General features: G+C 42.7%; 1 long non-coding RNA gene across 1 annotated transcript; it reads left to right on the top strand.

The window, feature by feature from the left end:
• The first annotated feature begins 3,190 nt into the window (after nt 1–3,190).
• On the top strand, nt 3,191–48,628 carry LOC142829975 (uncharacterized). Its single transcript, XR_012904956.1, has 5 exons — nt 3,191–3,313; nt 26,083–26,249; nt 35,464–35,528; nt 47,685–47,884; nt 48,082–48,628. It is a non-coding gene; the product is annotated as an uncharacterized LOC142829975 (long non-coding RNA).
• The last annotated feature ends 12,320 nt before the right edge of the window (nt 48,629–60,948 follow it).

The raw sequence follows: 60,948 nt of genomic DNA, 5'->3' as shown, positions 1-60,948 counted from the left end.
TTCTTCTTGCTCACAGTTACACACAATAGCTTAGAGTAACTTAAATCTTGGTATGACAAGGTACTGGAGAACATCATAGTGGTCCAATCTAATGCCAACCAAAGTTAATGGAAAGACTGCCTTTGACTTTAGTGGGCTTTGAATCAGGCCCTAGTTTTGGTAGGCAGAACTGTGCCTGCAGTATGATGTACACAGGTTGGACCTCTGCTGCTCCGGGACTCCACTGCTCCAGGGATCTCTTGCTCCATGGTTCCGCTGCTCAGTTGCTCTGAGTTTCCACTATCTCGGGGCCACTGGAGCTCAGCTGCTCTGATCCTGATAGAGCTCCATGGCCAGCCACTGGCCACTGACAATCCGCAGCCCCAGGGCTGCACCGGAGTGCCAGGACTTCACTGCTGGAGCTGGGGCTCACTGGTCCAGGGGCTGTCTGGTCCAGTAACATCCATGGTCCTACTGGATCATGGATGTTGCCAGACAAGAGAGTCCTGGACCAAACAGGTTCAACCTGTATTCCATATTGTGCTTTCTTGCTACCAGTATACTGTCAGTTCTGGTTATTTTGTATTGCCATAATTTCACTCTGTTGAAAATCAGGAAAATTAATTTAAAATTTTAATATCTTTCATCTTTATTGGCATGACAAGGTGTGTACACAGGTGTTCCAAAATTAATTTACAAATTCCATTCTGTTGGCAATGTGTATGGAGAATGCTTTGATTGTTTTCTCTGTTTTCATGCGGTGAGGCAGAGTGACTAAATGTGCTTCATTAACAACTCATTACTTTAATTCATTATCTCTTGGAGAAGTCTACAGCACTTTGCTTTATACCATGTAACAAATCCCTACTTAATTCTGCCTTAATTGCCTTCTTTCCTCATGCCAGGAAGCAGAGATGAAGTCACTCTTTGATCAGCAGGGCTTGTCTAGACCTCACACAGAAAGTTTCCTTAAGGTCAAATCACTTAGGGTATGTCTACACTACCCCGCTAGTTCGAACTACCGGGGGTAATGTAGTCATCCGCAATTGCAAATGAAGCCCGGGATTTGAATTTCCTGGGCTTCATTTGCATGAAGCCGGCCGCCGCCATTTTTAAATGCCGGCTAGTTCGAACCCCGTGCCGCGCGGCTACACGCGGCACGGAGTAGCTAGTTCGGATTAGGCTTCCTAATCCCAACTAGCTGTACTCCTCATTCCACAAGGAGTACAGCTAGTTCGGATTAGAAGCCTAATCCGAACTAGCTACTCCGTGCCGCATGTAGCCACGCGGCACGGGGTTCGAACTAGCCGGCATTTAAAAATGGCGCCAACCGGCTTCATGCAAATGAAGCCCAGGAAATTCAAATCCCGGGATTCATTTGCAATTGCGGATGATTACATTACATTCATGCCTCAAACTAACGAGCTAGTATAGACGTACCCTTTGTGACTTGTCTTGGAGGTAAAATATGTTGCGCAGCTCACACTTTGTGCCTGGCTCTTCTCTTATCTTGCAAATTGTCCATATGTCTGACTTGGATGACACTCTCTCATGTACTTACATCCAGACACCTATCAAATGCTTTCCTGACTACAAATGTACACAACAAATAGCCAACCCAGTGGGATCCAACATAACGTTTCTATGACAGTTGTTCCTCCACTACAGTCTAACTCCTAATCAGTTCTCAATTTCCAATTCTTTTGAAATCAAAAGAAAGCATCCTGCCCCCTTTCCAATGAACAAGTACGCTGAAGTAATAGAAAATGAAAGAAAATGATACTATCTGCTCAAGATAGTACATTTATCAAAATCTACTTGGAATAAAACCATGTACTTAGAATAGCAATTACATTATAGTCACACAGGCCATCACCTGAATACATATTCAGTTTCCCTGCTAGTGAACAATATAAATAAACCTTCACAACATCAAGTAAATATATACTTATTTTAAAAATGAGTGAATTCCTGCAAAGCCTATCATTCAAGACATATTTAGGATAGACTACACTACAGAATCTCAGTGCTTTCCAGGTGATGAAAGCTAATGGCCCTTAAAGTTAACTTGAAAGCTACCGGGAAAGAAGAAAGCTCATATATTACACACAAGGACATGAATGTATGGCCACAAAAATATACTCTCTTAAATGGCCAGAATGTCTGAGTGGTTGAGAAAATATTCTCATTATTATCCACTGTAATTTTTCATGTGTTAAGGACTATGATGAGCGGTAGAGATGAAAGATTGTTCATAGGAGGCAGGAAAATGGTGAGGACATGGCCAATGGCTGTCTATTGCACCAAAACACAGCATAGGGGAGGCAGCGAATTATATCTATTACTCTCTCATTCCATGCTGTATAAGGATGGGAGCTTCCTTGAAGCAAAGTAGGCCTTAAGCTAGGGCTAAGGCTTCCAGTTCTTAGCCCAATACCTGTCTCAGTATATAATACAAAGTTATTGGAGAAAAGGCACCAGGAGCAGAGACTGTACTTAAACAACATATAAAAGTGAACAATACAAAGACATAATGAAGACTCAAAGAGAGAGAAATAAACTCCTATGTTATGGTGTACAAGCCTCTCATTGGGCCAGGAAGGGAAGGAATTAATGGCCTGTTCTGAAGATGGGGAATAAAATCAGCCACTGCTGCATGCCCTATCAGAAGCCTAAGGGGATGGTCTGGCAGCTGCTGAAAGTTATCAGGAGGAGACAGGGAAGATGCTGATACCCCTGGTGCAAGGATATCTATTTTTTAAGCTTAAAAGGAGCTGGCTCTGAGGGACCTATGAAACAAGTGGCTTCCTTGGTGAAAGAAAAGATCACTCAATAGACTTGTGGGTGGAACAAACAGAGCAGGTCTTCCTTATGTTAAGAGATAACTTGGGAACAAACTGCATGTTTTTCTGTTTATTTTCCAAGAAAAGATGATGTGGGACTCTGCGAATCAGACTGATTATTCAGAACTCCCTGGATAATAGGAATAATAGAATCATGAAATCCCAGAGCTGGAAGAAACCTCAGGAGGTCATTGAGTCCAGCCCCCTGCCCAAAGCAGGATCAACCCCAACTAAACCATCCCAGCCAGGGTTTTGTCAAGACGGGACTGGCATAACCATGAGAGCTGACCAGCATCTGGTGACTAAAGGGTTAACTATGTCTCCTGTCTCTAGCCACCTGGTCAGCCAATAACAACACAGGAAGGGGTTTCAAACTGGGAAAAAGGAATTTTTAATTTTTCCCTCCTTTGTCTGAGTCAGAGCGGTTTTCTTCCAGGTAACAGGGAGATGGGAGGTCATCTCTCCCTCCAAGAAAAGTCTCCTCAAAATGTGTAAGTAGGACAAAGTTAGTTAACCCATCAGGCTTTATTGTTTTCCTGGTTTGGGAATGTGGAAATTATGTCTGTGCTGTTAAAAGTGGGTTTTTCCTCTTTTTTGTAACTAAATCTTGAGCCCAGGGGATCCCCCTGAGTAGATTAATAGGTGGCTCTTTTCCATCTAGTCACTATACTGGCAACTATGGTTTTGTTTTGATGATAACAGTTTGCTTATTTTTTTTATTAACCTGGTATTGGCTTATTTCTGTATCTTGGAAAATCTGTCTGTGGATATCTGCATTCCTCTGACTAGAGGGTAGCTACCACAGACTGCAGCTTGTATTTTCTCTTTTCTTTTTCAAGCTCTTTGGGAAAAGAGTTTGAGGTACCCCTGAGGTTTTAGGGGTGGGAGTGGGGGATGTTTCCCAAGTGATCTCTTCCCTGGTTTTCTTGGAATACTTGGGTAGTGGCAGTGGTTTTTATTTCCCAAAATTCAGGTATTAGGATTTGGGAGGGGGGGCAGAAGATTTTGTACCAAAGCCTGTAGAGATCAGGTTTTGGGGTACTTTTGTAGGCCCCCACCTATGCATTTATAGTGCCAGAGAGGGAAACAGCTTTGACATGGTGGTAGCAATGGGATTCTAACCCATTCCCCATAGTACTGGCCAGCCCTCATGGTTATGTCAGGGACTTAAAAGCCTGTAGGAATGGGGATTCCATCTCCTCTCTAGGTAACCGATTCCAGTACTTCACCACCCTCCTAGTGAAATAGTTTTTCCTAATACCCAACCTAGACCTCTCCTACTGTAACTTGAGACCATTGTTCCTTGTTCTGCCATCTGTCACTTCTAAGAACAGACTCTCTCCATCTTTTTTGGAACCTCCTTCAGGAAGTTGAAGGCTGCTATCAACTCCCCTCCCCTCACTCTTCTCTTCTTCAATCTAAATAAGTCCAAATTCTTCAGCCTCTCCTCAAAGTCATGTGCTCCAGCCCTCAATCATTTTGGTTGCCCTCCACTGGATCTTCTCCCATGTGTCCACATCCTTTCAGGGGAAGAGGAGGAGAGGGCACCCAGAACTGGATGCAATACTCCAGATGTGGCCACACCAGTGCCAAATAAAGGGGAATAATAACTTCTGTAGATCTGCTGAAAATGCTACTCCTAATGCACCCCAATATGCAATTAGCTTTCTTGGCTACAAGGGCACACTGTCAAGTATCAGAGGGGTACCCATGTTAGTCTGAATCTGCAAAAGCGACGAGGAGTCCTGTGGCACCTTATAGACTAACTGAAGTGTAGGAGCATAAGCTTTCGTGGGCAAAGACCCACTTCGTCTTTGCCCATGAAAGCTTATGCTCCTACACTTCAGTTAGTCTATAAGGTGCCACAGGACTCCTCGTCGCAAGGGCACACTGTTGATTCATATCCAACTTCTCATCCACTATTATCCCTAATTCCTTTTCTGCTGAACTGCTACTTAGTCAGTCAGTCCCCAGCCTGTAACAATGCTTGGGATTCTTCCATCCCAAGTGCAGGACTCAGCACTTGTCCTTGTTGAACCTCATTAGATTTCTTTTGGCTCAATCTTCCAATTTGTATAGGTCACGCTGCACCCTAACCTTAGCTTCCAATGTATCTGCCTCTCCTGCTAGCTTAGTATAATCCACAAACTTGCTGAGGGTGCAATCCATCCCCTCATCTAGACCATTAATAAAGATGTTGAACAAAACTGACCCTAGAACCGATCCTTAGGGTACTCTGCCAGAAACTGACCACCAACCTGACATCGAGCTGATAATCACTACCCATTGGGCCTGACAGTCCTGCCAGCTTTCTATCTACCTTGATATGCCTTGATCGGAATCAAATCAGCTGAGTACTTCATTCTGGAATACAGCATAGACCACGCCCAAATCAGTGATTTGTACTAATTGATTTTCTTGTAATAAAAATAGGTCCTTTCCCCACCCAGTAACTTTTGGAGGCATAGGTGCTTTGGTTCCAGCTGAGACCACCTAGCCCTTGAGTTATAAGAGACTTGCCCGTACCAACAATGGATGATATTTTGCATATATATTAAATTCAAAGGAAAAGAAATTCTAAAAGTATTTTAATGAAGATGATTCTCCACAAGTGTTAGAAGATATGAGATTAATGACTTTCTCTACCAATAGCAATCCAAGGAAAAACAAACAGGTAATTTGAAACCTCCTCTGCAGCAGTAGTTTTACAAGCTGCATGCCATTATATAGGTATACAACCTACAGTAAATGTATTTAATTTAGATTATGTTATTCTAGAATTCATTGAAGAAAAAATGAATTACCACAGAGCCCTGAGAGAAGTATTTGGATGTGTTACAAAAATCATGTTCTAACTGTAGCCATTGAAAAATTTAACTTTTCAGGAAATAAAATGTAATTCGTTAGACATGTATTTCTAGTGAGCAAGTCTGCCCAGATTCTATTGAAGTGCAGACAATTATGCATATTGATAGAAGTAGTTTTTCTACTGATGGAAAGTCATTTCTAGGCATTACAAATTATTGTGCTAGATATATTAAGAGCTATTCCAGTGTATTTATATCTTTGAGAAACTGTATTTCAATAGATTAAAGAATGTAAAACAGCATCTCAAAGCATAAACTTTCAATTATGTAAATCTCCAACTATTTCCTGTTCTGATACAACAGCCCTGTGGAGCTAGGAGGAATTTAAAACCAGAAAGAAAGCATCAATGTCCACAAAAAAATGTCATATTCTCATCATAGTCTAACGAAGATAGAACAGAAACATTTTCAAGGAGGGAAGGAAGTTTGAACTGTTGACTGGTGATGCAAATACTTTAGTCTTTACTTTTATGGAGCTAATTTGAGTAGTTACAGACCACCAAAATTGATTTCACTAATACCTGAAATCCCAAATATTAAATAGACAAAAAAAAAGAAAAAGAAAAGAAAAGTGGGGATTCAGGTGGCAAAGGCTCTCTAGCTGACTGTCTGCAAATTCACTGCAATGGCACTTCTTATCATAGAGAAAGTGAGAAACTATGTTATTTCATATGCTCTATTCAGAAAAATAATACATCCTACAAATACTTATGCATTGAAGTCAATATGACTGCTCATACACATAAATGTAAGTACACATATAACTGTCTGCAAAGGATTAAATAGGCTAACTCAGACTGGATAATCTCTGTTCTGAAGCTATGAATATGAAGGTGGCCAGTGGTGGTTCTACAGGACTAACTAAAATAATGTTGTTTTTTGGAAGGTTCCATTTAATAGTATGAACTGCAGAACATTTGAGTTATACATTTAGCTAAGGCTAACCTCTAGTGAACAAAAAGATATGGGTCCCTGAAAAGGACAAAGATATTGAGGAAATGTGTGATCTTGCATGTTATGCTCACTTGCTAGCCATGGTCAGCACTGAACCAATTTTATATGTTACTTCAATGAAAGGAGACACTGCTTGAATTGGCTTTATTGGAAATGCCCACTTACTCCAGTGTATTTCCATCCAGTTTAACAATTTCTGTGTGCGATGAAGTAGCTGTAAATTGTGTGGACTGCTACAGAATGGTCAAGTAACAACTAGCTAGCATCTGACAACTAGCTAGGAATAGACATCTTACAGTTGGAGTGGTGTCATTCCCATTTTGAAAGTCAGTCCTTTCTGCACCAGATAGCTTTCCATAATCGATAGAATGTCAGGTACAATTAAAGCAGACCTTAATGAGAATGATTAAAACTGGTACAGAAATACTCTTCAAATGCAGTCTTAGCTTACACCTGTTCCAAATTATTTTCTTATGAAGGTGATTTCATATATTCTTGACTTTTGTGGATCAACAACATTCATCATACTGTAGCTTGGGAGTTTCTCTGAGGACCAGATATTTTAAATTAATTTATTAGGTTGCCCTGGGAGCTGTGTGGATCAGCTGTGAGTAATGCACCTCTATAAATGGCAGAGTTAGCACTTTGTGAAAGTCATCTTGTTGTGTTTCAGTTACTTTTTGTTTAATTTTTAAAGGAGATCATTGAAATGTCACGAGTGACATTTCAGAAACCTAGAAGAAATAAATACTTTGAGTTGTAACAGCACAGTGTCTTGCCATGTAAATGGGAAATATCTGTATTCTTTCTATTCCCAATTTGCCAAATAGAGTTAAGTGAGCCCAGAAAATTCTGAGGTTTCAACATTAGCTGTTATTCCAAATTGGTACAGAAGTTGAAATTCTCATTTTTTTTGGTAGAATTAAATTGTCAAAATACTTCAATTTGGAAATGTTAAAATGTTTCCTTTTCATGTTATTGATCTGACTCAAAACTGCATTTTGAATCAGTTAATAATGAACTCCATTTTCTCATAGTGGAATATTGCTCTGTGAGATTGGTAGCTGGGGAGTCTGCTGCCTCCATTCTGTTTTATGGGCTAGGCTCCCTGACCAGACTACATCTCCCATGATGCACTTCAATACATGTAACCCCCAATGATGCCCCATGGAACTCAGACAAAGGGAAATCCACTTTGCATTATAGGAAATGAAGTCCTTCTGGGAGCTGCACCAATAGAAGAGAATGAGAGCTCAAATTGAAACTGCCATAAGGAAATATGCTAACAGAGAAGTGCAGTTTAATATTTTGTTGAACCTTTTGAAAACAAACTGTTTTGTTGATAACCCTGAAAGAAAGTATTCGGAGTCAAATTTATTCAGGAAAATAAAAAAAAAATCCACAGAAAATTTCAAATGTTCAGAACAGCATTTTCCATTGGAACAATAATACAGCAATAAAATTCTGATCAGATCTAGTGTCAAGGCAGCATATTTTTTTTACAGTTTATTTATTTTCAAAATGTAATTTATCTGGTCCTGGAAGGATTCTATAGTGCAATTTTTTATAGATTTCCATATGGGAGACAGATAATTTACCAGAGCTTTTGACAAAACCTTCTCTAATAAAATGTAAAATTGTCTCATTGGAAAAGTTTTTAAGAAGCACATTCTACTTTTGTCTCATTGCTATGCACACGTATTCTTAACATGATTCATGGTTAAGAATAAAAGTACAAATCTTGTAAAAATAAGAATTTTGCTGAGAGATATGAGCCAACAACTTCTTAAAGCTGAAAATCTTTCTTCCAACTTTGTGTGCCAGGGTCCTGACCCAAAATTCTGTAAAACTAATAGAAAGAATCCCACTGACATGAACACACTTTAGATGCAGCTCAAGGTGAAATACTTGTTTTGAATGACACTAAAGCTAATCAGGCTAATTTTTTCTACTACATCTTGACTTATACTTGATACGCAAGAATGAAAAAAAAAAGTGAAATAGTCCAATAGCCAAGGACTGAAAGTACAAATGTGACAAAATATAGCTCTTATGAAGAGTTGAATAATGTACCATCATCTCTTTTGAAATGGTTTGATCTTTAAAAGATTTTTTTTAAAAGAGCATATAGAATTCTTTCTTAATCTCCAACCTTTGAGAGAAGTATTAAGTATTATTTGAGCTGTACATGTGGAATATAAAAGAAACTCAGAATGACTAGGTTATGTTCATTTAGGGTTCTGAAATACCAAACAGTTGTTTCTTACTTTGATTGCCCAGTCTAGATTACAAGATGTCAGCTGTAAAGATAATCTGCTTGTCATGAAATATAGTTAACTTCTCTTCAAAGATTCTGCAGGATATTAATAATCACCAAACTTCTTCAATTTAGGACTAGCAAGATTGCTCACATTTGCTGTCCTGAAAAACAATTACTATTCAGGAAAAGATTTTATCTTAGGAAATAAAGAACTCATTGTAGACACATGACCTTCTGAAGCAGAAGTCTGGAAACCAGACTTAAATCTGAATGACAGATGAATTAAGAGTGAATGCTATCCTATTTGAAATGAGACCTCCAGGGTATGTCTACTCTGAAGTTAGACAGCTGGCCTGTGTCTGCTGACTTGGACACATGGGACTTGGGCTGCAGCCCTATAAAACCGCAGTGTAGATATATGGACTCAGGTTGCAGCCTAAGCTTTAAAATCCATGAGGGAGGAGGGTTCCAGAGCTCAAGTGCCAGCCTCAGCCCAAACATCTACATTGCAGTTTTACTGCCCTGTGAGCACTGCATCCACTGACATGGGCCAGCAGCAGGTGTTAACGGCAGTTAAACTACATCCCCTTGACTAACAGTGCACTTGGCTGGCAAATTCTCTGAGAGTTCCTGGGTACACATTTGCCTAGTGACAAAGCGCTTTATTAAGCAGAGATTTCTCAAGATAAGTATGTTCGAAATGGGAGGTGCTATAGAGGGGATTTGGATATCTGAATCTTCTTTTATGTCAGAAACTTTCTATACAATAATTGGGAAATCTATCCGTTTAGGTATCAGAATGGGAAGAATAAACTATACACAAATGTTCATTAGAAACTTGGAAAGCGATGGAGATAAGGAAAGGGTATTTCCCTCAAACTGGTTCTTTTTTTCTTTTTTCCCAGGGGATAAGAGGTGTTTTCTTTGTCCGAAGCATCAAAGATGGCCAAAGCTGGAGATGGGACACTGGGCAGGATGGGCTGATGCTTTGAGGTGACCCCAAGCGATCCCTCTTCTTGCTCACGGGATCATGGTCTAATTGATCTCCATATTTGGAATTGTCAGATTGACAGGGACTGGGATTTTTGCTTTTACAATTGATCCATGTCCCATTCTACAGCGAAAGACCATCTACTTGTTGCTATTTTAAATTCTAAGTCATTGCAGGGACCTGAGGAATTAGTGAACCTCACTTCCTCCCATCCTTTCCCTGGGCACAAAATATTTTAGTCTCCGGAGGGCTGTTTTTCACAAAAAAAAACAACAACAAAAAAACCTTCACTTACATCCATACTGCAATCACATTCTTTGGGAAAAAAATCAAAAGAACAGAGGTGCTCTTCCAACATTGGTAAACCTCTTTCTATGAGGAAGCAGTCTTTTTTTGAAAGAGCTTTTCGGAAAAAGGCATGTGTGGACGGAGAAGTTCTTTTGAAAGAAGAGGAAAGAGGAAAAAGCAAAGGTGCCCTGGAGGCCACTCCGCCCATAGTAATCACAGTTTACATGGAAGATAGCGTCCATTCAGTGTGGACACTATCTGTCAAAAGAGCAGATCACTTTTTCGATGTACTTTTGGGTTATGGCTACATTGCAGCTCTCTTGCGCCAAAGCCTATGCAAATTAAGTGTGGATTAGCATATTGCCATGCTTCATTTGCATAATTAATTAGGGGCCATTTTTGTGCAAGAGTCTTTTGCGCAAAAAGGAGCTGTGTAGATGGCTCCTTTTTGCGCAACCCCTCCTCTTCCTAATTTGCATACGCCCTTCATTTGCATAGGTTTTTGCGCAAGAGAGCTGCAGTGTAGACGTAGCCCAGCTGTGTGGAATTTAGTGGTTTGTGACACACCAGAGGCGAGAGAGGATAATGGACTCATTTATTCTGACCTTAAACTCTATGACTTCCCTTAGACACTAAATTGAAACAGGGAAAAGGAAGGAAAATATAATTAAATGCTATCCCCGCCCCCCACCCACCTCAGCAATTTATATCACAATTGTGTGACCTGTAACTCCTGAACCTTCTAGAAACAAGCAACTTTATATTCCTAGTTTACCTGCCTGTACAAAAAAATAAGAAATTATGTGATTTTTAAACAATAATTTAGGAATCTCAAAGTAGTACATGAAGAAATGAACCATTCATAGTTTATATGTGTTGAGAAATGTCTCTCATGTACATTTCCAAATGGCTGCAGAAAGATTCCTTTCAAGTCATAATCTGTGGTGTCTGTGTGAAAGCTAACATTTAGCAGTAGTCACGAATCTTCCCATTGTATTATTAGTGTAAGTGCAATATAAACAGGCATGGTGGGGAAAGAACTGGAATGACTGATATTCAGCTTAAGCTATGTCCAGACTGCAGGCTTCTTTCAGAAGAAGCTTTTCTGGAAGAAATCTTCCAGAAAACCTTCTTCCAAAAGACAGCATCAACACTGCCAAAGTGCATCGAAAAAGTGATCTGCTTTTTCGACAGATAGCGTACACACTGAATGGACACGATCTCGCATGTAAGCTGTGATTGCTATGGACTGAATGGCCACCAGTGCACCTGTGCTTTTTCCTCTTTCCTCTTCTTTTGAAAGAAATCCCTCTACACACGTCTTTTTCCAAAAGAGTTCTTTTGGAAAAAGGCTTCTTCTTCATAAAAAAAGATTTATCAATGTCAGAAAACCCCCTCTGTTCTTATGATTTTTTTCTGAAAGAATGGGATTACAGTGAGGATGTAAATGAAGGGTTTAAAAAAAAACTGTTGTTTTTCTTAAAAACTCTGCAGTGTAGACATACCGTCAGTCAGCTCCTATTGTCTTGCCCCAAAGAGGCAGTTGCTGTCTACAGAGCATAAACAAGGGTTAAAAACACATTTGTGCCATATGATGGACCATGTATCTTCATCTGATATGAGGCAGGGTAGATCCATTTATGGTGCAATACGTTCATCTTACAAGGCGGATGTTTCTGGTAGGTGGATACATTCACTGTAGCTGTCTGGTCCCATTTGTTGCTAGCCACATCTGGTGACTCAGTACCATAAAACTGCTGCTGCTATAGTGTTGAATTGCAGCGGAGTATCTCAGGATCTTCTGTCACTGCAGAATCATCACTGAAGTAGTAAAATTTTATTTTACTTTTTCTCCTTTTATAGCCCTGAACTGATATTATATTTCAAGTTCTGCTCACTTCACTTCTGCCTCTACATTTCTTTATTGCTTTTCAGGAAAATATAACTGTCTTAGAAAAGCATAGTTTTGTCCCTTCTTCTGGTTCCCCAAATCATCCCTTTGCTGAAAGATTGCAGATGTATGACAGTTTGCAGATTGGCTTCCCAATGGAGGAAAAATCAGTGATGCAGAATCTGAGTGTATTGTAAATGTAATTCACTTTATTTACACACATACACCATCTTGAAACAAGATGGTCAAACAACATTCAGGTGTATCTCTTCTTCTAAGAGTCTCAGTCCAGCACCAATTCTAATTCCCTGGGATTGACAATGTCTGTAAGAACCTAAAGGACTAGAACGTGATTCTACAGGGGTTCTGTGGTTCTGATACTTCTGCTTTGAAATTAGGAACTCATTCTGGGTTTCCGCTGAAGGACCCTGTAGCCAGACACAAACCCCATCTTGTTTTTCCACAAACCCCATCTTGTTCCCCCCCCCCCCCCAGAGAGCAAGAGAAAGGCAGTCAGCCTTTGATGCCCTGGGAACACAGGTGTGCTGCCTGTCCCTGACTCTACCATAAACAGAAACCAGACAGTAAATGGGCTAGCTGACGACCCGGGGCCTCCCGTCGCCCTGATGGCTAGTACCAGTAATTGACACGCCTGCACTGTCCCAGGAGAGGAATCTTCGCCCATCACATACCAGAGGTGCCCATTGTCTGCATTTTCCCAGGTGTAAATTATGCTTTACACCCTTCGTGGGAAACTTGGCATTCAAAGCCATTTTTCCTAATTGGCCACTTGAGCCCAGGAAGAAGCCTACATGACCCAAGGGGTATAAAAGAGGTTCAGCAGCCCACCCCATTTGAGCTCCAATCATCTATACCTGCTGGCAGGTATTGATTGTCTCCCGAGGTCTGTGGGATGCCCAACCTCGCCCTACTTCTTCCCGAGGGATTGAGAGAAAGACGCTGGCCACGCCAAGTCTGGAACGCAGGGGTGAGAATATATACCTGCTATGTGTATTTTGCATGCATTTAATAAGAGCTCAGAGAACCAAAAGGGTTTCATGGTACCTGTAAGTGGCTTATTAGTGTAATTTCTGTCCTGTCCTTTGTAGTGGCTGTGTTATCTGTAACACAGTAGTAGCATTTAACAACTAAGTTTACCCTGTAACAATAAAATAGTAACTGTTTAAGCTTTAACCTGACTCCTTCAGTTGCTGTAACAGAACCAAGCACAATTTAAAAGAACTTCAGCCGGTCATAAGGGACTCACTGCCCTGACCGTCGGCTGACAGACCATGAGAAGTTGGATGCTGCAGGAAGTACCACCTAATGGGGCAGAACCTAAATGTCATTCCCTGAAGCCTTCTGATTGCCGGCAGACAAGAAGGAAATCATCATGGGGGAAGTGCCCAAGCAATGATGTATTGTAGAAGGTCTGCTTGCTTCTATTCCAGACCTCTCTTTGCTGTGAATGCTAGACTAAGGCTTCTGATGCATATACATCTCTGACTCCACTAGTTGCTTCCTGTCTGTAACCTGGTGCCTGACCCTGAATTTTTAGTATCCGGATATGGCTTGACCCTGACTGCTCCACTTGCCTGTCACCTGCAACATGGTGCCTTACCCTGACTTCCTGGTATTCCAACCCCACAAATTGTCTCCTGGCCACAACTTGGTAACTAGCTGGTGCATATAGGCTGCCCATGTCCTGGCCCTGACACTGCCTCAAAAATTGTCTCTAGTCAGAGCCCAACTGGTTAGAGAAAGCTCTCCAACCTCTGAGTATGTCTCCACATTAAAACCTGGCATAACTCCAAACCAACAATAACCCAGGATATCTTTTCAAGAGTCAAAATTTTCTTGCAGGCTTAAAAACCAAACATAGAATACTATGCATAATAGTGCCTTCTGGTAACACTTAATATTTATGATCAAGATATGATCATATCATTAGCACTGTTGAAAAAATGGAAGAATTTGAAATCTTCTTCAATACCTTTTGGCCATCTTTGCACAACATAACATACAGTACTCCAAGGGTATGTCTACACTAGCTCATTAATTTGAGCTAGGTAGGCAAATCAGGCAACCGTTGTTGCAAATGAAGCCCAGGATTTAAATATCCGTGGGCTTTATTTGCATGTTCCCATCCGGCCGCCATTTTTATATCCCCCTTAGTTCGAACGAACTGCCCGCGGCTACATGCGGCAGTTTAAAGTTCATCCAAACTAAGTCCTTAGTTCGGATTAACTGTTACACCTCATTCAATGAGGTGTAATAGTTAATCCGAACTAAGGACATAGTTCAGATTAACTTTAAATTGCCGCGTGTAGCCATTGGCAGTTTGTTCGAACTAAGGGGGATATAAAAATGGCGGCCGGATGGGAACATGCAAATAAAGCAGGGGATATTTAAATCCCGGGATTCATTTGCAACTCTGGTTGCCTGATTTGCCTACCTAGCTCGAATTAATGAGCTAGTGTAGACATACCCCTGGCTCTTCCAATCAATCTTATTTGTAATCCAGGATGGAGTCAATGAAGAAGCTTTTGCTTCAAGATTTCTTTACCAGAGATATTTTACATCTATTTTTTTGTTATTTTTTACAAGTGAAGAGGATATAAACTGCAAATCCAGTATATACATTTCTATATTCCAAAATAAGAAGATAGACTGTTTCAGTAAGTTTGTTTCATAAACTGAAATCTCTTATTTTATATTTTACTGGGCCATTCCACCCAACCAGTGCAGTGCTAATATATAAGTTCTGTATGACAGTTTAAGACACTTATTATTTATATTTATACAGGAAAAAGAATGAAGCCAGAGATTCATTTTTAGAACTTAACCTCTGGATTTATTTTTTTGAGTGGGAATGTTGTTATAAACTCACTGGGGACAGAATAGATACTATAGATTGGACAAGTGTTGTCCCATTCCAGCTGAAATATAGAAAGAAAGCTCATAGATTTCAGCTTAGCTCTCAAAATTCTGCCAACAAGTTTATTGGGGTTGTGTTTCTTTCTTTCTTAAATCAGCCTTTTTACATTGTCAATGGTAAAACTGTAATACAAAATATTCACCATCTATGGAGAGGAGCCCAGAAAAAAATTGCACAAAGGAATACCAACTACCAAACAAATCATGTTGCTTCTGATTAAATGAAAGCAGAGTATGTTTTTGGAACAAATGTCTGGTTTGCTGATAATTTCTCCTATTCCCTTTTCTTCAGTAGAAGTATATTTATTTATGGAAAAAATATTTCCCTACTTGAATTTATTTTGAGCCCCCCTCTTTCCATTTTATAAAATGAGGCAGTGGAACATGAGTCATGCTGAGTTTGTGGTCCTTGCTCCCAGGACAAGTCTCTTCCTCAAATCAGGCTAAAATCAGCAAGTGCCATAAGACACTTGGATCAATTCTCAGGACCATTTGATCAACAAAATCCCATGAAGTTTAGAAGGAGGCCAGGTGCTCCAATAAATGAGCTGCATGCCTTTTGGAACACAATTCATTTGCAAACTGGGGACTTCCTGTAGTTATGTGCTGTAGCAATAAGAGTGGCAGATGAGAACTTCAAGCAGAACAATGACAAACACATTCTTTCTTTAGAATACAGTAGTCATTGAATTACTATTCACATATACAGGGCTAAATCCTGTGGTGCTTATTCTTTCTTTGTTGGGCAAAAATTCCATTGACCCAGGCCCACTTTCTCATGAGTTCCTCTTATTTTGGGTGACATGGTTTTAAATGCCCAAGATGGCTCAACATATGATTAGTGGATCTCTGAAACCAGTGGACATTTGAATATTATAGATATAGATATAGACATAGATATAGATATATATTTATTTCCCCCCACTGTTCATAAAACAATATGGATTAAACAGATGTAGAATCTACAAATATCAGGCAAATAGATTTGACATTGGAACTAATAAATGCCCAGGGTGGCTGACAGAATTGACAAACTCATGGGCAAAGAGTGTATGGAGAGGGGAAGGATTCATGCTATTGGAAGGGGTGGGACCTCATCCACAAGGCACAAGGCTGGGAGCAGACAGTCCTCAGTGCTACCGGGACTTCACTGTGCCCCTGGCACCTTTTAGTGCCACCTGAAGCACACCATTTCGTGCTCTGATAGCTGATGGCAGTAGCTGAGAGTTCCAGACCCTTTTGAATTGTCAGGCAGGTGGCCCTATTGGTGGGTCTGTAAAGGTCACGGCTGTGTCTACACTGGCATGAATTTCCGGAACTGCTTAAAACGGAATACTATTCCGTTTTCAGTTTTTCCGGAAAAGGAGCATCTACATTGGCAGGCTGCTTTTCTGGAAAAGCCCTTTTTCCGGAAAAGCATCTGTGGCCAATGTAGACGCGCTTTTCCGGAAAAGAGCCCCGATCGCCATTTTCGCGATCGGGGCTTTTTTCCAGAAAAGACTACTGGGCTGTCTACACTGGCCCTTTTCCGGAACAGTGTTCCGGAATAAGGACTTATGCCCGAGTGGGAGCAGAATAGTTTTTCCGGAATAGCGGCTGATTTTGTACAGTAGAGCGTTGTTGCTTTTCCGGAAATTCAAGGGCCAGTGTAGACAGCTCGCAGCTTATTCCGGAAAAGCAGCTGATTTTCCAGAATAAGTGGCCCAGTATAGACACAGCCTCCAGGAGTGGATTCAGTACCACTAATCTACCCCAATGTGTATTTCTTCTATTGAATTTCTCTGTTTCAAACCTGAAGCATGTCGGCCCTTCTGCAAGCTTCAGATTTAGATTTTACAGGGCAAACAAGAATTTCATGTGAATGGCACTATAAGGCCGTGTCCAGACTCAGGGGTTTTTTCGGGAAAAGTAGCCTTTTCCCGAAAAAACTTCCCCTGCATCCAGACTCAAGCCGCGTTCTTTCGAAATTATTTCGAAAGAACGCGGCTTTTCTTTCGATGGCGGTAAACCTCAATTTACGAGGAAGAACGCCTTCTTTCGAAAGTTCCTCTTTCGAAAGAAGGCATTCTTCAATGTAAATAGGCCGTCTTCAAAAGAGAGCATCCAGACTCGCTGGGTGCTCTCTTTCGAAAAAGCGGATTTCTCTTTCGAAAGATCCGCCTGCAGTCTAGACGCGATCTTTCGAAAGAGGCTCTTTCGAAAGATGCTTTCGAAAGAGCCTCTTTCGAAAGAAGCCTGCAGTCTAGACATAGCCTAAAAGTAACACTTTGATATTGGTTTCATTATTTTAGAGTTGTTCACAATTCAAATATTAAGTTTTTATCTAACCAGTTTTATTCTCATTCATAGAATCATAGAACCATAGAGCTGGAAGAGACCTTAGAAGGCCATCAAGTCCAGCCTCCTGCCTAAGGCAGGACAAATCTCAATTAAATCAACCCAGCCAGGGCTTTGTCAAGCTGAGACTTAAACACCTCAAGGGATAGAAACTCCACTACTTCCCTAGGTAACCCATTCCAGTGCTTCACCACCCTCCTAGTGAGATAGTTTTTCCTAATATCCAACCTGGACCTCTCCCACCGCAACTTGAGACCATTGCTCCTTTTGTTCTGCCATCCATCACTACTGTGAACAGCCTTTCTCCAGCCTCTTTGGAACCTCCCTTCAGGAAGTTGAAGGCTGCTATAAAATCCCCCCTCACTCTTCTCTTCTGCAGATTAAATAGACCCAACTCCCTCAGCCTCTCCTAGTAGGTCATATGTTCCAGCCCCCTAATCATTTTGGTTGCCCTCTGCTGGACCCTCTCCAGTGCATCTACATCCTTCCTCTAATTGGGGGGGCCAGAACTAGACACAATACTCCAGATGTGGCTTCACCAGAGCCAAGTAAAGAGGAATAATCACATCTCTGGATCGACTGGCAATGCTCCTCTTAATGCAGCCTAATATGTCATTAGCCTTCTTGGCTACAAGGGCACACTGTTGACTCATGTCCAGCTTCTCATCTACTGCAAACCCCAGGTCCTTTTCTACAGAACTGCTACTTAGCCAGTTGGTCTCCAGCCTGTAACAAAAATCAAACATTGAATAAAATAACTAGGATTCCAAATGTTAACCAGAAATTGTGTGATTTTTCTCTTTCACTTTTCTTTGGGAGAGATCTCGGGAGATATGGCTTTTAAACCATATGGGCTGCCAGTCTTTTAGTTCAGAGTAATATCCTCTAAGATCTTCTTTAATGTATCCACTTCAGCTGAATCAGCTTAAATAACAATCACCCATAGACAAAATTTGCTTTTGGGAACAGGGGTTGGTGGACATTAAGAGCATTCACAATGAAGCCAAAGTACTAAGGCTATGTCTACACTGGCCCCTTCTCCGGAAGAAGCATGCACAGCAGGCAAGTCAGAATAGGGAAATCCGTGGGGGATTTAAATATCCCCCGCAGGATTTAAATAAACATGGCCGCAGCTTTTTTTCCGGCTTGGGGAAAAGCCGGAAAAGAGCATCTAGACTGGCGCGATCTTCCGGAATAAAGCCCTTTTCTGGAGGATCTCTTATTCCTACTTGCGGAATCCCCCGCGGATTTCCCTATTCTGACTTGCCTGCTTTGAATGCCTCTTCCGGAGAACGGGCCAGTCTAGACATAGCCTAAGGATTTAAACTTATTGTTCCTGTGACATTTTAAATTTAGGACACAACAGAGCCATCCATGTATCACCTAAACTAATTATTTCCTCTTACAAGAAAGTTTATGGCCATATTAAAGAAAATAAAATGTAGCTGATTACAGAACTATAAAGGACATTGAAAGATAGCTCTGATCTATGATGGGGGTATCTCAGTGACTTGCAATGAGTGCAAATAAAAACACATTCTGCACATAAACTACTTCATATCAAGTGCATAAGAAATATAATCTTTCATATTTCCCCTATTATATATTTTAAGTTTATGTTCCTCACATACAGTGTTATTATTGTTACAGGCAGTCCCCGGGTTACGTACAAGATAGGGACTGTAGGTTTGTTCTTAAGTTGAATCTGTATGTAAGTCAGAACTGGCGTCAGCCGCTGCTGAAACTGATCAGTTTCAACCGCGGCTGAATCTGGATGCCAGTTCTGACTTACATACAGATTCAACTTAAGAAACCCAGGCATCCCCAAGTCAGCTGCTGCTGAAACTGATCAGCGGCTGATTCCAGGAAGCCTGGGGCAGAGCAACTCTGCCTCCGGCTTCCTGTAGTCAGCCGCCGGTCAGTTTCAGCAGCGGCTGACTTGGGGACGCCTGGGGCAGAGCAGCTGGGGTGCTGCTGGGTTGCTCCAGTAGCGCAGCTCCTCGGCGCTACTGGAGCAACCCAGCAGCACCCCAGCTGCTCTGCCCCAGGCGTCCTGATTCAGCCGCTGCTGAAACTGACCAGCAGCGGCTGAATCAGGATGCCTGGAGCAGAGCAGCTGGGGTGCTGCCAGGTTGGTCCGGAGCGGCGCTGTGGGACCAACCCGGCAGCCCCCAGCTGCTCTACCCCAGGGGTAGGCAAGAAAAGCCTGGTCTGCTGGGGGGGGGGGCACTAGCTGCACCCCCCCCCCCCGCAGACCAGGGGGACAGGAGCAAAGCCGCGGAGCACGCCTGCAGTGGGACAGCCCAAGGGCGCCTGGGCTGTCCCACTGCGGGTGTGCTCCAAGGCTTTGCTCCCCGTCTCCCTGCAGACCAGCACAACTACAACTTCATGTAGCTCTAAAGATCAAAGAACTGGTTAACACCTGCCAGCATAAAAATACCAATTTGTCAGCTCATCAACTTTGCATTGTGTAACAGACTAACCCTTCAAATGACTTATCTCCCAGATAGAAGGAAGGCTAAAGATGGTTAAGTGAGGGAATCAGGGCATGCACACAGCTTCTGGTGGAGGATGTGAGGAAGAAAGGGGGACTTCACCCCAGCATGGGAGAAAGAAGCAAACATGGGCACAGAGAGCCCTTAGGATGGGAGGTAGTGACTAACTCAAGTATGGAGGAAAGGGTGGGAAACAGAGAGTACTTACCATGGGAAGATTATGAGGAACTCTGGAATGATGCAAACAAACAGAACCTTTGGCATGAGTGGAAGGCTGGGGACTTCTGGTATGTTGGATGGGGAGAGGAAGAGAAATGTCACCCATTTCCAGCTTCTGGCAAACAGAGGCTAGGGACACCATCCCTGTCTATCCCAGCTAATATTAATTGTTGGAGCTTTTGATGGAGGACCCTGACATGCGGCAGGAATAGGAATGGGGGTTACTTGGAAGCCTTGGTATAAGGGAGAGGAGAGTTGCAGAGAATTCCTGTAACCAAGCAGGTGGGAGGGTGTCACATCGAGCTAGTAGTGGGTAGGTGAAGAAGACGGTTCTGGTCAATCAAACATGTTTGGCCTACATAATCTAATATGTGTGCAACTCCCTAGAATAAAAAATGTCTAGGATCAGCAAGAAAATAATACTGAAAATGCTACAAGTTTGAATATAAAATTAATATGTTTAAAAACCTATACTGTCTTTGTGGCACAAAGTATATCAGCAATAATACAAAAGATCAGGGAAACGTCATAGAAAGGCAATGGATCATCTTCCAGGCTTTCAACTTTCTCTGTTCTCCGCCTTTGCATTCCCCTTCCACTGACTTCCCCATTCTCCACAGCTTTGAACACAAACATCTCTTCTCTTTTAAGGCTCTTCCTGGTTTGTCCATTCTACCAGCTGAGTTACTTATTTTGGCTTCTGCTCTGTCAACAATTCTAGCCTGTCCAGTTTTCTTCCAACACTTTTGTCCTTTCTCTCCTGCTGTCCCTGATGCATGGGAAAAATGCCCTGTAAAAATTCATAAAATCACAAATGTTATATACCTCTTCCTCCTTTAAACTCATCTTTTCCATGAAGGTTCTAAACACTTAATAATGGCTAGGCAACAAGTGCATTGTTACTCTTACTTATTATGTGAATCATAATTGCTCATTGTTATCTGGTGATTCCTTGTCTGTTTTTGATCCTCTCCCTTCCTTCTCTCTTTCCTCGTCTATTTAAACTGTAGCTCTTCAAGGCAGGGTCAGTTTTTTCATTGTTTATGTGCAGCCCCCAGCACAATGGGACCCGAATCCAAGATCTGACTCCACTGTTATGCAAATAAGCATCAGTTCTGTTGATTATTCCTCACCAAAACAGACAGTGTTTAATACAGACTGACTATAACTCCAGTCAACTTCTTGGTTTGTTAAAGTAGCTGAATGGGGAAAACAAAAAAGCACTAATAACAAACAAATGGCTATGAATGATCTAGGCAGGTCTATTTATGGAAAAAAAGATGACAAGCATTAGGAAGAGATTTGCATAATTAGTACTTTACCACATGGCTTAGCTTCATTAAATATGCTGAAAAGCATGCAGCAACTCAGAATGCTCATAGTAATTTTCCCATTCTCCCTACACATCCTGAAACCCATAATCAGTACTGGAGCAACAGCACTATAAGTGGTATAAAATACTAGCTGCATTTTGAGTTTGTGGATAGTTCTATAATTGTACTCCATATGTAAAGCAATCAAATTAGTTTTGGCAGGTGTTGCTGGGAGCAGCGGCAGGGTTATCTCATGAATTCCAAGCAAATAAAGTGATTTCTCCAGGTTATGAAATAAACATAGGTTGTAAAAAGAGAAGTCTTTGCAGAAGGGACTGAGGATTTCTGCAGGAAATATATTAAAATTACCTGATTACCTTGAGACTCCTGCTTAGAAACACAGTGTCTCTTGGTAATCTAACCTACCCGGTATCCAAAGAAGTTCCAATTGGCTGCAGCTAAGAAAATTGCCTGGAAAGGGGTGCTTGAGGTTGTCTCATTAGCAGTCAATTGCCACTAAGAATATTCTAGATTGTTTTCAGCAGTTTCTTGCAGAGAACTTGCAAACATCACCAAAAACCAGCCAATGCAGAACCATCCATTCATGATGCCCTTCACACAAGCAAAACGTAGAACGGAGAATTGAAAAATGTGCATTTCCCATTTCTTTTCTTCTAAATGGAATAAATAACTCTTCACCGTGACTTCCAATACATTTTAACTCACCTGCATTCCACATGGCTATGACACCATGCAGAGAAGGCAAAAAGTTTTTGCCTTCCAAAAGAAGTGTTTATCTGTGGCTGATGCTGAGGTAGAAATTCTTCAGCCCACCATTTCTATTGACAATTGTCTCACTGAAACCTAATTTTTAGAAGTGAGAAAGGAGACTGAACTAGTATAACTTTTATTTGGACATCGAGGAAGTCTATGTTTTCCCTGCTGTTAAATGAGCTTATTGTGTGTTACACTCACTGTAGAGGTACATCTAGACTGCGGGGTTTTCCAGTATACTGGAGGTATTCCAGAAAAACTCTACCACATCCAGGGAACACGTTTGCTCTTCCGCTTTTTTTATCAGAAGAGAAAACATGCTCTTTCAGAAGGCCTGTTTTCTTCATTCTATGAGCTGGTGCTGCTCCATGATGTAGGTCTAGCCTCGCAGGGCTGCCAAGTGCCGCTCGTGGTATGCCTGCATTTTTGCAGTGGTCTTGCGGAGCCCTCGGGTGTGGGATCATGTCCCGGGTGGGGTGGTGTACCCTGCACGTGCAGGTGGTGCGGCTGTGAAGAAGAAGAGAAGTGGTCAGTTCTACTGTTATTTCAAATTAACTTTGTAGTGCAGACATCCCCTGATAGAAAAGCCATTGAGTCTGGTTTCAGAATGAAAGTCGAGTCCACTGCCGGGTGAAGTTCCATGGTCTCTATCTTGCAGGCTAGATAATCATAATGATCTCTCTAGTGTTAAAATCTACAATTCTTGGGAGAAGAAAAACAATAGATATGGCATATCATACAATTTCATCACGAGCTTTGCTGCACATTCTTCTATGTGAACACTAGGTAGAGCCAAATTGCAGAGAACCAGTAACCAGGGCAGAGGAAAAGATTTAAGTGTACCTGAAACTATCCACATAGTAAAATTAATTCGGCCACTGGTCATCTTTGCATGAGATGAGCGAGCCCACACTCTAGCACAATACTCCACTGCTTCATAGCAGAATGCTATTGCTGAAGTGTGTAATGTGTGAGTGTTGGCACACTATGTAGTTTTGGCCTAGTTTTCCACACAATTTTCCACACTGGCCCAGTTTTCCACACAGGTTCTTACATGTTTTGACCTTAGTTGCCATCTTTGTAAGATGGCCACAGTATATGGCAGTCCTTAATGTGATGTCGAAATAAACTGGGTGGGAAGTGTGTGAATATTTGTTAAACCCTAAGACCTATGTTCAGCTGTCTGCCTGATTGTGCATGATGTAAGTGGAAGATACTCAGCACAGCCTGTTTTCACTTAGTATCAGCCACCAAATGATGAAAATAATTGGACATAGATACCAAATCTGCATTCAGAACACTCTCAAGTATGTCAAAGGAGTGTGACTGAGTGCTGAGGAATAGGTCATCTGCATACACAAATCTACAAGGCCTGCTATACATTCAATGTAAATTGAATAACATTGAAGGTAATATTGTTCCTTGCAGGAGGCAGTTCTTCAGGTGGCTCCAAGCACTTGTTCTACCAAGATGGACAAGGAAATGTCAATTTCTCAAAAGTAGAGCCATTCCACATGCTAACTCACTTGTCGTAGTTCTAGGCAATTTCACTAGCAGGCCCATGTGCCATAGTGTATTGTGTGCCTCAGTCAGGTGAAAGAAAACTAGATCAGTTTGCAACTTGGAATCCATTTTTGCTGAAAGTTGTAAGTGTTCACATGTACTCGATCACTTGTACTACTACAACCATGGCGAGAACCAGCTTTCTCTGGTGACGGTATACTTTCCACAGATGGTGAAATTCTTTGCAAATCAGATCTTCAAGCTCCTTAAGCAGCTGCGTAGAGTGAAATTGGTCTGTAGCTCAAAGGCAAGTGTAGTTTCAGCAACTTGATGACATTTGCTTGGCACCAAATTCTAAGCAGCCTGGATTCCTGCAGAACTCTGTTGAAAAACCAAATGAACCATTCCCCAATCATGAGGATCCAGATGTTCCATAAATTCAGGTGTAATTCTATCATATCTGGGAGCTGGACCCATTTTTAAATCATTCAGCGCTTTATTTAATTCTAGACTATTCTCTCCGATATGGACACCATACAGATTCTCTCCACAACAGTCATGTTCATCACATGGGAGGAGGAAAATACCTGATAAATCTTTGATTTCCCCTAGAAGATCTAGCTCCTCATCCCCATAATAAATCTTTAGTCAAGAGCAAGTAGTCTTCTGAAAAATGAGATGTGAGTGTCTATGCCAGGCAAGTGGTACACTACTTTTCTTTAGGGGCTACATATAATGAGACCTGAAATACCCTTGTATTAGAAGAGACAGAAGTGTCATAAGAGGGTAGCAATAGGAAGATGTGATGGAACCAGACCAAAGCTGTTGACCTGAGGAAGAAAGCCAACAACATCACAGGATGACCCTGGACAGCATAGGTTGTGGAACAAAGTAGTGTTAAGCAGAAAGTTAAGTATGTTTTATGAGAATGGAAGTTTTGCTTTCATCTTGAGACTTGATGCATATTACATTTTATTAGAATTAGGGGGTTGGAAGAGAAGGGGATAGGTGATGGAATGACAGGTATATCTTCAGGCTGTTTGGGAAGGGAGACTTTGGTCCCATGGATATGGTGACTGAGAATTTGTTTTAAATCAGTCTGAATATAGTAATGGACAGGGAAGTTAAACTGGGAAAGTGACTTGCCAAAGGCATCTGATCCTATCTGTTTTTTTCATAGAATATTATTTAATAATAGCTCTAGAAATCTTTCTTTGGGTGCTTATCTGTCTAAAAATCCAAGATTCACATCTTAGATGTCACATTTTAGAGTCAGATTCTGATATCCTTTCCCATGGTGAATATCAACTTAATGAATAGTTCCAATGAAATCAGGATGCTTCTGAAGTAAAGTGCTACTTAGATCTCAATGCTGATCTCAGTGGAGACCCCTGCTTCAAGACTGCAAGTAAAATAAGGCCATGCAAAATTAATCACAAGAGCAGTTTCCTGTAATTAACATTAAAGAAAATCATAAAACAAAATAAAAAGCAGTTTAATGCTATTAGCTGTGAAAGGTTCTTAAATATTGCAAAGAGTTCTTCAACTTGCAGTACATAGCACCAGGCAGTAAGAATATCACTGCACAAGAAATATTATGTAGCCAAGAGAATTCAGATATGTAAATTACAAAAAAAAAAGAAGGGAGAATATATTTTATGGGAAGGTAAGTGTTTATGATTAGAAGTGTTTATGAAGTACAATTCTCACACTGTAATGATGACTCGGGGAAGTGCAATGAAACTATTGAATTGATTATGACAGATTTGCAGAGAAGGCAAAATGCTGGGAAGGCAAATAAAAGCCAGTTTAATAGTTATTCACTTGCAACATGAAATCACTTGTAGACATTTGGAGCAAAGTTCACCCTGGCATTGTGTGCATGTGATTAGAATTGAGTAAATGAGCATACGAGTTGGAACAGGTCACACATTCCATGTGTGAAATTTGCAACAGGGTTGTGGCTCAGAAAATAGCATGAAAACAATTGTTATGGTAAGAAGGTGAATGAGACTGAAAATTTCCAAATGAGGGATTAGTACACACAGAAACTACCATTTCAAAAGTCGGGCAAACTCTTCAGTTACTACAGATTAATATAGCTTCATTGAATGCCAAAAAGCTCACACCAGTTATCACCAGCTTACCATCTCTGCAATATCCTTTGTATATCACATAATTGAATGGCCATTATGTGTGTCTCATTTTAGTTCCAGATCTACCTAAGAAACGTGTGTTTTAAAGTGCTGGAATGTTTGTGGAGTAGACCAGTTGGTGGAGCGGTGGCAAGGAATTCTCACTACTTGTGTAATTGGAAGAAAAAAAATGTGAAAATAATTTGACCTCACCTTAAGCTTGAGGCAATTTGACCTCACCTTAAGCTTGAGGCAATTTGACCTCACATTAAGCTTGCTGTTTTGTTTTTTGGCAGGAGAAGTATATACACATTCCATAGTCAAACAGCAACAGCTGCTTGTGTACAGACCTGCTCACTAATCCTGGTATCAAGAACAACCTCTTTTAAGAAAGCTATGGATGATGCCTCCTAAGGCAACCAGGAATGACTGAACACCTTTCTCTGGGAGATGGTTGTTAAAAGTAAGTACATGCTTATGTGGACATTCTTTTTAACTTCCTACTGACATGCATAGGGATGATCCCATAGCCCACAGTAATAGCCTATTCTTTTCTGAAAGTATTATGTATAAAGTCTTTATATATCAAATTAACAGGATTTGTAAACTTGTTCTAAGATCCACTGTGTGCTACCAGTGGCCTTTTTTGCATTTCCCAGCAGTTTTGGCTGTGCTCAACAAAGAGTCTAAGTTTTTCTTAAAGTATTATAACCCTGTATTGCTGCGTGGTTGTCTGCCAGGATTTAGGCACACAACATCCACAAACTACAAGGGGAGTTATATCGCTAAATAACAGTGCAACACTTTGAAAAGATAGAAGTAAATAGAGTCATAGACTCAGAGTTAAAAGTCAGAAGGGAGCATAGTAAGACTGTATAAAAATCCTTGGAAACAGTCAGTTTTCACAGTTTAAACAGGGCATGACCACTTGTGAAACACACAAAGTTGCAGTTTGTTCAGAGAGCCCATGGCCCTGATACTTTCCTGTCATCCTTGGGATGATGGGAAAATTTCCACTTATCTATCCATATACATCTTCCAGCCCTCTGACTTTCTCCCTGAAGCACACTCTGCAATGTCCCCATTTCCTGTGTTGCCACCTTCCTCACAAGGAATGTTCCTCACACGGAATGCCTGTTCTTACATAGCCAGTTCCCAGAGCCTTCCTTCTTTTTCTTGCTACCACAATGCAACAGAACCTGATTGGTTCTCTTGTATGAGGGCTCTCTACACTAACACAAGAGGGATCCCATTTGTCCCTGACTCTGCTGCCCAAATTCATCTCCAAGTTGCCTGAAATGTTGTTTATTTCCCAACATTCTTCATTAAGCAAAACATTTTCCAGCAATACTTATTTGAACTTGATCCCATCAAAATGAGCTGTGAAAATTAGTCACCACTTACCAGATGGATGATAACTGAAATATAATACATAGTTTTTCTCCTCTGCTTCTTTCTTTGCTGGCTGATGCTTATTATGATAATTTTTCAAAGAAATTGCTTTGTCCTTCTTGAAGAGCATGCACTGTGTGTAAGTTTGTGTTTCCTGCCAATCATATGCCCCTACCTCCTCTTTACCTGACAAGTAGCCCATCATTGTGATGTATCAGTATGAATAGCCAGAGCTTGGCTCATCAAGTGTACTTATTTCTCAATGAGCTGCTGTTAAGGTAGGAAATGAAACAATTCTCAGATCTTCCAATGCAAATACGTGTCACTTTCTTGATGATGCTAGGGGAATACACAATGTGTCTTGAAGTGACATTAACTGAAAAACTCTCTTCAGGATGGATACAAGATCTTTCATTTTCTTGACCAGAAGATTGCCTTTATCCTGGTCAATTTGAAATGCTTTAAAGCAGGTTTTCAGCAGAGAAATATTTTGCTTAAGAAGCCACCCAGCACTGTTTTTTGGATATACTTTAAACATTATTTTTGCAACATGCTTACGTGGTGACCAGGTAACATTATAGAGAATGTTGGGCTATGTTTTCTATTTCGCATGAAAGTAGCAAAAATCAGACTTGAAAAGGTAAGAAAGAGGGAGGAAAGGGTGGGGAGCCAATCTATGAATCAATATATCAAACAACATTGTTCAATCTGTTATTCATAGTTTGGCATATGCTTTGAATTCTGCTGTTGCCACTTAGAGTCCTTAAGGTTTAAAGATATTGTAAAAGTTACTTTCCAGTCAACTGAGCAGCAACAACATAAAACACTGAGTGGAAGGAGTGGGTCCCTCCTGTTAGCGTGCAGCTGTATACATGAAACATTTTTATGAGCCATTTCTTTTCCAGCTGCCAAGTGGCTTTTAAGTGTTAAATAGTATTAACATGTTGCTTTTGTGGCAGCCAAATGCCTCTTAACATTCAATATTAAAAAGCAAACATTATTTTTTCCAGCCATTGACCAGCTCGTATTGTTAAATATTTTACTAACATGCTTTTCCACCAGCTCTGACTGCTGCACTTTTGTTTAAAAATTAATTTCCTAGCCACTGAAAAAAGTTTACAATTTAACTGTTTCATATGATGTAGATTTTTTCTTTGCCATGAGATAGGATAAATATTTACCAAAATGGATTGTTTTTTTCATCACCAAGCAACACACCTTCTCTAAATATGGTACAGTTTAAAAGCACTTTCTCTACAAAGTTGCTTCTTCTGCTGCTCCTCCACTTGCTCTGTTAAGGACCATGGGATGCTTTCTGAGCCCTTTTTGCTGCTGAACACTCATTCTTTTTACACTGATTTTTTTAAAGCCATTGAAATGTGCCTATATTTGAACTAACAAAGTAGTACAAGACATGTCTGACCCTATTTGTGCCTGAGGAAAGCAATTAACTCTCCTGTGTGGCTATGGGTGAGCAGAGGAAAAATCATTCTTGAGAATAAAGCTTGAGATTTTCAAAATCCTACAGCACCTAACTCACTTCGGCTTTAAGGAAAATCCCAATGAAAATTGACTGGTTTATTCTACCAGTATTGCAACTTCTTTTATCTGTTCATTTATGCGTGTTCATCTGAATGAGCTTTTATTCATAAATACATTCAGGGAAAGTAAAAGCTACACAAGGTTAGCACCAATAAATACCCAAGAGGGTATTCATACTTACCACACCCTCCTTACTGTTTTATTATTATTTGTATAATGGTAGCATATAGGGGCCAACCAATGGCAGAGTCCCATTGTGCTACGCACTGTACAGAGTAGTAGGTTTTTCCTGACCCAAAGAGATAACCATAGTAATACACAAGGCAAAAATGGAGTGCAGGAAGAGGAAGTGAACAGCGTTAGTTTGGAACTATCATACTAGTTCTTTCCACAGTTTCGATAGGAAAAAGGAGGTGAGGAGATGGAATTTTTTTTTTTGAGTTCTAGGAATAGGATTTGTTAGGAGAGGATTAGTTACTAACAGAAAAACAAAGGCAGGGAGAAAGGCAGGGAGAATGCAAGTGAAGGGAAAGGGCAAAGTAGAAGAGGGAGAGAAGGGAGAAGGAGGGCATGGAGCCCATGTGGAATGAGACAGAAGTGAAGAGTATATAAGAATCAAATAGTCAATCAGCACAGTATAAAAACTGCAGAAGGCAGCATGGTAACATCATCTGTTTTCAACATCCTCTGCTATGTAATCTGCTGAGGCTACCCCTTAAATTTTCTCCTGCTTCCTCTGACCCCTGGGGCTGGTTTCCCACTAGAATGTCTTTATTCTACACTCCAGGATGGCCCTGGCAAGTGAGAGGCGTTACCACTGTGTTCAGAAGTGCTGCATGAGAGATCTGGTTCTAACTGAGCCCCAGTCTCCATGTTGTCCCTTCAGTCCCAGTTCCACAGAATCTGCTGTGACTGGTTTTGTATTTGTTTCATCTGGCCTAACTTATTCAAAGCCCTTTTTGAGTAGACAGTGAGAAGGGAAGGAAAGACTATATTTGTTGCAGAAAAGCAGGATGACAAATTAAAAAATGTAGATGTCAAAAATTACATTAACAGACAGTTTAGTTTCCTTGGTGGTATGTTGTGCCCCTGTAGACTGTTGAGTTGAGCAAAACTCAGACATCTGGAAAACAGGAATTGCCCAGTTAAAGTTGCATGTGTAACCTTAACTCTGCCCTCTTTCAGCAGTGCACCAATATGACCCATTAAGATACATACATTTACTCTCCCGGCTATATCATTGATGAAATGTATAAATTCTTCACTTTTTATAGCCCATTCCTTCTCATCTACGTGCTTACATCTAAAGCTACAAAAAGGGGGAAAGAAGGTTACCCATCACTAGGGCCCTGACCTATTACAATCTAGTGCTTGAAGAACCTACATTTGGCAGTAAGCCATTATCTCAGTTTAAAACAGTTTGGGCATACTGTTAAACTACAGAAGTTTCAGTTACTGTACATTTCTGAAGCCTCTCCCTTTATAATTTTTAGAAGCTAATAGCAAAGGAATTAGATCTTTCATGAAAGTCAGGAAAGTATTTGCAAGAATTAGAAGCACAAGAACTTGTGAAGACTGTAAGACTAAGTAAACCAATTGCTGGAGGCATCTCAATGTGTCCATTAAAAGGCAGATTTGCCAATCTGGGAAAAGGAGTCCATATTAGCAGGTCTCAGGCATAGAACAGATGCTATATAGAAACAAATTAAACAAAATTCCTTACTCTGAAGAAAGACCAAATAGATGTTTCCATAGACAGCAGAGTTTGTGGAGATTTAAAATTGCAGCCTAGTGTAACACTTAGGCTGTGTCTAGACTATATGCCTCTGACAACAGAGGCATGTAGATTAGACACAGGCAAAGGCAAATGAAGCCGCGATTTAAATGATCGCGGCTTCATTTAAATTTACATGGTTGCCGCGCTGAGCCGACAAACAGCTGATCAGCTGTTTGTCCGCTCAGCGCGCTAGTCTGGACGCTCCCCTGCTGACATCAAAGCCCTTTGTCAGCAGCCCCGTTATTCCTCGTGGGATGAGGTTTACCGGGACTGCCGACAAAGGGCTTTGATGTCGGCAGCGGAGCGTCCAGATTAACGTGCTGAGCCGACAAACAGCTGATCAGCTGTTTGTCGGCTCAGCGCGGCAGCCATGTAAATTTAAATGAAGCTGCGATCATTTAAATTGCGGCTTCATTTGCCTTTGCCAAAACAACAAATCTACATGGCTCCGTCGACGGAGCCATGTAGTTTAGACATACCCTTAGTGATATGGACTACATAATGTCCTCCTCTTGTGAGTTTACATTATATCTTCTGAACAGAAAAGTTACTACCCAAAGTAGTACATAGGGCTAACATGCTTGTTTGAATATAGGTCTATGTTCTTAGAGATTTCTGGGACAAGAACTTGACTGCCTTCAAAGTAATAATTGGAAATTCATAAGTAAGCTATATAATTGCTACATCAGGCAATACCAGGCTATGATTTCTGTTTAATGAGCCACATAATGCTAATTAGTCTGATGTTTCCGTGAAACAGCATACAGTTACTTTTGATAGAATGTAACGAAACTTTGCTGGTTATACCCATATTTGGCCTTACTCTCCCAGGTTTCTACTGGTTTCCTAAATTTCTTCTTTTTTTTAAAGAAAGAATTCAGATGTCCCAGTGTCTCTCTAAAGTGGTCACGTCTCCCATCCATTCTCTGCTGGAGAGAAAAAGGAAGTCTCAATAATTTATTTAGGCTTTTTTGTGTACAAAGGGGGGTGGCAATGGGTGGGGGAAGGTTCTGACCTTTGCTTGAATAGCTGGCAAAGAGAAAAAAAATAATCACTAAATGCTGCTAATAAGTTACATACTCTTAATATATTCATACAATTCTATTTCTGTAAGTGCACAGTCACTAAAAACCTTTCTGGATCTTGAGTATTGCCAAGTGCACAGTGGATGATTGTACAGTCAGTGGTAAACCACAAAGTACTGTGGACTTGCATACTCTGATATCTTTCCTTGGTTAGGGAACAACTGGTTAGGGAAGGCGCCATTAGGGTGATGGATACATAGTAGAAAGCCAAACAGGTTCAATTCCTTCTTTTGCTTACCACAGAAAAGATTCCAGATTTTTCCAGCCATTCCTTCTTCACCAGACAGAAAGTCCCTATCTAATTCAAAAAGTCAACCAACCCATATTTCTGTCAGTGCTATAGTTTTGGCATCAGAGTTTATTATTCCACAAAAGTATTTGTTTCAACATATATGACGAAATCTATATTTCCCCCATATTTGTCAGTAATTTTCTTTGGCCCAATATATTTCAGTCAGCTGTAAACAAGCAAAAAAAACCCAACAACAACAAAAAAAGCAGCATACAATACTTTGTTATAAAACTGGAACATTTTGTTCTACGGTGAAGTGTGCTTATGAAGCCAAATACATTTTCAATTATAGGCTCTGTTATATAGTTGAAATATAATTTTATCTGAGTTTTTTTGTACTATACGATGTGGCAGCGTTGTGGTATTTCAACTGCTGACTTTCTGACATCCCTCCAGCTCATGTATGGTCTTTCAGTATTTCTACTATATAGTAAATCTCCATTTTCAAAGGTGTATAATTCATCTGTAAAGAATCATTCTAGACTTATATATGACACACAGGAATTTCACTTCGGGAAATCATCAAAACAATCCAATTTGCCTGAATAAAGAGGAAGGGATTCTGAGCAGGGACTAACGTTAGTATTCAAAGATGCTTGTTTTAGTTGTTTAAGTTAAACAGTAAGCCATTCTGGTGATTAATCTTTGGGAAGTTTGCCAGTCCCCTTGGAGATTTTATTGTGACCTTAAGTCACAAGAATGCTTTGGGGGCAGCAATACAGTAATACTGATTACCTTCTACCCTTTCCCCTTACATTTCCCTTCTTGCATTTTGCCAGTTTTCTGCCTCCCTTTTCAGAGAAATTACTTTATTCCCTCCCTGTATGACCATTTTTGCCCATACCTAATGAACTTTGTAAAGGAATTAAAACAAGGTCTTTGTTTCTTATGTTCACTTTATGCTGACTGCCATCATTGGAGTTGGAGGCATCTCCCTCGATAAGCCAAAAGAGAGCTTGATGTTGCGCACTTGTATGTCTCAAAGACAGCTTTAGATGAATATGGTAGAGATAAAGAATAACTTGAAATAAGAACAAATTATCAATGAGATTTAAAGCTCCTCCCAACCAGAGGATGTATGGGCTATTAATTGAGGTGATATTGTTACCTGTAAGACAAGGAGGAACTGGAGTACATCCTTACTAGGGGAGATTGTTCTAGACAATTTGGGTATGTCTACACTAGCTCATTAGTTCGAGCTAGGTAGGCAAATGAGGGCAACTGTAGTTGCAAATAAAACCCAAGATTTAAATATCCCGGGCTTCATTTGCATCTTCCCGGGCACCACCATTTTTAAATCCCCCTTAGTTCAAACTCCGTGCCCACAGCTACACGCGGCACCGAGTAGGTAGTTCGAATTAGGATCTCTAATTCAAACTACCAGTACTCCTCCTTCCAAGAGGTACCGGTTCCACGAGGAGTACTGGTAGTTTGAATTAGAGATCCTAATTAGAACTACCTACTCCGTGCCGCGTGTAGCTGTGGGCACGGAGTTTGAACTAAGGGGGATTTAAAAATGGTGGTGCCCGGGAAGATGCAAATGAAGCCCGGGATATTTAAATCCCGGGCTTCATTCGCAACTCTGGTTGCCCTCATTTGCCTACGTAGCTTCAACTAACGAGCTAGTGTAAACATACCATTTCTGTGGACAGTAGAACTTCAGAAGGCTCCTAATTCCTGCTCTTGTCTTGATGCTGCAATGTCTAGAAAGGAGAGGTGGAAGGAGGAGTGATAGCTGGGGCAGCCGCAGGGGCTGGGGCAGCAATCGGTCCACCAGGGACTACAGGTGCTCACGGAGGGCATGGCCCTGCTCCCGGAGCTCCCTCAAGCTCTCCCGCCGCAGTTGCAGGTCCTCTTGCACCCACTGCTCCTGGCTGTAGACCTGACGTCCCTGCAACCGCTGCTGCTGCCTCTGGAAATCCTCCTGGTTGCAGGAGTGCCTGCTGGCCCAGGTGTGGGTGGAGGGTCCAGGCGGTGTGGTCCATCCTGCACTTGCAGGTGCTACAGCTGTGGTGAAACAAGAGAAGTGGTGATTTCTCCCTGGGGATATAGCAGATGAAACCCAGCCCTCCTCTGCAAGGCGAGGATGGCCGGTCTCCGCACTATCACATCCTGCTATCCCCGGGCATGAGCTGGCCCAGGACTTCATCCCAGACCCTGGACTGCCTATAGTTTGGTGTGTGGGGGCGGGGGAGATGTGCCCTGCCTCTGTGTAGAGGGGGCATCTGGAGGGAGGGCAGTGTCTCTCCCTGGGGTCAGGAGCCTGTCATGTGCCTTCACGTGTAGACACATGTGGGAAACAGGTCAGGGTACCCGCATGGCACCCAGCTGGAGCCACAAGTCTTGGCTGGCATGGCAGATGCCCAGGTTGCAACCTGCTCTGTGGTTGTCAAGGCCGACACGCATGGGCCCTGGGCTCCCTGTCCCTCCCTGCCCCCCATAAGGGGACCATGATGTTGCTCACTTGTGGAGGCCTCCCCAGCCTCGGGTGAGGCTGTTGATGGGCTCTCTGGTTCCACTTGGGGGTCCTGGGTGCAGGGCACTCTCCCTGCAGGCTCCTGGCTGCTGTCTTCCTCCTCTTGCTCCTCTTCCCCTGTGTCAGGGCTCTCTGCCCTGGGGTCAATGACGACCAGGAGGGCACAAACCATCTGACCCCCCAGGATGCAGTCCAGGGTCTCAAAGTGCAGGTAGTTCTCCGGCTTAGCCCCAGGTTGGGAGGCCCTGGCATAGGCCTGCTGCAGTTCTTTAATTTTGCTGCACACCTGGTCCTGGCTGCACATGTGGCCTCTGGTGGCTAGGCTGGCAGCCATGTGGCTGTAGATGGCTGCATTCCTGTGCCTAGTGTGAAGATCGTGGGCATTGGAGGTCTCCCCCAAAACTCAATGAGGCCCACAATCCCCGCAGTAGACCAGGAAGGCATCCACCTTTTGCGGCCACTGGCAGGCTCCTGGGAGCCGCCACCTTGGTCCTGGGGAGTGGTGGAGGGCTGGGTGGCAGCAAATGGCTGGCTCCTGCTGTGCCAGGTGCATGGTGTGCTGTCTGTGTGCTGGCACGCTGGCAACTGGCCCAGGCACTGTGGCCAGAGACTGCCCCTTTAAGGGCTCCAGGGCTGAGGGGGGAGCAGATGAGTTTTCCTGGTTGTGCCCAGAGTGGCCACCAGGGCTCCCTGGGAAGGGCTGGAGGCCCCCTAATTTGAAATAAGTGTCTACACAGCGCTTATTTTAAATTAGCTATTTTGAATTCAGTGTTATTCCTCGTAGAATGAGGTTTACCAAATTCAAAGTAAGGGCTTCACTATTTTGAATTTATTTCAAGATTGCAATTTGTATGTGTAGATGCTATTAAAGTTAATTCAAAATAATGGCTGTTATTTCAAATTAACTTTGTAGAGTAGACATACCCTAAGGGAGAGGTTCTTAACCAGTGAGGTGCACCCTCCCCAGGGGAGGTGTGAAGGGGATACAGGGGAGGTGTGCCTAGTGTGCCTCCCAGTAAATTTATCACAATTGCCTTCTCACTGGATAAAATTCTAAAGTATAGATTTCTTCATAATTAATGTTTATAATATTAATTTCTTATTAACTTCTAGAGATCAGCGCACTAGAAGAGCAGTGCGAATCAATCAGGCCTATGTGATGACACACTGCAATAACAGTAAGTGAGCATTGCCGACTTTCATCTTCAAATATTACATAAATTTGTTAGGAGACGGTTCAAAGTAAAAAGCTCATATTATTCATTTAGGCATTGTAACAGGGTTCACTCACCCCACAGTGAGTCCCAGGGTTCAGGCAGGCCTCAGGATTCGAGCCAGGCCTTCAGCTCAGGCCAGTCCTCAGAATCACCAGGCACCAGTAAAGCCTTGGGTTCCTCTAGGTCAAAGTGTTGCCCTGCTGGCCAGCTTGGCCAGGCCTCGACGGCCCAGGCAGGAAAGTCTTCGCTGTCCTGAGGGAAGGCAGCTGTGGGAGGCCTGGGCCAGGTCTCAACCTCATCAACCAGGAGCTCTGGGCAGGCGGGCGGGCGGGCGGGCAGGCGGGCAGGCGGGCAGGCCTCTGTCTCCCTCAGAGGCTGGGCCCCAACTGAGCTCCCTGGCAGAGTTCTTATAGTCCTAGCCACGCCCCTTACCTTCCTGTGAGGTGAGGGGGCAGGGCTAGGCTGTGCACAAAATGGCTTCCGGGGGGGTGTAAACATGAAGTTCACTTTCAGGAGCGGTGTGAAGGTAAAAAGGTTAAGAACCCCTGCCCTAAGGTATTATATGTCAACTGGTGACAGGCTGTTCCCCCAAACCACTGTGTAATATATACAGGGGTTGTATAGAATCATCTCCAAAGCAGCAGTTGGCAAAGTTGCAGTTATGCCTGCAAGAATAATACTGAGAAGATTGACACTATGCTTTCCTTCTAGACGAGGATACTGGAAAGCCTTCAGCCTTGGTCTTGCAAACTCTGGCATTGGGAACTCTTAGAGAAGCTGTGTGTTCCATATGTGAAGAGACTGTGGGAGTGGGATTGTAAAATGTGTAGTGATGAGAGTATAATCCAGGAAGAGAATTAGGTCATTACTAGGGGTATGTCTAGACTACAGGGTTTTGTCGACAGAAGTTTTTGTCGACAAAGCTTCTGACGACAAAGCGTGTCTAGACGACATCCAGTTCTGTCGACAAAGCATCCAGTTCTGTCGACAGTGTGGACGCAAAGGACAGTGTAGATGCAATAATGCCTTCTATCAACAGAACTCTGTCGATAAAAGGCGTTATTCCTCGTAGAATGAGGTTTACATACGTCGACAAAATTGCTGAGTTTTGTCGACGTTATGTCGACATAACTCAAAGGCAATGTGGACGCAGGTCTAGTTTTGTCGACAAAAGTCCACTTTTGTAGACAAAACCCTGTAGTCTAGACACACCCTAGTTGTTGAACTACAGCTATCAGAGCTATCAGATTACATCCCCCCGTAGACAAGACTTTAAATTCTGAACTACTTGTTATTTTGGATAAAGAACTAAAAGGTGGTAACGGTCCCAAGCTAGGCATTGATAAATACACTAGATGCCAGCACATGTGGAATTGCAACATTGATGGCAAAATGAAACATCAAGCGAACAGCAGTGTGAGTTTAATTTAGCATTTTTATAACATTGCAAACAGACTGAGCCACAGAAAAGCACCAGAAGAATATGAAAGGTATCCTGTTTAGTTTAAAGTGGTTTGCACATTGAATTCTATCACATCCCAGGTACTGTGTAACTGTGAACTCACTTTAATTTCCTCATGTTTGAAATATTGCTGGTTTTTTTGCAATTGTACACTTACATTAAACCAATAACCCTTAGCTGTTTTCAAATCATGACAATGAGTGCCATCTGTTCTAGTAATTTTTTTTTACTCATTTTTGAATATGATGATTTAGGTTGACCCCCAACCCCATTTTCCCCAGTAAATTAACTTTCTGGTGGTAAATAAAGAGGAGTGAAACTATTAGGGTTTTGTTCAGATAGTCAGCCATCTGCCAGCTTTGTTACTTCTGAAACAGAATGGGTGATTTTAGAGACTAAAGAGTTGTCATGCCTACTTATATAAAAAAGAAAAAAAGAAAACATTTTGCACATATTCACACCTCCTTCATATCCCTCCTCTACACTTTTCTTTTTACAAAAAAATTGAAAAAAAATCAGCATTGGTTAGTTAGCTGGTGTGTTGTGGCCATGGCTTATCATGCTGTCCAGCATGTATCATTATTTCCTTGTACTCTCCATCTGTGTTTTGTATTCACCTTTTGTCTATATTCTTTTACTGAGATTGAAAACTCTTTGGGGCAGGGATTGGTTCTTTGTTATATATTCAGACAGTGCCTGACACAATAGATGCAACCACAATACAAATAATAGCAAACCCCAGTTTCTTTACACAGAACCACACTGTAACAATGAGCACAATTTTGATCCATTGCAAATTTAATTGACCTGAATAGAATCTTTTGACATCACAAAGGTAGTTTCTCATCAGCTACATTTGGGACTAGTAGATAATCCTGTTTTAATAGTAGATTAAACAAAACAGCATGGCATGTATCTGGAGAGTTATCTGTCTTGACTTATTATAGACCTTGCTTGAAAAGTTTTCTTTGGCTGTGTAAGCTAGGGGTATGATGCTCAGCTTGTGTAGAGATTCTCATGCTAACTCTTGTCTTGCTAGAATGCCAAAGGGTATGTCTACACTACCACCCTAGTTCGAACTAGCGTGGTTTATATAGGTAACCGGAGTTGCAAATGAAGCCCGGGATTTGAATTTCCCGGGCTTCATTTGCATGTTGCCGGGCGCCGCCATTTTTAAATGTCCGCTAGTTCGGACTCCGTGCCCGCGTCTACACGCGGCACTAACTAGGTAGTTCGGATTAGGCTTCCTATTCCGAACTACCGTTACTGCTTATGGAACGAAGTGTACCGGTAGTTCAGAATAGGAAGCCTAATCTGAATTACCTAGTTCGTGCCGCGTTTAGCCGCGGGCACGGAGTCTGAACTAGCGGACATTTAAAAATGGTGGCGCCCGGCAACATGCAAATGAAGCCCGGGAAATTCAAATCCCGGGCTTCATTTGCAACTCCGGTTGCCTACATTAACCACCCTAGTTCGAACTAGGGTGGTAGTGTAGACATACCCCAAAATAGTACAGTTTGAACTTCTCCGGTCTGGGACTCTCTGGTCCTGCAATATCCGTAGTCCTAATGTAAGACCAGAGAGCCCCTGGACCCGTGAGTCCTGGCTCTGGACAGCCTTGGGACTGCAGAGTGCCAGAGGCCCTGGGGCTGTCCATGAAGCTCCAGAAGCCCTGGAGCAGCTGAATCCTGGTGGCCCAGGACAGCAGAGCCCTGGAACCCTGCAGCAATGGGGCCCCTCCCCTCTAGAGCAGTGGAGCCCAGGTGACTCTTGAGCATTGGAGCCCTGGCAGCCCCGGGGCAATGGAGCTCCAGTGCTCCGGAGCAGCAGAGCCCTGGCTCCCTGGAGTAGTAGAGATTCGGTGGCCCAGAGCAGTAGAGCTCCAGTGACTCTGGGGGCAGTGAAGTCCTGATGGCCCTGAACAGCAGAGCTCTGGTGGCCCAGATCAGCAGAGCTCCAGCACCCTGAAGCAGTGGATCCCCAGCAATTTCGGGGCAGTTGAGCCCAGACGGCCCTGGGGTGGCAGAGCCCTGGTGGCCTGGAGCAGCTGAGTCTGGCAATTTTGGGGCAGTGGGCCCTAGCAGCCCCAGGATTGGCCGAGGAGCTGGGAGCCCAGTGGCCCAGGGGCAGGGGAGCCTGGCAGACCTCCCCTAGTCTGGCAAACCCTCTCCTTCAGAATTGGTCAGGTCCCCAATATGCCACACCAGGGAGGTCCAACCTGTAGTGCAGTGATGGTAGCATGCTCAGTGGTGAATGCTGCCGCTGGTTAGCTGCTTTGAGTACAAACCCACCTACATTTTGTGTGCACATACTCAATGCTACTAATCTTTGTCACCACCACTCATAGGGTATGTCTACACTACCCTCCTAGTTCGAACTAGGAGGGTAATGTAGGCATACCGCACTTGCAAATGAAGCCCGGGATTTGAATTTCCCGGGCTTCATTTGCATAAGTGGGGAGCTGCCATTTTTAAATCCCCGCTTGTTCGAACCCCATGTAGCACGGCTACACGGGGCTCGAACTAGGTAGTTCGGACTAGGATTCCTATTCCGAACTACCGGTACACCTCCACGACCTACCTAGTTCGAGCCCCGTGTAGCCGCGCTACACGGGGTTCGAACAAGTGGAGATTTAAAAATGGCGCCTCCCCGCTTATGCAAATGAAGCCCGGGAAATTCAAATCCCGGGCTTCATTTGCAAGTGCGGTATGCCTACATTACCCTCCTAGTTCGAACTAGGAGGGTAGTGTAAACATACCCATATTGCCTATGACATACCTATGTTACAATTTTTTGTGCATTAGCTCAGATCAGAGTTACATGAGTATCTCTATGGGTAGGTCTACACTAAAGTGGAAGGCCGATTTAAGATACGCAACTCCAGCTATGTTAATTATGTAGCTGGAATCGATGTATCTTAAATAACTGTTTACATAGTGGTAAGTCTACAGGAGAAAATTCTTCCTTCAACTTCCCTTACTCCTCATGAGGAGCAGCAGTACCGGCACCAGTAGGGTGCCCTCTCAGTTTGCATTAGTGAGCCTTCAGTAGACCCACTAAATTGAAGTTTGGAAGATACTACACTGGGTGGACATGGCCTATGTGAGTAGGGAATCACACGCTAGCTGTGATATCCTACTAAAAGTCCGATTAACAATGATCCTCAAGTTGTGTAGGCATTTATACTAGTGCAAAGTGAAAGTTACAATTTTGATTTGGAAGGAAGAAATATCTATTTGTTCTTTATCAGTTAGAAGTTGTTAATCCATGCTAAAATGTATTGTCATTGAAAGGTATCCCTGTTTCTCTGTCTCAGTGATATTTCTGCTTACCTACACATTGGTTTACATATGCATTTATATAATGATAATAATTATAAAGTTATAAAATATCTTCATAGATCTGGGTGCAAGCCAGGCTCATTAGATTATCTAGTCTGACCTGTATAACACACATTGAATTTCACTGAATTTCTCCTGTATGGAGCCCAGTAATTTGTGTTTGATTAAAGTGAAAACAAATTCAGAAAGGCATCCAACTTTGATCTGAGGACTTCAAGGGACTGAGAATCCAATACTTTGCTAGGTGCCCACTTTGAATTAACTCAACTTAATGCTGAGAATATGAACACAACTCTCACTCCAAGAATAGATTAGTCAGATAGCAGGCAAAAGTGGCACCAGCATCTCATAATCCCACAGCACTTCCCACAAGACATCATGGGGAATGTGGGCATGTGCCTTTTCCAGGTCTACAAAAGAAAGGCAGGTTGGATTAGCAAGATCCTGCAATCTCTCGGGTATCTCTAAGAGAGCAAAGACCTGGTCAATTTTTCCATAGCTGGGACACAATCCACATTGTTTTTTAATTTGAGATTCACGTCATAGGCATAACCTCATTTCCAGCATCCTGCTACAGGCTTTGCTGGGAAGACTGAGGAGAGTAATCCTCCTATAGCTGGAATAAACTTTCTACTCTCCTTTTCTTAAAGATTGGGATCAGCATGCTGCTTTGTAAGTCCAAAGTTACTGTACCCACCTTTTATACAACACTGAAGAGGTGTGTTAACTATGCTGCCTCAACATTGTCCAGTGTTTTCAACATATCTGGATGAATCTCATGCATCCAGTCTGCTTTACCACTATACAGGCTTTTTACTGACATATGGACCTCAGCATCAAAATAGATCCAATCTCACTGGAGGTTTCAGGTCCATTGGGTTGAGGAGTTCCTCAGACTGCTCCTTCCATCAGTTCCTGATGATCTCCTTGGTCAAGTTCATCATTACATCACCCTATCTTAGTACAGCCTAAGAAATGTCCCTCTGGCCCCTCCTAAAGGAACGGATTATTAGCTTGAACATCTTTGAGGCCACCCAGTAACCATTCTTTATGGTCTCTCCAAACTCTTTCCAAGCCTGGGCTTTTGCTTCAATGACTGCCACAACAGCAACCCTCTTAGCCAGCCAGCACCTCTGAGCCATATCAGGCATCCAGTTCACCAGCATTGCTAGAAAGCCACAAGAAGGACCATGATTTTATGATTATAAATCATTAAAGCGTTCAAAATATATTCACTACCAATTTTCTTTCCTTTGTAAAGGAAACAAAACCCTGACCCTATGTATACTGATCCACATGAGTTCAGTGGGACTACTGATACATCTAAAATTATTTGCATATGTAAATGTTTGCAGGTTAGGGGCCTGAATTATCATCAGTGGTTGATAGCTATGTCCTAGAATGATATGTTCCATCAAGAAAATTAATAAGTAAAAAGCGTTCTGAAACTGCATCACAATCTTTTTGTGATGATTTTCCTATTAAACTGGTACCCTGAAGTTGCCTCTTTGTTTTATATCACATGGAGGAAAAAAAATCTAATTACCTTATAAATGAGTTAGGAAGATAATTGTGGATCATTCAGTACAAAAAACAGTGATGGATTCTAAATTATTTTGCTGGTATAATCAAAAGCCATGTCTCTAATGACAAAGATTTGTTCTGCAAGATACAATTAAAGTGTTATTTGAATTAGAGAGAAAATACACATTATACTAAATGTTTGAAGTTTAAATTAAATTAGTGCTTTTTAAGTTGCCTATGATAAATATTCAAGCAGAACATGTACAGACATTTACTATATTCATTAGATAGACATCCCCATGTAATAATTTGTCTGATTAGTATTAAATCCCCATGGTCAAAATTTCTAAACCATTTACTTTTTAGTGCAAAATATCTATATTTCATCTTGGTCCCAAATAAATAATCTGGACAAAATATGTGAAAAATTATGGAAGATCTTTAACAGCTCTCAGACAAAGCACTTCAAATGGAAAAGAAAAATCAAGAAAGGAGACAAAGTTGTTTTTTCATTCTGTGATGTGAAGTGAGAGATCAATCCCTAAAAAATAGATGTTTTATGTTGTTTTGTTTCAATATTCTTCATTCCCCCATCTTCTAAAGAAAAAAAACCCAATTATATTCCTCTTATCTCCATGCAGTCTTTGCAAAGTCAGTAATCATAGAAGCCTTTTTGGATTTTTTTCAAGCTCTCTGATGTGATCTAGAAATGTATATTTCCATGAGAGATGAGTTATATATCCTTTCAGCCTACTGAACTAAAAGGGAAACTTACTTTAAAAATAAATTTGATTCTTAACTCCTTCACAATTAAAGTAAAGAAAGTTCAAAGGTTTAACTTCAGAACAACTTAAAGCTTCAGTTAGCTGTCTATCAATGTGAAACACTCCATCAGATACATTACATTAATTGCGTAGCTTAGGTCGAAATATTTGGCTTTTGGTGCTGCCTACACAACAGGAAGTCAAAGGCAGAAAACTTTTCCTTTGACTTCCCTTATTCCTCATGAGTTGGAGTAAGAAGTCTTCCAGCTCAATATTATTTCAAAATAAAGGCTGGTAGTGTAGACATGTACTACGTTATTCTGGAATAACGTCAATTATTCTGAAATAACGGTGTTCCGTAGACGTAACCTAAATGACTATATGGGGAATAGCATAGAATGAAGTCACCATCTAGTAGAGGCACCAATATATGTAATAAATTTATCTTTTTTCTCAAAGTAATGGTAAAGCACAGAATGAAACTTAAAATGAAAGATCTAAACAGTTGGCAGCTTTTGATCTTACTTGCAAAGCTATGTTATAAGATTAAATGTTAATGAATAAAGTATTTCCTTACAATATTAAGAGGTCAAAATACAAGTTAAGACCCTTCTAGTTACTTGAACTTTTTCAGGATATGCTGGGGGCATCATGTTTGTTTGTTTTTTAAGTAGAAATTTTCCTTCACTATTGTCTAATTCAAATGCTATTCAGCTATATTCTCCCATTGCTGCAGAAAATTAAGAAGAAATATTTTGAGGACTTAACCATTAAAAATGGAAGGTAAAAAGTCACAGTACATATTCTTCTTTTGAGCTGTGGAGGAGACATGCCTTTGAATTTTAAAATTGTATAGTACTTTATAATGTAGAAAATTAAATAATAAAAAAGACAGTTTGGAAAGACATTTAGTTTCTTAGGTTTTGAAAACTAAAAACTAAACATTCAAATGAGACTAGTAATTTGGGGTGCTTTATTTTCAGGTGTATAACTTGAAACATCTTACCAAAGGCTTACCAAATACAAAATTCTGTGACAGGTCACACTGAATTACATGATATTACTCAATATAATAAGTACTGCATCTAGTATTATGTATTTGCAGGAGTGAACCTTTAAATGTTAACCTTTTAATGAGATTTTAAAAGATTTGGTTAAATGTTTGTTCAAACACACTGCTGTGTGTGTTTGTCCACTCATACATGTACATGCTCCAGTATATGAACTAGTTTATTTGTGGCTGATACTACAGTAAGAGAAGTTACAACAACAACATCATCAACAACAACAAAAGTCTGACTCCAGAGAATTAAAAATATGGACAAAAGTTACCAAATGAATTTTGTAATTTTCTATCTATATCTTCATAGGCAATCATATGCAAATATATATGCATTATTTTTTAAATACACCAGTTGACTTTTTTGGGGCACATGCGAAGTACGGGAAAGCAGCAAAATCATAAGAATTGCTAATGGCATGTATAGCTCAGTATCTTGTCTCCATCAGTGGCAGTACTAGATTCATCAACGGCTATAGGTGAAGTTTCCTCCAAACCCCCAAAAGTTAAGAAATTGGCTTGTGACCAGAAGAACAATGCTATTTGGTCATTTAATAATATCTTTTTAATATGTTAATATTACCTCTTCTATAAATGTCTCTTTTTTTGTATTCTAGTCAGAGCTCTATCAGTCAATACCTTGTGACTTCCACAGGATGATTGTACATTGTGTAAAATAGTATTTCCTTATCAATTTTTAAATGCCTTCCCTTTCAGTTGTATTGTGAGAAATTGTAAATAGGACTACCTTATTTGCATCCTCTATATTGTCATTATTTTGAACAACACCATTATATACCCTTTCCCTTCCCCCCTGTCATCTCCTCTGTGAATTAAACAGTTTTTGTACTTTTGGTCTCTTCAGTAATCACTCTCTTTGAACTCTCATGTCTAATGCTAATAGAAATACCAGCTTAACAAAGAACAACAAACTAGACATTAATTTCCATTGTAATAAGGCATTAAAAGAGTCTGGTGAAGAGAGGCAGAACCAGAGTAACAGATAGTAATTGCGTTGTTATTTTTTGTTGTTTGTTAAACATGCTAAAGAAGATCTTTCTAAAAAAAACTGAGCCTATTGTAAGATTGCCTGGTTCCTTATTGCCATATTTTTGAAGGATAGTGGAGTTAGTTGTCAATTGTTTTATGTAATTGTATAACATAATTAAATTCACATATTTGCACTAGTGCATTCCCTTGACTTCAGTGGGGCTTGCTGAAATCAGCTGAGATCTGTTCTAGTTAAAGTTCCATACTACTTATTTAGTATTCTACACTGTTTTACACAATATATCTATATTCTATTTCCCTATTCCCTTAAGTTGTTTAGAGGCTTGTTTTCTTGGCAAAATTTGAATACGGTTATTATAGAAACTTAGTAGGGATGGCTCTGAATTTCACTATTATTTATATTGTAGTGAAGCAGAATAGCTGCCAATGAGCCAAAAAAGCTCAGAGAGCAGCTGGGTCAAGTTTTATAGGAGAAGTTGTTGGGCCTAATTGGGATGAAGTAATGAGAGAGGCTTAGTTCATGTCTGAGCTGTTTGGGCTTCACTTACTGTTATAACAATCTTCTTTGGGAGTTTATGGGAAAGTAGAGCTTGTGGGGAGGTAGGGCAGGGGTAAGAGAGGGATCCCCCAGATACTTTCTGTAATAGAAAAACTTGTTGATGGTATAATATCTTTGAAAAGTTTTAAAGGCACATTCCACCTAAAGCCGCATTGAATTTTGAATTATTTGTGCCACATTTTTTGCACAGAATGGACACAGACCATCTCACAGTCTCATACTGCATATTGGTAACCCTGAAAAAACAGAGTAAAGGTCAAAACCCCCATTGTGCGAGGTACAGTTTTAAACACAGAAGGCAACAGTACCAGCCCCCAAGAATTTACAGTCTAATGAGAAGGGTGAGAGGCACTTCACATTGCACTGTGGGAAAGAAAGAGATTGTCCAAGGCAGAGAGAATAGAGGAGAAAGGGAGGGGGAAATCGATGTGGAAGACAGTAGAGAGAGGGAAGGAGACAGAGTTGAGGATAAGAAGTCCAGTAGAAAGAGAGAGGGTGAGTGAGGCTGAGTAGCTGAAGAGTTGCAGTAGCACTGACAGATGAAATGAAAGGAGGAAAGAACAACCAATAAGAACACAGTAAATAAAGAAATCCAGGGTCCAGATTTCAGGTGATAATATCAGGAGACTGGGAAGGCTACTCGCAGATGCTGCTGCTGTTCTACATGTGGTAAGCTGCTGGTCCTACTTCCCCAGGGAGTTCCTTTTCATTTGTTGGGATGGATGGAGGGATGGATGGATTTTGATGACCCTCTGGCCTGAACTGCTTTGGAGAAACAGCTCTAAGAGGCTGGATACTTCTCTAATTATGACTACTCACATATCTTTATTAGACTACTGCTATAATTTCCTGCACAAAGACAGACTAACTAGTTGAATTAATAAATGAGTGATTCTGTATCCTGGGGCTCATCATATACCAAAGCAGCCATGATAATGCTGCTGTCTGTATGATTCTGATGAGACCTCACTTGGAGTATTCTATTTATTCAGTTCTGGAAAATGAGCTGTTATTGCTATCTTTGCCTTGCCATGTAATGTTGCATTAAGTAAATTCCTTTCTTCATAAATGAGAACATTGAATGGATTCGTAATGCAATGTATCCATCCGTTCTAGAAACTGACTTTTTAAAAGTTTCATCAACCAGATTTATTAGAAGTTTTAGCTTAATTTACAGAGCTCTGGTACATGTATCTAGATAAGAAAATCTAGAAAGATTAGCTTTCAGAAATGAGAAATAATTTGGCTTTTAGAACTGTTGTGACTCCTGTCATGTTAAATATTTGCTTATAAGTCAAAATGAAATTCCACTTTAAGAATTCAAAGTTTAAACTGGTAAAGATGAGACAGATTGACTTCTTTGAGCTTTTATATATAAACTAGCCAATTAGCCCATCATAAGACAGGATTTTCAGGTCTCTCCTCCACATTGGTCTTCTCTCCTAAGCCTCCACTCTCGCGCTGTCTCTCTCTCTCTCTCCTCCTACTGCCTCCCCCTCCCTGTCTCAGCTCTCCTCCGCCTCCTGCCTCTCTCACCTTCTGCCTCTCTCTCCCTCTCTTTCTTTCTCTTCTCCCCCTCCTGCCACTCACTCTACCTTTGTCTTCTCCTCCTCCTCCTGCCTCTCCCTCCCCTCCGTCTCTCCCCTTCCCCTTCCTCTTCCCCTCCCAGGGTATGTCTACACTACAAAGTTAATTCGAACTAACAGACGTTAGTTCGAATTAACTTTGATAGGCGCTACACTAGCGCTCCGCTAGTTCGAACTTAATTCAAACTAGCAGAGCGCTTAATTCGAACTAGGTAAACCTCATTCTACGAGGACTAATGCCTAGTTCGAATTAGCTAGTTCGATTTAAGGGCTGTGTAGCCACTTAATTCGAACTAGTGGGAGACTAATCCTTCCCAGCTTGCCCTGGTGGCCACTCTGGCCAACACCAGGGAAACTCTTCTGCCCCCCTCCCGGCCCTGGAGCCCTTAAAGGGCCACGGGCTGGCTACACAGTTTGTGCCAGTTGCAAGCCTGCCAGCACCCAGCCAGCAGACCCTGCACCTGGCACACCATGAGCCAGCCAACCGATGCCACCCAGCCCTCCGCCTCTCCCGGGGAACAGCCTGGCGGCTCCCAGGAGCCTGCCCGGGGCTGCAAGAGGCGGGCGCCCGCTTGGTCAAGTGCGGAGATCGTGGACCTCATCGAGGTTTGAGGGGAAGCCTCCAATGTCCACGATCTCCGCACTAGCCATAGGAACGAGGCTGTCTACAGCTGCATGGCTGACAGCCTGGCCGCCAGAGGCAACCAGCGGACCCGGGAGCGGGTCTGCTGTAAAATAAAGAACCTGCAGCAGCCCTACTCCCGGGCCTGCCTGCAAGGAGCCGACCCGGAGGCCTGCCCCCACTTTCAGGCCCTGGACTGCATCCTGGGGGCTCACGCTGTCCCTGCATCAACCCCGGGGCAGAGGGACCCGTCCTGGACACCGATGAGGAGGAGCCGGAGGACGCCGAGAGCCAGGAGCCTGCCAGGAGCCTGACCAGGACCCAGGACCCCCGAGAACCGCACAGATCACATCTCCTGTGTCGTCCGAGGCCGGGGGGGCCTCCACCTGTGAGTACCATCATGCTCCCCTTATGTGTACGGAGTGGTGGGAGGGGAGAGGGAGTCCAGGGACCGTGCGTCTGGGCCTTGCCCACCATGGAGCAGCAGCTGGGTGTCATGCAGGAGCCTTGGCCTTGCAGAGGGGGGCTGGGTTTCACCCATCTTGTCCCCAGGGAGAACTGACCGCTGCTCTTGTTTCACCACAGCCGCAGCACCTGGGACTGCAGGGCACACCACCCCGCCTGCAACAGCCACCTGTGCCCGGGCCAGCAGGTGTGGCAGGAGCCAGGAGGACTACCAGCGGCGGCACCTCCGGTTCATAGAGCAGCTGCTCCACAACCAGGAGCACTGGGTCCGGGAGGACCTTCAGCTGTGCCAGCGGAGTGTGGATGTGCTGGAGGAGCAGGGCTGTGCCCTCAGAGGCCACCTCCAGACCCTGGTGGACCGGTTCCTGCCTCCTCCTGCTCCGGCTCCTGCGGCTGCCCCAGCTCTCGCTCCTCCTCCCACCCCTGCTGCCCCTGCTCCCTCTGCTGCCCCTGCTCCCTCTCCTGCTTCCTCCTCACCCCCCATCCCTCCTGCCCCACCCTCCACACTCATTCCCCCCCGAGGCCCTCACATCCGCAGTGTTGCGAGACAGGAGAGCCAGCTGGGCCCCCCAAGCCTGAGCTTTCCCTTCCCTTCCTTCCCTTCCACCCCCTTCCAGCTCCCTCCTCCCAGGTTTCCCCCTCCCCTCTCCCATCCTCACTCCTCCCTCCCCACCCCAGTTATGTAAAATAAAGAGAGGTTTTTTTTGCCAAAACAGGTGTCTTTATTTGACATTAGGAAGGGAGGTTAGGGAGGGGAAAGGGGGGAGGGTGGAAGAAGGCCCCAGTGGGGCATTCAGGGAGAGTTCAGTCCCCCTCCTCCACAGGGAAGCTCTCCCGCAGGGCTTCCTGGATCCGGATGGCCCCCCGCTGGGCTTCCCGGACGGCAGCAGTGCGGGGCTGAGTGTACTAGCCAGCCATGCGGTCAGCCTCAGCCATCCAGGCTGGCAGGAAAGCCTCCCCCTTTCTCTCACACAAATTGTGCAGCACACAACATGCTGCCACCATGGGAGGGATGTTGTGCTCAGCGAGGTCGAGGCGGGTGAGGAGGCACCTAAATCAGGCTTTCAGTCGCCTGAAGGTCCCCTCAATCACGATGTGGGCCCTGGTCGGCCTCGCATTGAAGGCCTGCGGGAGGGGTTGAGGTGCCCCGTGTAGGGCTTAATGAGCCAGAGCTGTAGGGGATAGGCCACATCCCCCACCAGGCAGACGGGCATGTCCACAACCCTGACCCTGATGTGGTGGTCAGGGAAGAAGGTCCCAGCATGCAGCATCTGGCACACGGAGGAGTTCCGGTCCACCCTGGCATCGTGTGCCTTGCCGGACCAGCCCACATTAATGTCCGTGAACTGTCCCTGGTGGTCACACATGGCCTGCAGGAGGATGGAGAAGTACCCCTTGTGGTTCACGTACTGGGAGGCCTGGTGTTCCGGGGCACGGATGGGGATGTGCGTCCTGTCGATAGCCTCCCCGCAGTTGGGGAAGCCGAGGGCACCAAACCCCCGGATGATGGCGTCTGGGTCAGTGAGGTGGACCACCCTGCGGAGCAGCACCCAGTTGATGGCCTTGACCACCTGTGGAGAGACACAGCAAAGCGCGAATCAGTGGAGCGCCTGGGTGGCAGTGCCCCGCGCCTCACTCCCAGGAGCAACCCCCCCGGGCGGCGTGAAGTACGGCCGGGAGAGACTGGCCCCTCCGGTGCGGGGCACTTTTTCCTCCTCCCTCCTGTCACCCCATTTTCCCTGGGGCGGCCCATCCCCTCCTTGCAGCCCCCCTCTCCCTTGGCCCAGTGGCCGGCAAGTGTCGTACCTGCATGAGCACCGCTCCGAGGGTGGATCTCCCCACACCAAACTGGTTCCCGACAGATCGGTAGCTGTCCGGCGTGGAGAGCTTCCAGAGGGCGATGGCCACATGCTCCTGGAGCGGGATGGTGGGCCTCATGCGAGTGTCCCTTCTGCGCATAGCAGGGGGGAGCCACTCGCAGAGCTCCAGGAAGGTGTCCCTCTTCATCCTGAAGTTCTGGGTCCACTGTTGGTCTCCCCAGCGCTCCAGGATGATGCGGTCCTACCAGTCGTTGCTGGTGTCCAGACGCCAGATGCGGCAGGGCATGCCAGCGCCCGGGCGCCGCTGCAGTTGCGCCATAGCCCCCAGAGTGGCCAGGCGGAGAGGCAGGGGGCTGACGTGCACCAGGTGGAACCAGGCAGCCTCCAGCCATTGCTGGCAGTCTTGCAGCAGCAAGTCCATAAACTGCACCAGAATGTGCAGGGCGAGCTCTGGCTCCATGTTGCCACCTGCGGCGGCGCCCCTGAAGGGAAGCACCGACACAGATGGGCGCAGAGAAAAACACTTTGCTGTCCCTCGGCGAGGTAGGCATGCAAGCGGAAAAACTGAGAACCGGCTGTCCAGGGGAGTCCCTTTAAGCACAAGCCTCAGATAGCCTCAGACAGCAGCCACACAAAGCAACTACTGACCTGATGCCCTGCCAGAACTGGTTTCAGCTGCCCTTGAATATGCCCCTGCGTCCAATCAGTGTGGACGCGCTAGTTTGAATTAGCAGAACGCTAATTCAAACTACTTTTTAAATCAAGATGCGCTAATTCGAATTAGCTTAGGGTATGTCTACACTACAAAGTTAGTTCGAACTAACGAATGTTAGTTCGAACTAACTTTCATAGGCGCTACACTAGCGCTCCGTTAGTTCGAACTTAATTCGAACTAACGGAGCGCTTAGTTCGAACTAGGTAATCCCTAGAACTTTTCTGTATGCACCCTCTCTACCCAACTCCTCCTGCAGCAAGGAGTTCCACAGGTTAACTATTTGCTTTGTCAAGAACAACAACTGGGACTTTTCAGCTTAGAAAAGAGGAGACGGAGGGGGGACAGGATAGAGGTCTCTAAAAGCAGGAGTTGGGTGGAGAGGGTGCATACAGAAAAGTTCTTCCTCAGTTCCCATAAAGAAGGACTAGAGGACACCAAAGGAAAGGAATGGGTAGCAGGCTTCAAACTAGTAACAGAAAGTTCTTCTTCACAAAGCAAAGAGTCAAACTCTGGAACTCCTTGCTGCAGGAGGCTGTGAAGGCTAGAACTGGAACAGAGTTTAAAGGGAAGTGAGATCAAGTCATGGAGGTTGGGTCCATGGAGTGGTATTAGCCAGGGGGTAGGAGTGGTGTCCCTGCCCAAGGTTTGTGGAAGGCTGGAGAGGGATGGCACGAGACAAATGGCTTGGTCACTGTCTTCGGTCCATCCCCTCCAGGGTCCCTAGGGCTGGCCGCTGTCGGCAGACAGGCTACTGGGCTAGATGGACCTTTGGTCTAACCCAGGACGGCCATTGTAAGTTCAGGGCTCAGGGTCGGGGGTCTCAGTGGACCCCCTTGATTCTCTTGCACACCTGCTCCTGGGTGGCCAGGCTGGCAGCTCTCCTGCCCTAGCCAGCCACTTTCCTGTGCCTAGTGCGGAGATCATGGATGAGGTCCACGATGTCCGCACTAGCCCAGGCGGGTGCCCGCCTCTTGCGGTCCCGGGCAAGCTCCTGGGAGCCGCCAGCCTGGTCCTGGGAAGAGGGGGAGGGCTGGGGAGCATCGGGTGGGTGGCTCGATCCATGCCAGGTGTAGGGTCTGCTGGTTGGGTGCTGGCAGGCTTGCACCTGGCACGGGCACCATATCCAGCCCGTGCCCCTTTAAGGGGTCCGGGGCTGGGCGGGGGGCAGTAGAGTTTCCCTGGTGTTGGCCAGAGTGGCCACCAGGGAAAGCTGGGGAGGGCTAGCCTCCCACTAGTTCGAATTAAGGGGCTACACACCCCTTAATTCAAACTAGCTAGTTCAAACTAGGCTTAATCCTCGTGGAATGAGAATTACCTAGTTCGAACTAAGCGCTCCGTTAGTTCGAATTAAATTCGGAATGAGGAGTAACGGTAGTTCGAACTAGGAAGCCTAGTTTGAACTACCTAGTTCGTGCCGCGTGTAGCCGCGCGGCATGGGGTTCGAACCAGCCGGGATTTAAAAATGGTGGCCCCCAGCTTATGCAAATGAATCCCGGGAAATTCAAATCCCGGGCTTCATTTGCAAGTGCGGTATGCCTACATTACCCTCCTATTTCGAAATAGGAGGGTAGTGTAGACATACCCGGGAGTAGTTATTTTGAATTAGCAGCAGCAGAGAGTCCACACTAATGGTTTTCAAAATAAGCCTTATTCCCCAAGGAAAGCAGTAGCACGGACACCAAAGCCATCCTTTTACAGAGTCGGCAGTTCAGGGTATCAATGTTGTTCAAAGACTGTGGTGTGTAACATGAAGATCCTCAGCTGGCATAAATCATTAGAGCTCCAAAGAAGACACATGAATTTTTGCCAGTTGATGATCTAGCTCATTAATTAGTTACAAAATAATGGGCTTGGTAGTGTGGATGCTCCACTTATTATTTTGAAATAGGGGGGGTTATTTCAAAATAACTCCCTGGTGTAGAACAGGGTATATTTATACATTCCCAGCATTCAATGGAACTGCTTTTCTATCCTGTATACCAGCGATTACCCACAATTACTTTCCAGCTCAGAATGGGAGCACACTGTTTCCACACTTCTGAAAAGAGAGGTGACAAAATACGATCCACATGACATCAGAGGTAGGAAATCTCCCAACAAAAATCTCTCCACTTCCAGCAAACTATGTTATTATTTGAATTTTCTAATGTGTCTCTACACATCGGTGTCATGCATAAACCTGACTAGCTCTCTCATCCATCTTGGCACCAGTCCCCCATGTTATAGCCCTTTAGAGAAATAACTGACTGTGGTTTGAGTAATGGAACCTGAGACAGAGGTGGAGGGGTATAGTGGCACGGACACCAATGCCATCCTTTTACAGAGTCGGCAGTTCAGGGTATCAATGTTGTTCAAAGACTGTGGTGTGCAACATGAAGATCCTCAGCTGGCATAAATCATTAGAGCTCCAAAGAAGACACATGAATTTTTGCCAGTTGATGATCTAGCTCATTAATTTTAAATGATGTTTTAAACTACTGATTTTTTTCCTAGAGACGTAAGTTGGGTGATGTAATATCTTTTACTGGACCAACTTCTGCTTGTGAAAAAGACATGCTTTCTGGTTTACACAGAGCTTTTCTTTCCTCTGAGAAAGGTAGTTGGAATGTCACACCTGAACAGAAGGTAGAACAGATTGTTTAATAAAAGGAGTTTTTGTTCTGTTTTGAAATGAATCACAGACCATGACCTTTTAAAAACGTTTGGGTTTACAAATATATTGCAATTTCTTTTGCTCATATAAGGGAAATGGAACTGAATACTAAACTGTATTATACTGCATTATACTGATCAGTCACCAGAAGATAGTGTAAAATAGCTCATATAAGCTAACCCGGGCAAAGTGTTTTAAAGTATAATAGAGTGAACACACCTGCTATGTCACTGATTCAGAAAGAAGCTCTGTAGTCATTCCCTAGCTGATGGAGGATCATGACAGAAAACCAACAAACAAACAACCTCCCTCCCCACAAATATTGACAAAGTATTGGAAAATCAAGATTAATGCATCATGAATTGACAGAAGTGAACAGGAAATAAGATCACTGCTAGCTGAATAATAGACATTCATAACATTTCATCCAGAAAATAATTTAAGAAATACTGTATAGAATAAACCTAAAAGAAGAGCTGGTGGAATAATGTGTCACAAAATATACTGGAAAGCTTATAGACAAATAATTTCAAATTATTCAATTAGAAATAACATTGTATATTTTTACTCCTGCCCTCACTATTATGATTCTTTTCTCTGCTGCATTTGAAGCAAAACTTAGAGGCTGTTCTATATTAGCATTTTGGCTGTGGAAAATCTTAACCCATCACAAAATTACCCAAGTATTCTGAAATGTCCTATAGGGATTTCTAGTGGTGATGGTAATGAATGAGAAAGATAGTCTGGTATTTTGTAAGGAATCTCTAGAAATTGAACTTATGCTTCACAGAGGAGTCTAAGGGGAAATAACTGGCACATACCACAACATTCATACAGGAAGAAATATTCACTTGGATGCATTTTGCAAACATATGACCATTTTCAATTCTAAGCAGACAATTAATATTTATTTTTCAATTTACTAGTTTCCCTGAAAATGAGAAAAGATAAACAAATGCTGAGTGATATTTGTTTTCTTGTAAAGAACCGAATATTTTATCTTCCATATAACAAAGATGCTATTATGCAGGTTTAGATTGAATAATGACTCTAGTAAGAAAAGAATTTTGAGAATATACGACATTCTTGTTCAACAAAGGTTTCTATTGCATAGTTTAAATCACACTTAGCATTTTACCAATACAAACAAAATTCATAAATCACAAGAACATGGATACTAGGGATGAGTTATGGCATTCTATTAAGATACAGCAGACTATATAAAAAGAATAATGTCAGTGCTTCAGTATGGTACCCAAATACTAGCTAGTTTGTGATATAAAAACATTATTTGTAGAAACTGAAAACAACACTAGTGAAAAAGAAGTATTACTTACACAGACTTTAATCAGCCATAAACATTTCACTGATTCTCTATATTGAAACAGACTGGTATGAAAAACAAAATTAATGCTATGAAATACAGTCAAGAGATTTTTAGTTAAAAGTGTCTGGCAGCTGGAAACAGAATCATAGTAGTTAGACCACAGAAAACGCCTATTTGATTACTGAGTCTGTCTCCTCTCATACTTAAGCTACAGTCCCTTGGTATAAAATGTATCACACCTTAAGCTGTTATTACATTTACATTTTCTGTAATGGACCTCTTTATGCAAAGCTGTCCTGAAATAATTTAAATAATAATGTTAATATTCTTTTGGAGAGGAATGGCTATTTTAGAAAAAAATTTCTTGGGTTAGGCCATTGATCTGAAGCTACTTAAGGTTGACAATGACAAAGTCATTCTTATTTTATGTCTGTTCTGTTCCCTCTGTTTCCTTGTCCAGTTTCCAGTGGACAGTATTCTACATTGCAAGTACCACACAAATGGCAATCTCATTAGAAAGGGGAAGGACAAATGGTAACAGAAAAGGCTGACTGTTTCTCATGCAAAAATAGGAAAATCCAAGTAAAGTAAAATTCAAATTTCACAAACTTATAGTAATCATCAGCTCACATTATTTTAATCAAATTGTTCTTTATTTCACAGTCAAATATTTTAAAATGTTAAAAAATCCATATTCTGTGATATTGTGTACACACATGCATATGAAAGTTATAGGAGCAGTTTTCTTCTTGGTAGCCGTCTGAGCAATGTTACAAAGTTCATGATTTATTCAAAGAAATCCTAAAAGTCACTTTTTGTGTCATAAAATGGCAGCCATGGCAAATTTATACCTATGTTCCTCATTACTACAAGCATCTATGTATGCAGATGGCCATTTTACATGCTGGACCAGACTGGGTATCCTGTTTCTAAAAATAGCTAGTAGCAGATGATTCAAAGGAAGGCATAATGTGGAATAATCTGCCACCCACATGCACAAGTGGGCAGTCCATGTGTGGGGACTACAGGTGAAAGAAAATTATGACATTAATGTTTTCAGGATCAGGAGAATGAGCTGCAGTCTTCGAGAATGAACAGTTTTTGCCAGAAGCTAGGGATGTGTGACAAGAGAATGAATCGCTTGATTACTGACTGATTCCATTCATTCCCTCTGAAGCACCCAGCATTAGCCACTGTCAAAAGGCAGGATACTGGGCTAGATGGATCTTTGGTCTGACACAGAATGGCCATTTTTAGGTTCTTATGTAACTAAGGAGTAACACTGGATGTTAAGCATGCACGTCAAGAAAAATATATCCATTGTTTTGCCATAAGGATGAATATTCATTAGTTCATCTCAAAAGGAGCAGTTTACATACATCTCTTGGAGAAATCCTGGACAATTTGAAGTCAATGAAAGTTTTGCCATTAACTTGAAGGAGTCCAGGATTTTGCATCTGTATTTATTGGAACCTTTGTAGGTTGGATATCAGAGAAGATCCATCACTCTCATGAGATATCATTAACTGATGGTTTAGCGTGAGGTAGAAAAACCTAAGTAGTTTTGAGGCTTTACGGTATTTCTGCTTATTTGCTTCAGAACACAAAGAGAAAAATCATATTTTATTTAAAAAATAAGTTTGCCATTTCCCCCCTAAACCTCAAAAGTGTAAGGTTTGATTAAAATTTTAAACAAAGGTTTGAATGAATGTATTTTACCTGAGCTATTTCATATTTTGCTTGGGGGGTTAGGAAGGCCTGACAAAGAAATTGCTGATATCATGATGAATAGAAAAACAGCATCTATGCCACAGGGAAGGGAAAAAGTTGGGGACATTTTTATGTAAACATGTACGGGTATGTCTACACTACCCCGCTAGTTCGAACTAGCGGGGTAATGTAGGCATACCGCACTTGCAAATGAAGCCCGGGAAATTCAAATCCCGGGCTTCATTTGCAAGTGCGGTATGCCTACATTACCACCCTAGTTCGAACTAGGGTGGTAGTGTAGACATACCCTTCCTTACTAGAGGTGGTGAGAGGGAGAAGGACATACCTCCAAGAAAAGGAAATGTGAGCTTTTACACTTGGGATAATCTAATTGAAACTCAGCCTCTGGGGCTTTACTTTTCTTCTCTTTTGGATAATTCAGTTAATTGCCATAATAATTTAAATTTATATAAGGCCTTTTATCGTGCCATAATCTTTAAAAAAGGGTTATGGATCTTTAATGTCCAAACGTAACATAATCTTTACTTTTTACAGGCTCATGTTAAGGACTTCCAGATAATAAAAAAGCAGGGAACACATTTAATTTTCTACAAACCGATAAAGGTCTAAATGCACTCTGACAGCATGGTACGTTTCTCAGGGTACAGCTAGACTGCTTCATTTGCATATCCTCTTCCAACCCTTTTTGTGGAAGAGGATTTTTCACCAAAAAACGCACTCTCGATGCGGCTTTTTCACACCAAAAAAAACCCCTTTTCGAAAGCACCTGTAAACCTCATATTTTGAGGAATACAGGTTCTTTCAAAACAAGGTTTTTTCCCACAAAATATCTGCATCTAGACCGCGTTTTTTTGGTGAAAAAATGTCTTCTGCAAAAAGGGTTGGAAGAGGATATGCAAATAAAGTATAAGAATATACTAATCTGTGCTTCATTTGCATTTCCTCTTTCCGAAGAGGAAAGTAGTCTAGATGTACCCTCAGGGCCACCACTATGAGATAACATTTGTAGAGCCCTACCAAATTCACAGCCATGAAAAATGAATCACAGACCATGAAATCTGGTCTCCTCCTGTCAAATCTGGCCTTTTGTGTGCTTTTTTCATGGATGAGACTAGCGTTTCTCAAATTGGGGGCCCTGACCCAAAGGGAAGTTACAAGGTTATTTTAGGTCTCTGCTGAACAGCTTCTCCACAGTCTTCTTCTATTGCCAAATTGAGGCCCTAGGTGGTACAGTCTTCAAAGCAATAGTCAGTAGCACACAATTGCATCACAGACTGCGTCTCCATCCATGACATCCCCAGTGTTCCTTTCCAGACAGGCCCAAATTATATGGCAAGTTTTTAATTGTGCTGTAAGTTGCTATAGAAAACCCTAAGGTGGATTGACAAATGACAAATGTTTGATCTCTTTGAGCTGTTTCTGCTATCACTAATGGGTAAGTGATATTTTCATTTCCCCTGAGCTGAGCTGACATTTAACACACAATCTCTGTCAGAACCAGCTTTAAAATAGTTTAATTCTGATTTGGATGGTTTTGAATTAAAAGTTACAATCACAAACAAATGTTTAAGGTTTTTGTTGCATACAGTTACCTCCTATAGCTTAATATTTTTAAACTGAAATCTCACAAAACAGTTACCATTATGCATAAAGAAATGTGTATACCTATTGTACAAAGATGTACAGATGTACAAAGCCTGTATTGAATGAGTTGAGGCAGATAGTTTTAAAACAATAGTAACAATGTCTAAATACTAAAGCAGTTTTTAATCAGTAGAAACCTTGCACCAAAAATCAGACGGAATTAAATTGGAAAAGATCTAAAGCCATTTGAACATCTGTTTAAAATGGCCCTGGAGGACGTGGTTCATGTTGCATTAAATGAAGATACTTCAGTTTGGAAAATTATAGCTTCTAAATGACAGTAAATACTATCTTCCCTCTCTCCAAACCATACATGTCCCAAAGAGAAAAAAACAGATGCAAGCAATTTATAGTTATTTAATGGAAACTTGGTGCGGAGCCCCATAGTAAAATTGTGCCCATCAGTCATTATCCAGTCTTGTTTGGAATTTTGTTTTATATTTCCTTATTAATATAGAAAATACTATAATCAATAAGTTCCAAGCATATAGTACTTTCCTCCTCACCCACCCCAGGTCAGAGAACAGGCTCATGTTTTAGGTGCATCACAGAGGAATGTTATTTAAGGTCCCATTAACACCCTTTATTTCCATCCCTCAGCTTTACATCCCTGGTAAAAATGCGGAAGCAAAATGATTTTCACACAAACAGATAGGGTACGTCTACACTACAGCGCTAGTTCGAACTAACTTAGTTCGAATTAGTTAATTCGAACTAAGCTAGTTCGAACTAACGCATCTAGAACTAAAAACTAGTTCGAACTAGCGTTTTGCTAGTTCGAACTAGTAAGTCCACATTGAGTGGACTCTGAACAGGGCTTAATGATGGCCGGAAGCAGTGCCGGCAGGGCATAAAAGGAGGACTTAGAGCATGGAGATGCTGTCTCAGGCTAGCCGAGGGCTGCGCTTAAAGGGTCCCGACCCCCACCCCGGACACACAGTTCTAAGGGGTGCCCCGCTTCCAAAGAAGTTCTGGCTTGGAGTGCCCTGAGTGCCCACACTGGGCACATCACACCACTCGGCCATCAGCCCGGCTGCACTTGCCGCAGGCTGCCATCTGGGGAGAGGGAGTAATTGGGGGGCTGCAGGAGAGCTTCCACCCCCAGAAGCCCGCAGAGCCAGCCCAGTCCTCCCCATCGGGGGCTCGTACCCCATTCCTCCCTCACCTCCTTCCACTTGCCCTTCCCTAGCCCCCCTTCTTATTGATGTACAAAATAAAGATAACGTTTCTTCCAACATTGACTCTGTCTTTATTGAACAAAACTGGGGGAGACTGGGAAAAGGAGGTGGGAGAGGGGAAGAGAAAGGCTGGGAGAGGGGAGGGCAACTAACATGATCAGGGGTTGGGAACAGGTCCCAGATGAAGAGAGGCTACAGAGACTGGGACTGTTCAGCTTAGAAAAGAGGAGACGGAGGGGGGACAGGATAGAGGTCTCTAAAAGCAGGGGTTGGGTGGAGAGGGTGCATTCAGAAAAGTTCTTCCTGAGTTCCCATAAAGAAGGACTAGAGGACACCAAAGGAAAGGAATGGGTAGCAGGCTTGAAACTAGTAAGAGAAAGTTGTTCTTCTTCACAAAGCAAATAGTTAACCTGTGGAACTCCTTGCTGCAGGAGGCTGTGAAGGCTAGAACTAGAACAGAGTTGAAAGGGAAGTGAGATCAAGTCATGGAGGTTGGGTCCATGGAGTCCTATTAGCCAGAGGGTAGGAGTGGTATCCCTGCCCAAAGTTTGTGGAAGGCTGGAGAGGGATGGCACGAGACAAATGGCTTGGTCATTGTCTTCGGTCCATCCCCTCCAGGGTCCCTAGGGTTGGCCGCTGTTGGCAGACAGGCTACTGGGCTAGATGGACCTTTGGTCTGACCCAGTACGGCCATTGTAAGCTCAGGGCTCAGTGTCGGGGGTCTCAGTGGACCCCCTTGATTTTCATGCACACCTGGTCCTGGGTGGCCAGGCTGGCAGCTCTCCTGCCCTAGACGGCCACTTTCCTGTGCCTAGTGCGGAGATCGTGGACGAGGTCCACGATGTCCGCACTAGCCCAGGAAGGTGCCCGCCTCTTGCGGTCCAGGGCAAGCTCCTGGGAGCCGCCAGCCTGGTCCCGGCAAGAGGGAGTGGGCTGGGGGGCATCGGGTGGGTGGCTCTGTGCCGTGCCAGGTGCAGGGTCTGCTAGCTGGGTGCTGGCAGGCTTGCACCTGGCACGGGCACCGTAGCCAGCCCGTGCCCCTTTAAGGGGTCCGGGGCCGGGAGGGGGGCATAGAGTTTCCCTGGTGTTGGCCAGAGTGGCCACCAGGGAAACCTGGGGAGGGCTAGCCTCCCACTAGTTCGAACTAAAGGGCTACACAGCCCTTAGTTCGAACTAGCTAGTTCGAACTAGGCGTTAGTCCTCGTAAAATGAGGTTTACCTAGTTCGAACTAAGCGCTCCGCTAGTTCGATTCAAATTCGAACTAGCGGAGCGCTAGTGTAGCGCATAGGAAAGTTAGTTCGAACTAACGTCCGTTAGTTCAAACTAACTTTCTAGTGTAGACATACCCATAATTATTTAAAAAACATTTTTAGATCCAGAAGAAGGAAACAGTGGGAATGCAAATGACTTTGTAAAGAGCTTTAATTATTGTTTTTAACCAGTTTAGCACAAGACAAATAACAAAACGTCAACAAATATCAAATGGTAGAAACTGCAACTTGGGGAAATAGCTTTCTTCTCTTTACATTTAACAGAAAACACATAAATGAATCACATTTGTAATTTTTTAAATGATAAAAATAAAACCTCCAACTAAAAAAACTTGAATTTTTAGGGGCTGATTTTTATTATACATTTTCAAACCTCTTAAGCAGCAAAACATTTTCAGCTAACAGACTTTGTTGAGAAGACCAATAGTAAAACATAAAATACTTTGGCTGAGGAGGAAATACCAACTAGGGGTCTGGATCTTGTTTCCATTGAACTCAAAGGAAAAAAATCTCTTTTGAGTTCAGTGGGAACAGTATTGGGTTATAGCTTTCATTTTTACAAGTCAGATGAGTTTTCAGTAGAAACAGCAGTACTATCTCATTTTTATTTATAGGAGTGATTTGTATTTATTTGATTTGCTGTGAGT

This window comes from Pelodiscus sinensis, chromosome 1 (genome assembly GCF_049634645.1).
Source record: "Pelodiscus sinensis isolate JC-2024 chromosome 1, ASM4963464v1, whole genome shotgun sequence".
NCBI lineage: Eukaryota > Metazoa > Chordata > Testudines > Trionychidae > Pelodiscus > Pelodiscus sinensis.
The sequence above is the reverse complement of the archived record's forward strand: the minus strand, read 5'-3'. Positions and strand labels throughout refer to the sequence as shown.